Genomic DNA, 72,089 nt, shown 5'->3' with positions numbered 1-72,089 from the left:
TAAGGTTAAACCTCTTTTCTTCTAATTTTAATGAGTGGCCACGAGTCTTGGTAAACTCTCTTCTGCGAAAAAGTTTTATTCCTATTGTGGGGTCACCAGTCCGGTATTTGTAAATTGAAATCATATCCCCTCTCAAGCGTCTCTTCTCCAGAGAGAATAAGTTCAGTGCTCGCAACCTTTCCTCATAACTAAGATCCTCCAGACCCTTTATTAGCTTTGTTGCCCTTCTTTGTACTCGGTCCATTTCCAGTACATCCTTCCTTTGGACTGGTGCCCAGAACTGGAACGCATACTCTAGGTCCGGCCGGACCAGAGTCTTGTAGAACGGGAGAATTATCGTTTTATCTCTGGAGTTGATCCCCCTTTTAATGCATGCCAATATTCTGTTTGCTTTGTTAGCAGCAGCTTGGCATTGCCTGCCATTGCTGAGCCTATCATCTACTAGGACCCCCAGGTCCTTTTCCATCCTAGATTCCCCCAGAGGTTCTCCCCCCAGTGTATAGATTGCATTCATATTTTTGCCACCCAAATGCATTATTTTACATTTTTCTACACTGAACCTCATTTGCCATGTAGTCGCCCACCCCATTAATTTGTTCAGGTCTTTTTGCAAGGTTTCCACATCCTGCGGAGAAGTTATTGCCCTGCTTAGCTTAGTATCGTCTGCAAATACAGAGATTGAACTGTTTATCCCATCCTCCAGATCGTTTATGAACAAATTAAATAGGATTGGTCCCAGCACAGAACCCTGGGGAACCCCACTACCCACCCCTGACCATTCTGAGTACTCCCCATTTATCACCACCCTCTGAACTCGCCCTTGTAGCCAGTTTTCAATCCATGTACTCACCCTATGGTCCATGCCAACGGACCCTATTTTGTACAGTAAACGTTTATGGGGAACTGTGTCAAATGCTTTTGCAAAATCCAGATACACCACGTCTACAGGCCTTCCTTTATCTAGATGGCAACTCACCTCCTCATAGAAGGTTAATAGATTGGTTTGGCAAGAACGATTCTTCATGAATCCATGCTGATTACTGCTAATGATATCGTTTGTATTACTAAAATCCTGTATATAGTCCCTTATCATCCCCTCCAAGAGTTTACATACTATCGATGTTAGGCTAACTGGTCTGTAATTCCCAGGGATGTATTTTGGGCCCTTTTTAAATATAGGTGCTACATTGGCTTTTCTCCAATCAGCTGGTACCATTCCAGTCAGTAGACTATCTGTAAAAATTAGGAACAACAGTCTGGCAATCACTTGACTGAGTTCCCTAAGTACCCTCAGATGCAAGCCATCTGGTCCCGGTGATTTATTATTGTTAAGTTTCTCAAGTCTAATTTTAATTCCGTCCTCTGTTAACCATGGAGGTGCTTCCTGTGTTGTGTCATGAGGATAAACACTGCAGTTTTGGTTACTGAAGCCCCCCGATTCACTCGTGAAGACTGAGGAGAAAAATAAATTCAATAACTTCGCCATCTCCCCATCCTTTGTAACCAGATGTCCTTCCTCATTCTTTATGGGGCCAGTATGGTCTGTCCTCCCTTTTTTACTGTTTACATATTTAAAGAATTTCTTGGGATTTTTTTTTGCTCTCCTCCGCTATGTGTCTTTCATGTTCTATCTTAGCTGTCCTAATTGCACCTTTACATTTCCTGTTGCATTCTTTATAAAGTCTGAATGCTGAGGATGATCCCTCAACCTTGTATTTTTTGAAGGCCTTCTCCTTTGCTTTTATATGCATTTTTACATTGGAGTTAAGCCATCCAGGACTTTTGTTCGCTCTTTTAAATTTATTACCCAATGGGATACATTGGCTAATGCCCTTATTTAATATGCTCTTAAAGCAAACCCATCTCTCCTCCGTATTCTTTGTTCCTAATATTTTATCCCAGTTTATGCCTTTAAGCAAGGTTTGTAGTTTAAGGAAGTTGTTTTTTTTTTAAATTCAGTGTCTTTGTATTCCCTTTATGTTTCCTATTTGTGTGATTTATACTGAAACTAATTGACCTGTGATTGCTGTTACCTAAATTGCCCCGCATTTCCACATCCGTGATCAGGTCTGTATTGTTGGTAATCAGTAGATCCAGTAATGTTTTATTTCTAGTTGGTGCGTCTACCATCTGACCCATAAAATTGTCCTGCAAGACATTAAGGAACTGGCGAGCCTTAAATGAATGCGCGCTTCCCTTCCGCCCAGTCTATGTCTGGATAATTAAAATCCCCCATTATGATAACACTTCCCATCCTTGTGGCTACTCCAATTTGTGATAAGAGATCCGTCTCCACTTCCTCCCTCAGGTTAGGGGGCCTATAGCATACTCCCAGTATTATTTTCCCCTTAGCTTTATCCCTTTGGAGCTCTACCCATAAGGATTCCACCTCCTCTCTAGCTCCCTCAGTGATGTCATCTCTCACATTCACTTGTACATTATTCTTGATATATAGGCATACCCCTCCCCCTTTTTTACCCTCTCTATCCTTGCGGTATAGGGTATACCCTTGAATGTTTGCCAGCCAATCATGAGAGCTGTTGAACCAGGTCTCTGAAATTCCCACAAAATCCAAATCCTCCTCGTACAACAGTATCTCTAGTTCACCCATCTTGTCCGCCATGCTCCTGGCATTGGTGAACATGCCACATAGTTTAGACCGGTCGCATATTGTCTTTGTATTGGGTGTTTCGAGATTGCAACTAGGACTTGCTACTATACTCACCTTCTGTTTTTGTGCTTTGGTTAACCTACCACTAATGCCCCCAATACTACCCTCTGGAATATCTTCCGCGCTGGCTATCTCTGCCTCTGGACCCTCCCCCCCATCGCCTAGTTTAAAAACCCCTCTAACTTTTTGGCCATCTTCCTTCCTAGCAGATCTGCACCCTCCTCATTTAGGTGCAGTCCGTCCCTTCTATAGTACCGGTTACCGACTGAGAAGTCGGCCCAGTCCTCCAGGAACCCAAACCCCTCCTTACTACACCAGCTCTTCAGCCACTTGTTTACTTCCCTAATCTCCCTCTTCCTTTCTGGTGTGGCTCGATGTACCGGTAGTATTCCTGAGAATACTACCTTGGAGGTCCTTTTCCTCAATTTAGCTCCTAAGTTAAGTCCCTAAAATCATTCAAGGTGCGGTTGGATAAATAAGATGAGAACCAGCGAAGAGTACAGTCACGGAGACCAGAGGTGTGGAGTTTTTTGAGGAGGAGGGCATGATTCACTGTGTCAAAGGCAGCAGAGAGGTCTAATGCCCCATACACACGATCGGACATTGATCGGACATTCCGACAACAAAATCCATGGATTTTTTCCGACGGATGTTGGCTCAAACTTGTCTTGCATACGCACGGTCACACAAAGTTATCGTTCTGAATGCAGTGACGTAAAACACATACGTTGGGACTATAAATAAGGCAGTAGCTTTTGTCTCTTAATTTATTCTGAGCATGCGTGGCACTTTGTGCGTCTGATTTGTGTACACACGATCGGAATTTCCGACAACGGATTTTGTTGTCGGAAAATTTTATAGCAAGCTCTCAAACTTTGTGTGTCGGAAATTCCTATGGAAAATGTGTGATGGAGCCTACACAAGGTCGGAATTTCTGACAACAAGGTCCTATCACACATTTTCCATCGGAAAATCCTATCGTGTGTACAGGGCATAAGGGTAGGAGTACAGAATAGTGTCTATTGAATTTAGCTGTTAGTAGATCGTTTGTGAGTTTTAGGAGAGCAGTTTCCGTGGAGTGCTGAGGGTGGAATCCAGACTGAAGGGGATCAAGAAGGTTATTCTTGGCGAGGTGGTCACTTAGTCTGTTGTAGACCAGATGTTCAATGAGTTTGGATAAAAAGGGGAGCAAGGAGATGGGGCATAGGTTGTTAAGATTAGTGGGGTCTAGCGAGGGCTCTTTAAGAATGGGGGTGACTAATGCATGTTTTAGAGAGTTTGGAAAGAGGCCTGAAGAGAGGGAGAGATTGAAGATGTGCGTTAAGGAGTGTAGAATAGAGCCAGAGGGTGAACATAGTGTTTGTGAGGGAACAGGCTCCAGGGGGCAGGTGGTAAGGCAGACGTTAGAGAAAAGTTTAGCAACCTCGTCTATAGTGGTTTGAATGAAGGAAGTAATGATTGTACCTGTGGACATGGGGTGTTAGGTGGAGAAGGCATCTGTACAGTGGAGATCGCCTCACGAATTGTATCAATCTTATGTTTGAAGGGATTGGCGATCTTCTGGGCAGTGAGTGAGTTACTGGATGGAGGCAGTGGAGGACGAAGCAGAGAGTTGAAGGTAGAGAAGAGTTGATGGGGACGGGATGATAAGTTGTTAATAAAAGTGATAAAGTAGGTCTGCTTGGCAGTGAGGAGGCAGGAACTGTGTTTTTGGAGGGCAGCTTTATATTGGTTAAAATCTTTCTGAGACTTAGCCTTTTGCCACAGGTACTCAAGAGCATGGCTATGTTTTTTCAGACTTCTAGTTTGCCAAGGCAGTAGGGGTCGTGGCTTGATTTTATGTGTAGTGAGGGGGGTGAGCTTGTCTAGGGAGGATGACAGTAAAGTGTTGTAGACAGAAGTGGCTAAGTTGAGGCAGGACAGGGATGGGATTTTGTCAGTAGCAGAGTAGAGAAGAGAAGGGTTGAGGTGACCAAGGTTTTTACGGGTAACTATTAGGTGGTTGGAGGGAGAGGAGGTGGAAGAGAGGGAGCAAGTGAAACTAATAAGGTGGTGGGCAGAGAGAGGGAAAGGATAGTTGGAGAGGTTGCATGAAGTACATAGGTGGGAGAAAACAAGGTCAAGGGTGTTTCCGTCAGAGTAGAAGCATGTATCCATTGCTTTAGGTCAAAGGAGGAGGTCAAACTGAGAAGTTTGGAAGTAGTGGGAGTGTTAGCATGAACAGACCTTCTTCCCCTGCTAGCTGTCACAATTTGAAAAAAACGCAGCTGAGCAAGGGTCCTGTGTGAATGGAAAACTACAAGTCCCAACAGCCTTTGCGGCTGTCAGCTTGTAGTTTTCAATGAAATACCATTATTGAGTCTTCCTGTCATATTGTATCTGCTTGCCTGTACGATGTACGGGAACACCGATACACTGACAGGTCTGCAGAAGACCTGCATGGCACCAGCGATCTGCTGATCGCTGGTGCAATGCTTTAGAGGCTCCAGGAAACAAAAAATAATAAATGCACATTTTTTTACTTGCAAAAAAATGTGCATTTATTATTTTTTGTTAAAAGGTGAAATTATCCTTTAAGCTATTTTTTTTTATAGAAATAACCTGATCTAAAGCTACCCTAAAGAGTTAAAATGGGGAAATGGGGAAAAGAAACCGAACAGTCATAACCATAATTTCATAAGTATGTCAACAAATGTGTCATAATTGCTTAAAAACGAAATATTAATAAATTAAAATATAATAATAAACAGTGAAATTTAGATAAACGACATGATATTCAGAAAGAATTTTTGCATAGAATGTATAATCTCAGTGTTAACTAATGAACATTGCAACGTGACAACCAGATTTGAGATTAGATTGAAGCTTGTTTATCTTACTTGGAATAATGGCAACAATTAGTGCAAAGTAGTAAATGTCTTGTGTGCCAGTGTCAACTTCTAACCCTGTATATACAGTATCTCACAAAAGTGAGTGCACACCTCACATTTTTCTAAATATTTTATTATATCTTTTCATGTGACAACACTGAAGAAATTACATTTTGCTACAATGTAAAGTAGTGAGTGTACAGCTTGTATAACAGTGTAAATTTGCTGTCCCCTCAAAATAACTCAACACAGCCATTAATGTCTAAACCACTGGCAACAAAAGTGAGTACACCCCTAAGAGAAAATTGGGCCCAAAGTGTCAATTGGGCCCAAAGTGTCAATATTTTGTGTGGCCACCATTATTTTCCAGCACTGCCTTAACCCTCTTGGGCATGGAGTTCACCAGAGCTTCACAGGTTGCCACTGGAGTCCTCTTCCACTCCTCCATGACAACATCACGGAGCTGGTGGATGTTAGAGACCTTGCACTCCTCCTTCCATTTGAGGATGCCCCACAGATGCTCAATAGGATTTAGGTCTGGAGACATGGTTGGCCAGTCCATCACCTTTACCCTCGGCAGCACTTATGCAGCCCCAGACCATGATACTCCCATCACCTTACTTGACTGTAGGCAAGACACACGTGTCTTTGTACTCCTCACCTGGTTGCCGCCACACATGCTTGACACCACTTGAACCAAATAAGTTTATCTTGGTCTCATTAGACCACAGGACATGGTTCCAGTAATCCATGTCCTTAGTCTGCTTATCTTCAGCAAACTGTTTGCGGGCTTTCTTGTGCATCATCTTTAGAAGAGGCTTCTTTCTGGGAGGACAGCCATGCAGACCAATTTGATGCAGTGTGCAGCGGATGGTCTGAGCACTGACAGGCTGACCCCCCCACCCTTTCAACCTCTGCAGCAATGCTGGCAGCACTCAAAACGTCTATTTCCCAAAGACAACCTCTGGATATGACGCTGAAACACGTGCACTCAACTTCTTTGGTCGACCATGGTGAAGCCTGTTCTGAGTGGATAAGTTTGAAAAACCCGCGCTATAGAGACAATTGTAAATAAAATAGAATAACAATGCAAATACAGTGGGGCAAAAAAGTATTTAGTCAGCCACCAATTGTGCAAGTTCTCCCACTTAAAAAGATGAGAGAGGCCTGTAATTGTCATCATAGGTATACCTCAACTATGAGAGACAAAATGTGGAAACAAATCTAGACAATCACATTGTCTGATTTTTGAAAGAATTTATTTGCAAATTATGGTGGAAAATAAGTATTTGGTCAATATCAAAAGTTCATCTCAATACTTTGTTATATATCCTTTGTTGGCAATGACAGAGGTCAAACGTTTTCTGTAAGTCTTCACAAGGTTGTCACACACTGTTCCTTTTATGTTGGCCCATTCCTCCATGCAGATCTCCTCTAGAGCAGTGATGTTTTGGGGCTGTCGCTGGGCAACACGGACTTTCAAGTCCCTCCAAAGGTTTTCTATGGGGTTGAGACCTGAAGACTGGCTAGGCCACTCCAGGACGTTGAAATACTTCTTACGAAGCCACTCCTTAGTTGCCCAGGCAGTGTGGGATCATTGTCATGCTGAAAGACCCAGCAACGTTTCATCTTCAATGCCCTTGCTGATGGGAGGAGGTTTGCACTCAAAATCTCACAATATAAGGCCCCATTCATTCTTTCATGTACACAGATCAGTCATCCTGTTCCCTTTGCAGAGAAACAGCCCCAAAGCATGATGTTGCCACCCCCATGCTTCACAGTAGGTATGGTGTTCTTTGGTTGCAACTCAGCATTCTCTCTCCTCCAAACACGACGAGTTGTGTTTCTACCAAACAGTTCTACTTTGCTTTCATTTGACCATATGACTTTCTCCCAATCCCCTTCTGGATCATCCAAATGCTCTCTAGCAAACCTCAGACAGGCCCGGACATGTACTGGCTTAAGCAGGGGGACACATCTGGCACTGCAGGATCTGAGTTCCTGGCGGCGTAGTGTGTTACTGATGGTAGCCTTTGTTACGTTGGTCCCAGCTCTCTGCAGGTCATTCACTAAGTCCCCTTTATGGTTCTGGGATTTTTGCTCACCGTTCTTTTGATCATTTTGACCCCACGAGGTGAGATCTTGCGTGGAGCCCCAGATCGAGGGAGATTATCAGTGGTCTTGTATGTCTTCCATTTTCTAATTATTGCTTCCACAGTTGATTTCTTCACACCAAGCTGCTTCCCTATTGCAGATTCAGTCTTCCCAGCCTGGTGTAGGTCTACAATTTTGTTTCTGGTGTCCTTCAACAGCTCTTTGGTCTTCACCATAGTGAAGTTTGGAGTGTGACTGTTTGAGGTTGTGGACAGGTGTGTTTTATACTGATAACAAGTTCAAACAGGTGCCATTAATACAAGTAATGAGTGGAGGACAGAGGAGCCTCTTAAAGAAGAAGATACAGGTCGGTGACAGCCAGAAATCTTGCTTGTTTGTAGGTGACCAAATACTTATTTTCCACCATAATTTGCAAATAAATTCTTTCAAAAATCAGACAATGTGATTGTCTGGATTTGTTTCCACATTTTGTCTCTCATAGTTGAGGTATACCTATGATGACAATTACAGACCTCTCTCATCTTTTTAAGTGGGAGAACTTGCACAATTGGTGGCTGACTAAATACTTTTTTGCCCCACTGTATGTGCTTTGAGCTGCTGCTGTAGTGTAAGGTAAACGACCCCAAGTGATGAAAATATAAATGTTAAACTCAGCGCTGCTCCAATAAACAATAAACCAATATATAATAAAGTGCCTACATCAGTATAATCAATGACATAGTATTAATTAACAATGTAAAGTGCTCAGTGCAATTATAGTGCAAAACAAATAAAATGCAATCATATAAAGTCCATCCATATAATCGTATGGTGTGTTGAACTTGTGCAAATTATGCAGTTGGTGTAGATCTTGGTGACATTCCGCATCAAACTTTTAAAACTGTGCAAAAAAACGCCGCCTTGGTGTGCAAACAACCGTCACTAGGAGGAGACCTAGAGATGGCTGTTTGCATGCCAAGGCAGCGTGTTTTTGCACAATTTTAGAAGTTTGATGTAAGTGTAATGATTTTGGATCTTTATGAATAAATCTAGCAGTATTACACTATATACCTGTATCCTTTTCTCTTTATTGCCATACGTCTGATATGGATATCCGATCACCGGATTATATCTGGATATAGGATATACCTGACGACTTTAATATATTGATGGAAGGAAGGTGATATTTTCACCCACACACTGATTACATCCAGCAGCCCGAGCCATTGACGGGAGATTCCATTCCAAACTTAATACCAGGCGTATTTAAAGAATTGCTGGTTAGTGGGGACCCAGGAGGGGAGCACGGAGTGTCACCAAGATCTACACCAACTGCATAATTTGCACAAGTTCAACACACCATATGGTTATATGGATGGACTTTATATGATTGCACTTTATTTGTTTTGCACTATAATTGCACTGAGCACTTTACATTGTTAATTAATAATGCCATTGATTATACTGATGTAGGCACTTTATTATATATTGGTTTATTGTTTATTGGAGCAGCACTGAGTTTTCTGTTCTGAGAGGAACCTGTCCTGTTAAAACGCTGTATGGTCTTGGCCACCGTGGTGCAGCTCAGTTTTAGGATCTTGGCAATCTTCTTATAGCCTAGGCCATCTTTATGTAGAGCAACAATTCTTTTTTTCAGATCCTCAGAGAGTAGTTCTTTGCTATAACGTGCCATGTTGAACTTCCAGTGACCAGTATGAGAGACTGAGAGCGGTAACACCAAATTTAACACACCTGCTCCCATTCACACCTGAGATCTTATAACACTAAGGAGTCACATGACACCGGGGAGGGAAAATGGCTAATTGGGCCCAATTTGGACATTTTCACTTAGGGGTGTACTCACTTTTGTTGCCAGCGGTTTAGACATTAATGGCTGTGTGTTGAGTTATTTTGAGGCGACAACAAATTTACACTGTTATACAAGCTGTACACTCACTACTTTACATTGTAGCAAAGTGTCATTTCTTCAGTGTTGTCACATGAAAAGATATAGTAAAATATTTACAAAAATGTGAGGGGTGCACTCACTTTTGTGAGATACTGTAGGTAATTCCTATTGTTTACTGACATTGTTTCCCAACAAATGCAAAGCTTGTTGCATCTTTTTTCCAAAGTAATTTAATAGGCAAACAATCAGAGGCCAGTTCTGTGTTCACTTTTTGGGATTTTTGGTTTAGGTAAAAAGGTGAAAGGAATTTTGTATTTGTAAAAATTCTTATGACACTAAATTATTATACACTGCATAATACATGCTGATTGTTACACAATGATATCAGAGGACGGTGATAAAAACACCCCTGTCACTTACTGTCTGTGTCTAGTTTCTATGAATTGTATTGGTGATAAATTAATATTAATCAGTAACTTACTGAGAATAGGTAGATTTAATTGAAAAAAAATATATATTCAAAAAAATTAAAAATGGGGGAAGTATTGTACTAAATGTTTAAGATAGGGGCATTCAAGGAAAGGGCAAGCAAAGTATTTTCTAATTTTGAGTGGGGAAGGTATTATGTTGTCTGTGTCCCTGTTATAAACATTACTGCTCATTTCCTCTCTCAGAAACAAACAACCCAAAGATGGGGCCACTTTTGACAGCTGACACTGGAAAGTGTTATCATTGGGAGATTTTCTTCTATGTGTCGCTCCAGTGACAGCTATCTAATTTTGAATTAATTTTCTGTGTTAGTACAAGTTATGCAAGGTTAAAACTCTGCAATAAAACTAAAAAAAAAATGATTCTAAAAACTGTAGTTAGAAACTGATTGGTTAATAAAAAAAAAGGTTTTGGCTGGAGTTTTTACCAAGTCTTTGTATAATTTATGTGGCTCATAATTCCGTGACTTATCAACAGTTCTGAGGTTCTCTATTTAGTTTCCTTTAGAGTATATCTAACTTGGCTAGTCATCAGCCTATTAAAACTAACTCTAATCAAGAAGATTAAATGACAAGAAAAGGTCAATGCTACCAGACTGTCCTGTGGTCTTTGGAGGCTGGTTGTTTAATATTTGTTATTCTGAATATAGAATACGACAGTAAAGCCCTCATTGGTTGAGTCCACATACACTATACTTAGGAATGTGTTCCAATGACCTCACTATCTGATTTCTGTTGTATGAAAGCCTATGAAGCTTTCCAAAAACAACACATTAAAACAAAAGATATTTTAATGCTTGCTTTTCTAATCAACATACTCTAAAGAATGATAAAAATCTAGCAATTTAAACATAATTCCATAGCAATATTATATTTTAAAATGTCTAAATGTCACATGATAAAAAAAGGGACCAGAGAAAAGAGTATAAATAGGTAAAGTTGTCTAGCAGCAGTCAGTACAGAGGCAAAGATGGCAAAGCTTATCCTCTTCACCGGTAAGTTAATGCTCACCATGCTATAATAGGCTTTTGTATTGTGGTTTTTCATCACCAACCACTGTATTATGTAAAGCATTTATGTTATCATATTCAGGGTGGCTGACAAATCTGCCTGTTAGATTAACACTGATCATTCATTCACTTTTTATATTTTCTTAAAGGGTTAGTCCACTTAAAAAGGATAATTTAGTAATAATTTACTGTTGCCTCAGTGGCCCCGTTCACCGATGGCTTTGGCTTTCCTTGGACTTTGCCAGAGAGATTACGTCCTGCACTATACTGCCTGTTACCCAAGACTACAATATGAGTGTATTTTTTTTTGCAAATTTGTGTTTTAACAATAAACCGTGCTACACCAGCGTTGGCATGGCATCTCTCTTTCCCTCCCCTCTTCTATTTCCTTTATGGTGTACTTAGCAAAGATATGTCATATCTTTGGTCCTAGTGGCAATCACTACAACAACACTTACCTGGAAAAAGCGAGCAGTCAGTAGGGGAGATTTACTAAAACTGGTGCACACAAAATCTGGTGCAGCTGTGCCTAGTAACCGATCAGCTTCTAGGTTTTATTGTCAAAGCTTAATTGAACAAACTGAAGTTAGAAACTGATTGGTTACTATGCACAGCTGCACCAAATTCTGTGTGCTCCAGTTTTAATAAATCTCCCACAATGAAGTTTAAAAAGTCTGAAGTCCTGCAGGGTCAATGATGGCTGAAGAGTGAAATGAAGATGCACTGAAGCCAGGATAGAGATGACAGTCTAGAGCAGGGGTCTCCAAACTTTTCAAACAAAGGGCCACTTTACTGTCCTTCAGACTTTAGGAGGGCCAGGTTGTGGCCTGCAGGGGCAGAACATGTCACAGGCCCAGCATCAGTGAGAATAAATATGGCCTCAGGGTTGGTGGTCAATAGGATGAGGAGTATTCCCCCTATTAGTAGGAGGAATAGTATCCCATCATTGGTATTGATGGAAGATATAGTGCCCCATTGTTGGTGTCAGTGGAATAATAGTGCCTCATATCAGTGGGAGGAATTGTGCCCCAAGGGCCCAGATAAAGGACACTCAGACATGAATGCACATTACAGCTGCCCTCAAGAACATGAATTATCTGGAAGTTCTATGTTTTGCTTGGCAGAACATTTCTTTTCATATCAATGGAGAGGTATGGAATAATATAGAGTTAATATTGACAGATGCTGCCACTAACACTAACATAGCAATCAAGGGTAAGTTTTATAATCTGCCAGACACAGCGAGGCCATCGGGATTGGGGGGGGGATTGTCACCAAATTTTGCAGCAAAAGGACCAGATTACTGTGATCTCATATCCATGAGTACCTAGTCAGCTTAGTAATAGCTGATATGCTAATGACAGCCTTAGGCACGCATTGCACAAACTGAAAAAACATTTCTCAGCAGCTGCTTCCTGGCACAATGTTAATTTCTCTGTAGCTGACCTAGAAATTGGGACCTGTGAAATGTAAAATAAAGGGCACCCAAGACACAAGGCTATATTATGTAAAAAAAAAAAAAAAAGTGTGGCAACATTTTTCAGCCTATACTCTATGTACTTTGCTTCATCTTCTGCCTGCTCTCTGAAATTCTAGTGGACACTGGTGGCATCCACCCTTAGTTCTCTTTCTTCTGTAAGCCCACCTAGGTATCTTCCCTTCCTGCCAATCAGTTCATCACTACAAGCCTAATTTTGGCTTTTACTTGGAACCTAAAGATTCCATTAAAATAAGGTTTCTGGTTAATTAAAATGTATTATATAATACCTCTTTCAGTGAGAGATTTTAAGTACAGTATACAGTATACCATGCAATATTCACCAAACTTTAATGTATGTCTTCTAGGGCTGGCTCTCCTGCTGAATGCTCAGTTAGGTAAGGTATTAAATATATTTTAAGATGAATTGCTATTAAATGATATACAGTAACACACTTTTACATAAATTACCGTATATTAATATTAAAGATATTGATATTAAAACAATGAATAAGGCAATCTGACACATTAGGTATGTGTATTCTTTCTCCACCCAGGCTCTGCCTTCGAGCTGTCATGCTACTTTACCAACTGGGCCCAATACAGGCCTGGACTGGGGAAATTCAAGCCTGACAACATTGATCCATGCCTGTGTACTCACCTGATCTATGCTTTTGCTGGAATGTCCAACAACCAGATCACCACCATTGAATGGAATGATGTCACCCTGTACAGCTCTTTCCAAAACCTGAAGAACCAGTAAGTAATTCCTGATGTTAAAAGCATAGAATAGTATAGATGGCAAGTTCATATTAGTATGCAAACACATACTGTAGGTGCTTAATTGCAGTATTATAATGCTATTACTCTAAAAAAAAAGTGTGTTTACGTAACTGTAAAGCCACCTTGAAGGTTGCATTTGCTATGGGAGTGTAGTAAAGAGGTAAAACCAGACTACACCAAAAAAAGTGATACATTAATATGCTAATTCAGTTTAAGCCTCCTGACATGCTGCTAGAAATTGCGTACAAATACATAAAGGATTATTACATTTTAATAATCTTATGGTAATTGGCTACAATAGAAAATAATAGTTTTCAAGTACAAGTATTAAGAAGCATTAACCATATACAGTAATAATCATGTAAAAATACAATTTTATTTCACTATAGTTGTCATATAAACAAGGGGGTACAAATCGGTCAGCATAAAGTAATTATAATTAATTGCAGCAACAATATTTTCCACCTAATATGAACTAATGTAGGTGATTTAACACAGCTTATACATGAGACTATTACCATGTCTAGAAACAGAGCATCATTCTGTTGCTGAATGAATTAGTTAATGTATCCACCTCAGTCAGTCAGTCAGATTGCTACAAAATCAGTGAACTCTTAATATTTTAACTACTAGGTAGAAAAGTTTACCCTTGCAACTTTTACACTACAGGAACACTACATATTTGAATGGATTATTTTATATTACTTTTTTTTAAACACAGCACTTTTGCTAAAAGTCAAATCCTTTACAAAGTACTTTTCGATTTCTGTTTTCAGGAATGGAAACTTGAAAACTCTGTTAGCCATTGGAGGTTGGAACTTTGGAACCGCACCGTAAGTATAATTAATATAATTCTATTGTGAGAATGCAGAACTATCCATAGCAAGTTTTATCTTCTTTCTCTGTCCTTAGTTTCACTCAGATGGTCTCTACAGCTCAAAACCGTCAAACATTTATCACATCTGTGATCAAATTTCTGCGTCAGTATGGGTTTGATGGGCTGGACTTTGACTGGGAATATCCTGGTTCAAGAGGAAGCACACCTCAAGACAAAGCCCTCTTCACTACTCTGGTTCAGGTACAATTATACATATAAGCTTCTGGGAGGAAGTAAACGACATTGGGATCATCATACTGTATTTACTTAATTCTGAATAGACAAGAAATAAGATCAATTTTGTTCTAACAGGAAATGAGAGCAGCCTTTGAAACCGAAGCTTCACAAACCAACAGACCAAGACTCATGGTGACAGCTGCTGTAGCTGGTGGTATCTCCAACATTCAAGCTGGTTACCAGATCCCACAACTTGCTCAGTAAGCATTGCAAAATATAATCTCATATATATAGTAACAGAGCTTTACAAGTTCTCTGAATCTAAACTTACAGGCTAGCATATAATTCTACATGGAAAAAAAAAAATCAATTTTAAGAAACAAGAAAAAGTAAGTAAAAAAGTAAGTCAATTTTATATTTAAAGGGGAGTTACACTCAAAAGTGGAACTTCCACTCGTTGTACTCCTCCCCCCTCCGGGAACCACATTTGGCACCTTTCGGGGAGGAGGGGGGACAGGATATCTGTCTTTCACAGGTATGCTGTCCCCACTTCCAGAAGTCTCAGCCGCAGGTATTGACGTCACCGCCCGGGCTCCCTCCTCCTCCCTCCACCTTTCCCAGCCGCCGGGCCCATAGCAGAGAGGAGCCGAGCCTCATGGGTTCCCTTACTCGCAATGGAGGCGGCATGCACCCGACAGCTGTTGGAAACATCAGCTGCGGTGCCGACATCGCTGGACTCCAGAACAGGTAAGTGTCCGATTAATAAAAGTCAGCAGCTTCCGTATGTGTAGCTGCTGGCTTTTAATTTTTGCAGCGGTGGGCGGACCTCCACTTTAAATCAAACCAGTCTGGCAATAAATAAGTGAACCTCTTTCGCTGACAAATTCTTTGTTTATCTGAAAGTTGCTGGACTGTCAATGGCCTTGCCTTAGCTATTTCTATTTTCTATGTATTGTGTGAGGTTAGGAAGCTGGAAGGCAGCAACTCCCCCTAATACTTCCCACCTAAAATGTCAGCCTTAGGCAAAATAACTAAAGTTAAAAAAGGGGAAATGATTAATCTTCCATAAGTAAGTCTGCAAAGCAAAGTTACAATAATTAAAAGCTGACTTTTCTGATTATTGCATAAACACAATACTGACAGGTTAACTGAAATTAAAAATACAGAATGCACTTAAACTAAAATAAATGATCAAAACGAATGAACTATAGGAGAAAGTTCACTTTCAAAACAGATTTGCATAGCAGCTGGGACCTCATTATCAATGTCTTTGCAATTGTTTTAATTGGTTGGGTACTGCATACTCTCCTTTCACCCCCTCTGGGTGCAAACTCCTAGATCCTAAATGCTAAAAAGAGTAAAGAAAGATTTGCCCTACCCTTTCAGAGTCCTAGATGTACTGACAACAATGAGTAAATTGCCTCTTTTAGTATCTCTACCTCTAGCAGTGTGCCTTGTATGGCTAAGATGCCTAATCCTTTTCTAGTGATGCTAAGGCTAACCAGGTGAATGAGACTGGAAGCAGTTCCCTGTGTATATATATAAATATATAATATCTTTCCAATAATATTTTTTTCAATATTTAGGGCTTTGGACTACTTCCATGTCATGACCTATGATCTGCATGGCTCATGGGAAGGTTACACTGGAGAAAACAGCCCCTTGTATTCTAACCCCTCTGCCACCGGTGCAAACGCTTACCTGAATGTGGTAAGTATTCATCAGACAATAATGCTAATATACTAAAACAGTTGAGAATATAAACCTTAAAATTTGTGAATGTTCAATTCAATTATCCAATCATTGGAAAAGCATCTGTGGTAAACTGAGTATTTAAAATGACCAGGAATTTGCTTTTCACATGATTGGATAATTGAAGTGAATAATCAAACTTATATTTATGAGTGAAGATTTTCTACTTTTCTGGTAAATCACCCTTTATGTCAATAATGATGCTGAGGTTATAAATGCAAGTGCATATCATCTGACCAATTTTAATATGTATCTGTAAAGAACATATCACAAAATAATAGCTATCTATAGTAACTAAAGTTACAACTGTATTTACGTGCATAAGCACATATACACAGTCTATTATTTCTTCTGCTTGCAGGATTATGTTATGAACTACTGGTTGAACAATGGTGCACCAGCTTCAAAACTCATTGTTGGCTTCCCAACCTATGGACACACCTTCATTCTGAGCAATCCATCAAACACTGCCATTGGTGCCCCTACTTCTGGAGCTGGCCCTGCTGGACCTTACACCAGACAATCTGGATTCTGGGCCTATTATGAAGTAAGATTCCAAGGTTATTTTGCAGGAAACTACATTTTAGAGATATTTACCTATTGCAGGGCATTACTAAAAGTATCCTTTAATGCCTGATTTAATACGTAATATTTACAGTAAATTATGCATTACACTGGTAGTACCACATCAGTGTTCCTACTAATTAGGTAATATTATGTATTATGTAGAACATTTTGTAGTGTTAATTTATATTCTCCATTCAATAAATTCCATAGACTGAATATAGCCACTTTGAATGGAAATGAATGGATCACTGAGCCTTTTGTTGTGATCTAAATAATAGATATGAATATTTGACATTTTTCTTTGAATTCCCTTAGATCTGTACTTTCCTGAAGAATGGAGCTACCAGTCAGTGGTCTTCTGCTGAAGATGTTCCTTTTGCCTACCAAGGAAATGAGTGGTTGGGATACGATAACCAGAAGAGCTTCCAGATAAAGGTACTTTTGTTATACAATTAAATAGAAAAAGCCAAAACACAGAAACAGAGCCTTACACAACTTTTCATTCTTTTACCTACAGGCTGAATGGCTGGTGAAGAACAACTTTGCTGGTGCAATGGTTTGGGCAATTGATCTGGATGATTTTACTGGTACTTTCTGTAACCAGGGCAAATATCCTCTGATCAGCACCTTGAACCAAGCTCTTGGAATACAAGCTTCTGGTGAGTCATATGTTTAGTTCATACAGTATCTACAGTATATAATTTTAACTGCTGGAGTGTTTTTAAAAGTGTTTCTGTGTACAGTAATTACATAGCCTCTTACTTCAATAAGTATAAAAAATTGAGCTAAAGCACATTCTGATATTCTTCTATCTTCATTTACAGGTTGCACACCTCCATCTGTTCCCATTGCCCCAATCACAGCTGCCCCAGCAACCCAGCAACCCAGTGGAGGAAGCTCTGGAGGGAGCTCTGGCAGCAGCTCTGGTAGTAGCTCAGGAGGCAGTGGGTTCTGTGCTGGGAAAGCAAGCGGCCTCTACCCAGTGGCTGGCAATAAAAATGCTTTCTGGCATTGCTTAAATGGCGTCACCTACCAACAAAATTGCCAGGCTGGCCTTGTTTTTGACCCAAGCTGTGAGTGCTGCAATTGGGCATAATCAGATTCTTCTACAGTACAAAATGCTAGTGTATTTACTACTCAAGTTACATGGAGACCACAAAACTTCAGTGCTACAATAAATAAAGTATTTAGCATATTCAAACTTGTCAGTGTGTTATTGTCAACTGTATAACATAATGTAGCTTATACTATAATCACTGCTTAATAGGTTTCTACCTACCTATAGGAATCTACATACAGTGTTGAGAGTCAGTTTTAAAATAAGGTGATAAGACATGCTACAAAAAGTACCATTGTTCAAATACCTAAACAGAGAATTTTTAAGCAAACTTGCTTGGGCTACACATGCTTGGACTACACCGCTGCTATCCTAATAGAATGTGGTCTATCAGTCCAGAACATGGCGTTATTCACTCATTGCTTCTGCAGGAGCTGTATTCCCAAATGCCAGCCTGGGCAGTGCAGACAGGCACACAAATCGCTAGTGTATGAGCACAATGAGCACAATGGTAAAAATCAAAGGGCATACAGTACAGAAAGACACAGGTAGAAAGAGAAGAAAAGAAAAGAGAAAATAATAAAGAGCAACCACCCACACCAGGACCCCCCCAAAGACCAGAGTCACCGTCCACACAGGGCGTCACCAAATTAGTAAGACTTCAGGCTGAAGGGGATTCTAACAGATCCCACAATTCCCAAACCCAGTTATGGGCATCGAGAGTGTGTTTATTGAAGCGGTCAAGCTTTCCATCCATTTCACTGAAAAAGCAGTTTTACTTACCTGATTCTTGTTTCGCTTTGGTGCTTTCCTCTTCTCCACTGTGATCTGGCAGTGGACTGTTCTTTTTTATCCTCATGTCCAATGCAGGGCTATTGTCCCTGCATTGTACATGATGATGTCAGAGGACCTGCAACTGCTGGAGTGTAGGGGAGAAGAGGCTGCTGGCAAACGATCTATCAGAATGAATAGAACCTATAGGAGCTGAGGATCAGTTAAATATGGCTGCTTTTCCTGGTCCCCTAGACCTAAAGGAGCATTTAACCCTTGCAGTGAGGCTGGGATGAATTTTTACTTTCCTTGAAATTCAGCTTTAAAAATATTAAACTAGTCAATTATCTTCCGTGCATTTAGAAACATATCTAGATCTTCTGAGTTGACTAGAACTAGCTCCTGAGGGAGTTTATTCCACATTTTCACAGCTCATATTGTAAAGAAGCCTTTGCCTGTGAAGGTTAAACCTCTTTTCCTCCAGACAAAAAGAGTACCCCCTTGTCCATTGTATTGACCTCAAAGTAAATAACTCCACACCAAGTTCACTATATGGATGTCTCTTCTCATTTCAGCTAATCTTTCCTCATAGCTGAACTCCTCCATGCCTCTTACCAGTTTGGTTGTCCTTCTCTGCACTTTCTCCAGTTCACCATCATTCTTGCCAGACCAATCTATTAACCTTCTTTGAGGAGGTGAGCTGCCATCTAGATAAAGGAAGGCCTGTAGACATGGTGTATCTGGATTTTGCAAAGGCATTTGATACAGTTCCCCATAAACGTTTACTGCACAAATTAAGGTCTGTCGGCATAGAACAAAGGGTGAGTACATGGATTGAAAACTGGCTACAGGGGTGAGTTCAGAGGGTAGTGATAAATGGGGAGTACTCGGAATGGTGTGGTGTGGAATGTGGGGTCCCCCAGGGTTTTGTCCTGGGACCAATCCATTTTAATATATTTGTAAATGATCCGGAGGATGGGATAAACAGCTCAATCTTAATATTTGTGGACGATACTAAGCTAAGCAGGGCAATAACTTCTACGCAGTATGTAGAAACCTTGTAAGAAGATCTAAACAAATTAATGGGGTGGGCAGCCACATGGCAAATGAGGTTTAATGTTGAAAAATGTAAAATAATGCATTTGGGTGCCAAAAATATGATGCAATTTACTCGCTAGGGGGAGAACCTCTGGGAAAATCTAGGATGGAAAAGGACCTGGGGGTCCTAGTAGATGATAGGCTCAGCAATGGCATGCAATGCCAGGCTGCCGCGAGCAAGGCCAACAGAATATTGGTATGCATTGAAAAATGGGAAATGGGGAAAAGAAACCAAACAGTCATAACTATAATTTCATAAGGATGACAACAAATGTGTCATAATTGCTTAAAAACTAAATATTAATAAATTAAAATATAATAATAAACATAGTGAAAATTAGATAAATGACATGATATTCAGAAAGCATTTTTGCATAGAATGAATAAGCCCCTAGCGCTTATGCGGGGCTCCATGGGACAGTACAGAGGGTGGTAGTATGTTCCGCTGTTTCTTCCCCTCCGTTTTTGCTGTTTGGATTGCCCCAGGTGATGGCAGATTGCAGAGCGGCATGGCAACGGTTTCCGATTGGCTGAATCGGGCGGGTTTGAGCCGGGCTGTGGTTATAAATGCCGGCAGCTTTCCCGCTCCGTTCCATGCCTGAGGAGACCCACTGACAACCCCCTGCGCTGCTCCAGACAGCGTTATCTGAAGGATGGAAGAGCTGCTGCGCCGTCTTGTCCACAAAGCCGAGAGGGGCGGAGTGGTTAAGGCGGTGCTTGGAGGAGGAAGCAGTCCCGTTGGCGTCAGCTTCGGCTGATTTAGAGCAAGCTCAGTCTGTGCCCACTGAAGTAATTTAAATGACAGTCAACCAGCTCCCCTGCTGGCCAGAAGAGAGGTCGCAAAGGTAACAAGGGAAAGATGTTGAGAAGGGAAGATTCTCCCTCTTCCCCTGTGAAAGAAAATATGAAACAGGTAAGGTCATGCTCCTTAAACAGAGCCAGAATGGAATCCCCTCAGATAGCTTCTGCAGGCATATCCTTGTGAGGTGCAAACATCTAGGCAGCTTGTTAGCGTGGACCATAATTCTGGTGAGAGAAACGATTTACATTTAATAGAATGAGGTAAAGTAGTTGGTTCTTTAGCCCATGTACTTGCTAAAATGGGTGAACCTATTAATATTGGTATTATTGGTAATGTATGGAGTGGCGGTGGCTCAAGTGGTTTAACTGTATCAGATAATGCTGTTTTTCATAGGGTAACCCCACCACGTCGGGGGTTACCTGTTAATAATACCAATATTGTTCCCTCTTTGCCTCTTTCTGTTTATAATCCTACATTTTCCTTACCTGTTAAAACTCTGGTTTCTGAATCCTGTTTTAAAGAGGCTCTACCCTGCGAATTATCTCCTCTGGGATATCATTTATCCACTGCTGTTAAAGAAAAATATGGCGTGGAGAATTCATAGATATTTTATCATTGCTCCCGTCATCTAAGGAATTTCTGTTGAAATCTGATAAAAGAATGGATGACAGGTCTGAGGAGGATAGGAGGAGGGTAATTCCCCGGATTTTCGGAACTGGCTTCAGGCCTTTTGTATTTTTGCTTCTGTTATGGGCGAACGTTTTCCTGATGAATGCTCAGGATTGTTTCAGAACTGGGATATAGTGACGGAGGCATACCGCCACTTTGGTGCCATTTCATGGTTCAATTATGTTGAGAGCTTTAGGCAAAAACTCTCGGTTCATCCATCCCTCCGCTGGGGGTAAAAGTTGTAAGGCTGTGGCTGAACTTGATGCTGCCACAAAGACCTCTGTGAAGGAATGTGATGTAGATAATAATGATAATATTCTGAAAATGTCTATTTTCTTATATGTATACATATTTTTCTCCTTACTCATTATATAAGTATACAGATTAGCTCTGTTCCTATATCTTCTCAAAATGGCGGGTACCCCCTACATCCCACACATCAGAAGAACGCGCAACTGAAGATAAAACCAAGGACAGCCATCTTCTTTTCTATCTTAACCAATGAGATGTACCTATTAGACTAACATAGCAATGATGTATTTTTGTGTATAAAACATTAGCACCGCCTTGAATAAATCAGAAGTGTAACAAGTAATGCTGCTGTGAGCGTGTCTCAGAGAGTCTTACTTTAATATGCATGCATATCCACACTTTCCAATTAGAGACAGCAGCAGATAACCTTTGAGCTCGATTGAAGCTCTTAATCATATCCTTAACAGCTGGTGCCGAAACCCGGGAGCTTCAGGCCACAGTCGAAGCCATACCACGATAACGTTTCGAGCATTAACTGATAAGATAACAGAGGGGGTCTTTGCGCAGCCCTAACAGTACGGTAAGGTTATTTATATTCTTACCACTGTACGACTTTCTTATCTTTCGGTTGAACGCTGGATTCTGTCGGTATACTGAGACTGTCTTAGAGGCAGGAATCATTACTCCGCCTGAGGCTGTTTTAACGAACCTGCCGATGGGTTTCTGCTGACTGTATTTTTTGTTCACTGTCTGCCATTCTTTGGGCTACAAAACTCAGCAGTCTAAAAGTGCTACATGTGTGTATGTGTGTTCTCATCCCCAGACGTGCTGTCGGCCTCTGGGATGAGGTGTTTTCTTGTAGCAGACGGTTATAGACTAGCTTGAGGTTTGCAGGACCTCCGAGGGTACTCAGCTGCTGGCTTTGCAGTCTGAAAGTGTTACAGAAGTCTCACCCCCAGACGGGCTGTCGGCCTCTGGGGGTAGGTGTAACAATGTCTATAAACTGGGTTAAAGGGGAGTTGTCTGCTCCTGTGGTTTACCTTAGCCTGCTGAAACTTTGCGGTTCAGAGAGTGGCAGGTGTAATGTCCTGTCGTGAGTGTATTTGTCTTTTACTGTTTGCTATACATGATAGGGGTTGGGGACTGGTGAAGGTCGGAGGGGGGGCTGCCCGGGGGATCTGTTGGGTCGCGGGCCGTTGCTCCCCATTACCCCTGATGTGTTTGTTCTTGTTCTGAGATTAACGGTACATTACAGCATTATAGCAGACAGTAGCAGCTAGGAGCGCAGCCTTATGTGCCCCCACCCAAGGAATTTGTTGATAAGGAGCAGTGAGAAGAATATTAACCCATTCATTGTACGTATTCTCCTCTCAAGCCATTAGCCGAGAAACAGAGAGATAAAGGAATGTGATATTGTGAAGAATGTGATATTGTGAAGAGGAGAGAAGATGTTGAAATAGTTAACAAAGTTGAACGAAGTGGCAAAAGTTATGTTGCTAAAGAAACAGGGAGAAAAATCCTGTGTGATAAAGAAAATTGGATAAAGGAAGTTAAGAAAGATGGCGATTGTACTATATTATGTATTACAGAGTTGATGATATGTGAACCACCACGCTATGTTGGAACTTGAAACAAAAGAAGGGGAAGGACAGCACTGCCCTCCGCCTAACAACCACTCTCTTCTCACCACCCAAGCCCAAGCACAACCCACTGTGACAACTCAGCCCGGCGGCCCTCCTTAGTGCACCCATGCCTTCACTTTCTACCCAGCCCAGTGCACTTCCTGCCGGCGGCCATCTTGGTACACCCAGTAGGCTCAAACACAGCCGATACCCAGTCCTTCCTGTTTTAAACCAGGATGGTTCATACCACACACCTGTCTTCCCCAATATGGAAGCATCACATTCACAGGCCGGATATGTTAATGATGAAGAAGCATCTGAGTGGGAAGACCAACAACAGGCAGCAAGGCCACCCGCTGATTTAACCCCCAATCCGGCTCCGGACTCACAGTTCCGAGAGGATCTCAAACACATGCTGGCAACCGTAAAGAACAGTGCCCCTTGCCAGCCCCCGCCCCAACAACAGTCTCGGTTACCAGAAGGGGCACCAGTGATGTATGTCGCTTTTACCCCATCACAAGCAGCGGCCTTAGTGACAAGTCTGCCTGACCCAGAGAAGCAGCCAATTCCCTTCTACCACAGGATAGTGCAGATACAAGAAACTTACTCAGCTGCCTCAGATGCCAAATCAAAGCAGGACATGTCTTTTGGCCAGTCATGCAGACGGCCTTCAATGATGCCTGCCTGACAAGTGCCACTTCCTACATCTCAGGCGTGGAGTTCTGTGCACAACTCCACGACTGGGCAAAGGAGAAGTTGACGGATCAGACCACCACAACCCAAGATATTACCCAAGATAAAGGGGAGTCTGTGAAGAAGTATCATGCTAGACTCATAAAGGCACACACACATGTTATCAACTGCTTTTGTTTCAGGGCTCAGAGAGGATATCAGAAAAGGCCTGATGGTGGCCCGCCCTGAATACCATTCAATGAAAATGTCTGATTTATTGTTGGTGACCAGAGGTATAGAAAATCAAAAAGGTAAAAAACCAACGCCCCTCATGGTAACCCATGACGAAGATCCCGCCTACACTAGTCCACCACCACTGCCCAATACCAGGGAAAGGATCACCTGTTACAACTGTGGGAAACGGAGTCACTTTGGAAAAGAATGCAGAGCCCCAAGATGTCCCAGACGAAAAACCTACCACTTTCCTCATTGACAGGGGTGCAGCCAAAAGTGTGTTGAGGGCGGTGAACCTGCCTGATAATTCTTTCCTTTCCACTATTGATGTTTCCTGCGTGGGAATGGATGGGGTGCCCCGCTCCAGTCCACTTACTGAGCCACTCCAAGTGGGGACATTTCCTGATTTGCTTGCCAGATTTGTGGTGTCCTCTACATGTCCCTAGAATCTACTAGGAGCTGATGTGTTGTCCAGACTACAGGCCTCAATCATGTACACGCCTGAAGGAGGAATGAAGTTACATACTCCCCTATTTTTAGAAGACTTATCTGCTTTGTGTTCTCTGCCTCTCCTGATGACACTTCATGAAGCAAAAACTTAAAGTTCAATACTGCAGGAAGTACTTCAGAATTCCTGCGTGCCTATGGTCCACAGGACCGGAAGACAACGGTCCCTTAAAGGTGCCACCAGTGTCAGTCAAGCTAAAAGAGGGCACATCATTGCCCCGGAAACCAGAAGAACCCCTAAAAGAGAACCAGGTACCTGCTGTGGATGCCTTTGACTGCAAAGTACCTCACAGAGGTGGACCTTACAAACGCTTTCTTCAGTGTCCACCCACACCCCTCCTGATGGCACCTTTTTGCATTCATCCACGGAAAGAAACGGCAACATACCTAAACAGTTGTGCCACAAGGGGCACAGAACTTTCCAAGCCAGTTTGCAAAAGCTATGGCTATCATCCTTGACACATGACAAGAGGAACACGCGCAAGTGATTCTCTTCCAACATGTTGATGACCTTCTCCTTTGTGCAGCTGACTTACCCCGTGTTGAAGTTACCTCAGAAAGCCTGTTGTGCTATCTTGCCAACCAGGGGTGCAGAGCCTCAAAGCCCAAATTGCAGTGGTGCTCAACACCTGTCATTTTCCTTGGACACTGTCTGTCCCATGGTAAAAGACACCCCACTGAAGACAGGGTGCAAGTAATCTCTGACATCCCACTGCCACAAGGCCAGAAATCCCTTTATGCCCTCCTTGGACTAATTTCCTAGTGCGGAGCATGGATTCCAGAAGCCTTACTACTGATGCTCTGCAATCAGACCCCTTCCAGATGTCTCCCAAAGAAATATCTAACTTTGAGGCCCTCATCAAGTGCGCCATCCCCGGCGCTAGGGCTCCCAGACTACGACAAAATGCTCAAGCTCTTTGTATCCAAACGTCTGGGACATGCTGCAGGTGTACTCACCCAATCACACAGCATCAGCCTACGCCCCATAGGATATTATTCCTGTCAGACGGATGCGGTAGCAAGAGGAGGCCTATTGTGTCTGCAAGCTGGCTTTGTTGCACAAGCCTTGCTTGACAAAACTTTGAACTTGGTCCTCGGACACTGCCTCGTTCTGCTTGCTCCCCATGACGTTGTTGCCATATTCAACCAAGATCCAGCCGAAACACTTGTTCACTAACAGACACTTGAGACTCCTGTGTTCCCTCCTACTGGACAGCATTACTCTATTAAGTTGTCAAACACTGAACCCTACCACCCTTCTTCCACTTCTCGAGGGGGGGAAAGGAGAAGGAGGAGTAGAGTCTTGACTTGTCACCCCATGACTGCATCGAACTAATACGGTTGGAAACCACGCATCTTCCCCCTGTGAGTGAAATACCCCTGCAGCATTCAGACCTAACAATTTTTGTTTGCTGATGAACATGGCAAATACCACACAGGACACGCGGTCACCACTGAAAACACTAAAATAATAGAGAACTAATTGCCCCAACCACACTCTCAAAGGATCATGGGCAATGGGACCAAAATTAGAGAAGCTGCCAACATAAGAGGTGGCCTCACCCACCCTAATAGATAACGTGATAACAGTAAAAAGTATGTGGCGCTAGTCTAAGTGTACCACTCATAATAATAGATCGAAATCTCAAAATAACATAAATCTCAATACTTCCTTAATAGACAATACTATCTTCTCCCATTGGGGAGCAGCCAAACCAATTAAAGTATTAAATGCTGGTTGTCATTCCTAATAAAATTATATAAAATAAATCATCCAATGAACATGATGTTCCTCAACCAAATTGTGTAGAAACTATGACCAAAGGTGATTTTAAACTCAGTGATGATGAAAAAAAATAAAATATTTTAAAATAAATAGCAATTCCTCAAAATGTGTCATACAATGTGTATAATTTTCCTCAACATAATAAGTGAGAAAGAAAAAAAAAAAAAAAATTTAAATAATACACGGAATAAATATTGTTGGTGAATGGATGATCCCAAAACAACTGCAATGCAATATTAAATATATAAGTGCGACTCTATACCACATATATAAGCAAAAGTGATCAAGTGCAAAACAAAGTGGCAATTGTGCAGAACCATACATATAAAAATGCGACTCTGAGATAAGCTCCCAAAATTCAACACCTCTCCCACCTGAAAATAATTCTTATAAAATAAAAAAGCTGTGACATAAAATGTGATCAAGTCCAAGAAAATATTGCTTCATGCAGTGTGATTCGTAATGTCCATACAGATAGTCAATAATAACGTGCCAGTAAGGTGACTTTGTGCTGGATTCATTCACTTAAAAACTGGTGCGGCACACAGGTGTTTCTCTGTAAGGGATGATGATCCAACAGCTGTCCCCCTCCTCCAGAGGGTGTGCCTGGGTCAGGCTTTCTCTACTAATCACCAGCGCTCACACAGACCCCAGAATGATATTAAGGAAGTAGGAGATGCTCCCATAGTGAAGTACTTTCAATTCAAGTTTAATGTAAAAAATAGTAACTTACATTTAAAAACGACAATGTCAGCAGAAAATAGCAGCAGAGACGATAAAAGCTTCCGGGTACGGCCGTCCCCGGGAAGCGTCGGCACCTGGCTCCTCCTACCCTGACGCGTTGCGTCACACCACGTGACTTTATCAAAGGGATGAGGAGTCCGGTGCCTGCTAGCCAGTTTATATCAGCGCCGCCGTCATGGCAACGATGTAAACATTGTTTAAGTCCGATTCTGTGTGTGTATTTAAAACTCGCTCCATAAATACTGTTGGCAATGCATTATAAGTGCTGCTTCATACATAATTGATAAAAGTAAGAAATTCATTTAACCATATTAGAACATAAATAATGTACGAAAATCGTGTATTAACAAAAAAAATAGCAATGTTAACTGTGGCATTACTTTCACTCGTGCCATCTAGTGGTGACTCAAGAAATGGCATCTAATAAATAATTACCACACCTAGCAGGAAACAATGAGCATATCAAGCTAATGAATGGGGAAAAGATCACTATCTTGGAGGTGTCTTTCACTTTTGCCATCTAGTGGTGACTCAAGAAATGGCATCTAATAGATAATTAACACACCTAGCAGGAAAACACAATAAGCATATCAAGCTAATAAATGGGGAAAAAAAACACTAGCTCGGAAGTGTCTTGCTCTACAACTAAAGATATTAATATATAAATATGAATGATGGACACATTTAAAACAATAAAACAAAAGTTTTGCCAGATATTTACACACGGCAATATCTATCAAAATTATTCTAAGCCATAGTTTAATCTACATCTCAATAAAAATCAAGGAATTTTCTGATTGGACCAAAACATCCCCAACATATGATCTAAAATAGAGGGACACAATGTGTCAAGCATCTATTAAAACCATTAACTGTTAATAAAAATGCTCCTTCAAATTAATGAAATTAAAAGCAGGAATAAAAATTATAAAAATGTTTGTAAACTACAATTTAAAAGTTGGAGATAAAGCAGTTTAGATAGAATTCTACGTTATGTCCAGACGGCGTTAAAGTACGTAATTCATGAATCCATTTTGACTCAGCCTGACTGATCTTGATAATTTTATTGTCGCCTCTCCAATGGGCTTTATATTTCTCTATTCCGCACACTCTCAATGATGAAGGGTCACTATTATGATACTGTGCATAGTGCTTAGATAGACTATGTTTATCAAAACTTTTTTTGATGTTACGTACATGCTCTTTTAATCTTATCCACAGTGCTCTTTTGGTTCTGCCGACATATTGGATCCGGCAGGGGCATTCCAAGAGATAAACGACTCCTTCACTCCTACACGAGATGAAATCTTCTATCTCATAGTTCTGTAACGTGACAGTAGATGTAAAGCTCAATTTCTTCTTTTTATCTTCTCTCGTGTGTCTGCAAGTATAACAATTTTTGCATGGATAAAATCCCTTACCTTCAAAGAAGGAAAACTTTTTCTTTTTTGGGGGGTCTAAAACATTTTTTGCCAGGCGGTCCCTTAAAGTTGGAGCTCTCCTATATACAAATTTCGGTTGGTTAGATAGAATAGTCCCTAAGTGTCGATCCATTTTAATAATATCCCAATGTTTTTTGACTATTTTTTCGATTTGCTTATGTTGGATATTGTAATCCATAATGATGGGTACATTCTCTTGTTGGTTATGAGTTTTTTCTCCATCCTGTATCAGTTTTTCTCTATTCATTGCAATAACATCGTTAATTTTTTCTTCTATGAATTTGATCTCATAACCCTTCTGGACAAACCTTTCTCCAATCATCTTGGCCTGTTCTAAGAATGTTTCTTTACTGGTACAGTTTCTTCTCAATCTAACCAGCTGGCCTTTTGGTATGTTCTCCAACCATATTGGATGATGGCAGCTATCCAAAGGTAGATAGCTGTTCCTATCAACTGCTTTGAAGTACGTTTGGGTACATAACTTGGTTCCTTCTTTCTTTATTTGAAGATCAAGGAAATGAATTTGCTCATCACTGATTTCCCAAGTTAATTTTATACCTTTACTATTGGTGTTAAGATTAAAACAAAAGTCACTAAGGCTTTCTCTATTGCCGCTCCATATTATAAAAATATCATCAATAAAACGTTTGTAAAATATCAGCTGTTGCGGTCGATTGTTGTAAAGTGCTTCTTCTTCCCACTCTGACATATAAAGCAACACTGGGTGCATATTTTGCACCCATTGCAATTCCACGTATCTGTTTGTAATATTTATTATTATACCAAAGGATCATGGGCAATGGGACCAAAATTAGAGAAGCTGCCAACATAAGAGGTGGCCTCACCCACCCTAATAGATAACGTGATAACAGTAAAAAGTATGTAGCGCTAGTCTAAGTGTACCACTCATAATAATAGATCGAATTGAGGTGATTGAGGTGAGAGGCTGGGGGAAACACCTGTGTGCCGCACCAGTTTTTAATTGAATGAATCCAGCAACAAAAACAAAGCTGGAAGGGTAATAATTGGAAAAAAACCCTTCTGGAAGAGCAATGGATATTCCAACAATTACCAAGGGAGGCCATACCATCAGTCCCCATGGGATAGAAGATCTCCATATCCCAGGTGGAGAAATTATGAGAACAATGGAGAAAGGAATAATCCATATTATGACAGAACAAGAAGAGATGAAAGACTTGAAAGAGATAATGGATATTACCGATATGACAACAGAAGAGGAGGTTCTCCCCCACGTATGGATCATTATACCATTCCGATACAAAACAGATATGAACAGTTACAAAGGCAGGATGATGGAGGGAGATCCCCATGATATTCGAAACAATATCTTGATAGATATGAACGAGAGAGAACACCATACCGTTTTTTAGAACAACGTCATCGAGAGACTCCAAGACGCCAGTATCGAGAGGGTCCTCCACGGAGACACGACAGACGTACCCCAAATCCCAGTCCGGACAGAAGAACGAGAAGAAGGGAAGACAGGAAACAAGAAGGACAGAGAGATCAAGACAGGGGGGAGCAACAAAGGAATACCCCGAGAAGATCTCTAGAGAAGAGAAAAGGAAAAAACAAAAAACGAGAAGAGGATGTCGAGCAGGAATCAAGAAACAAAAGGAAAAGAGAATATTAGGGGAAGGCATCATTAATATCAGTGGGGTGGAATTAACACAGGAAGAAATTAGAGTCCTGGATAAAGGACTTAAATTTGCCCCAAAAAAGAACCTCAATAAATTTAATGCATATGTGGATATTAATAAATTCATCAGGAGTCTGAATATAAAAAAATACATGCTCAGTAATCCACTAGAAAAAAGAGGTGCGAAGATACCGGATAGTAGCGGGATTATATTTAGTAATCTGAGGAATAAATCTCTTTTTAATCCACCTACTGGGAATGATGGACACATAGAAGTTTTTAAAAAAATGATTTTAAGTGATTTACAGGAATTGAAAATAAGAAATGTGCGGGAGTCGAGAAGTATTAAAAATGGAATAAAAAAACTAGAAGCAAGAAATGACATCGTAATAAGGCAAGCTGACAAGGGAGGAGCCATAGTTGTCCAATCCAAAGTCGACTACAATGAGGAACTCAACCGTCAGGTCAATGATAAAGACACCTACCAGTTACTACTAAACAATCCAACGATAAGATATAAAAAAGAACTTGCCAAGGTCATACAGAAAGGTGTGGATAAAGGTCTCCTAAATAAAAAAGAAGCCACGTATCTACAACCAAAAACTTGTAAGGTACCCGTAATTTATACGCTACCGAAAATACACAAGGACAAATTTAAACCTCCAGGAAGGCCTATAGTGAATGGGATTAATTCGGTGGGAGCATGAATTGGTGAATACATCGACTGGTTTTTACAACCAGTGGTTAAGATCACGAGATCCTATTTAAGAGACACCAAACACCTTATCCAACTCCTTAATGAAGTCAACTTGAGTGACGGCCCCCATGTATTTGGCAACGGCAGATGTCTCATCCTTATATACGGTCATCAACCATGATGAAGCTATACAGGCAACAAAGTGGGCTTTGAGAAAGCTGAGTAACCTAAAATGCAAGCAAAGGAGATTTATATTAGATTGCTTGAAATATAGTTTAGATTCCAATTATTTTTGGTATAATAATAAATATTACAAACAGATACGTGGAATTGCAATGGGTGCAAAATATGCAGTCAGTGTTGCTAACCTTTATATGTCAGAGTGGGAAGAAGAAGCACTTTACAACAATCGACCGCAACAGCTGATATTTTACAAACGTTTTATTGATGATATTTTTATAATATGGAGCGGCAATAGAGAAAGCCTTAGTGACTTTTGTTTTAATCTTAACACCAATAGTAAAGGTATAAAATTAACTTGGGAAATCAGTGATGAGCAAATTCATTTCCTTGATCTTCAAATAAAGAAAGAAGGAACCAAGTTATGTACCCAAACGTACTTCAAAGCAGTTGATAGGAACAGCTATCTACCTTTGGATAGCTGCCATCATCCAATATGGTTGGAGAACATACCAAAAGGCCAGCTGGTTAGATTGAGAAGAAACTGTACCAGTAAAGAAACATTCTTAGAACAGGCCAAGATGATTGGAGAAAGGTTTGTCCAGAAGGGTTATGAGATCAAATTCATAGAAGAAAAAATTAACGATGTTATTGCAATGAATAGAGAAAAACTGATACAGGATGGAGAAAAAACTCATAACCAACAAGAGGATGTACCCATCATTATGGATTACAATATCCAACATAAGCAAATCGAAAAAATAGTCAAAAAACATTGGGATATTATTAAAATGGACCGACACTTAGGGACTATTCTATCTAACCAACCGAAATTTGTATATAGGAGAGCTCCAACTTTAAGGGACCGCCTGGCAAAAAATGTTTTAGACCCCCCAAAAAAGAAAAAGTTTTCCTTCTTTGAAGGTAAGGGATTTTATCCATGCAAAAATTGTTATACTTGCAGACACACGAGAGAAGATAAAAAGAAGAAATTGAGCTTTACATCTACTGTCACGTTACAGAACTATGAGATAGAAGATTTCATCTCGTGTAGGAGTGAAGGAGTCGTTTATCTCTTGGAATGCCCCTGCCGGATCCAATATGTCGGCAGAACCAAAAGAGCACTGTGGATAAGATTAAAAGAGCATGTACGTAACATCAAAAAAAGTTTTGATAAACATAGTCTATCTAAGCACTATGCACAGTATCATAATAGTGACCCTTCATCATTGAGAGTGTGCGGAATAGAGAAATATAAAGCCCATTGGAGAGGCGACAATAAAATGATCAAGATCAGTCAGGCTGAGCCAAAATGGATTCATGAATTACGTACTTTAACGCCGTCTGGACATAACGTAGAATTCGATCTAAACTGCTTTATCTCCAACTTTTAAATTGTAGTTTATAAACATTTTTATAATTTTTATTCCTGCTTTTAATTTCATTAATTTGAAGGAGCATTTTTATTAACAGTTAATGGTTTTAATAGATGCTTGACACATTGTGTCCCTCAATTTTAGATCATATGTTGGGGATGTTTTGGTCCAATCAGAAAATTCCTTGATTTTTATTGAGATGTAGATTAAACTATGGCTTAGAATAATTTTGATAGATATTGCCGTGTGTAAATATCTGGCAAAACTTTTGTTTTATTGTTTTAAATGTGTCCATCATTCATATTTATATATTAATATCTTTAGTTGTAGAGCAAGACACTTCCAAGCTAGTGGTTTTTTTCCCCATTTATTAGCTTAATATGCTTATTGTGTTTTCATACTAGGTGTGTTAATTATCTATTAGATGCCATTTCTTGAGTCACCACTAGATGGCACAAGTGAAAGACACCTCCAAGATAGTGATCTTTTCCCCATTCATTAGCTTGATATGCTCATTGTTTCCTGCTAGGTGTGGTAATTATTTATTAGATGCCATTTCTTGAGTCACCACTAGATGGCACGAGTGAAAGTAATGCCACAGTTAACATTGCTATTTTTTTTGTTAATACACGATTTTCGTACATTATTTATGTTCTAATATGGTTAAATGAATTTCTTACTTTTATCAATTATGTATGAAGCAGCACTTATAATGCATTGCCAACAGTATTTATGGAGCGAGTTTTAAATACACACACAGGATCGGACTTAAACAATGTTTACATCGTTGCCATGACGGCAGCGCTGATATAAACTGACTAGCAGGCACCGGACTCCTCATCCCTTTGATAAAGTCACGTGGTGTGACGCAACGCGTCAGGGTAGGAGGATCCAGGTGCCGACGCTTCCCGGGGACGGCCGTACCCGGAAGCTTTTATCGTCTCTGCTGCTATTTTCTGCTGACATTGTCGTTTTTAAATGTAAGTTACTATTTTTTACATTAAACTTGAATTGAAAGTACTTCACTATGGGAGCATCTCCTTCTTCCTTAATATCATTCTGGGGTCTGTGTAAGCGCTGGTGATTAGTAGAGAAAGCCTGACCCACGCACACCCTCTGGAGGAGGGGGACAGCTGTTGGATCATCATCCCTTACAGAGAAACATTAACCATCTGCTTGACTTGGCCCATTGGGGGCCGCTGATTGAGGTGAGAGGCTGGGGGAAACACCTGTGTGCCGCACCAGTTTTTAAGTGAATGAATCCAACACAAAGTCACCTTACTGGCACGTTATTATTGACTATCTGTATGGACATTACGAATCACACTGCATGAAGCAATATTTTCTTGGACTTGATCACATTTTATGTCACAGCTTTTTTATTTTATAAGAATTATTTTCAGGTGGGAGAGGTGTTGAATTTTGGGAGCTTATCTCAGAGTCGCATTTTTATATGTATGGTTCTGCACAATTGCCACTTTGTTTTGCACTTGATCACTTTTGCTTATATATGTGGTATAGAGTCGCACTTATATATTTAATATTGCATTGCAGTTGTTTTGGGATCATCCATTCACCAACAATATTTATTCCGTGTATTATTTAAATTTTTTTTTTTTTTTTCTCACTTATTATGTTGAGGAAAATTATACACATTGTATGACACATTTTGAGGAATTGCTATTTATTTTTAAATATTTTTTTTTTTTTCATCATCACTGAGTTTAAAATCACCTTTGGTCATAGTTTCTACACAGTTTGGTTGAGGAACATCATGTTCATTGGATGATTTATTTTATATAATTTTATTAGGAATGACAACCAGCATTTAATACTTTAATTGGTTTGGCTGCTCCCCAATGGGAGAAGATAGTATTGTCTATTAAGGAAGTATTGAGATTTATGTTATTTTGAGATTTCGATCTATTATTATGAGTGGTACACTTAGACTAGCGCCACATACTTTTTACTGTTACCACTGAAAACACTGTTCTACAAGCTGAAGCCTTACCACCAGTGATGTCTGCACAGGAGGCAGAGCTGCAAGCACTTACTACAGCATGTAAATGGGCAGAGGGAAAAAGAGCCAACATTCATATGGACTTAAGATATGCATTCAGCATTGCCCATGATAATGGTGTTATCTAGGACAGAGGATTCCTGACGGCTGCAGGAACACCTGTGAAAACTTGATGGATGCCTTGCTTCTCCCAACCCAAGTGACTATTAAGTATAAAAGCACATGACAAACTGAACTCAAAGGAAGCTTGAGGCAATCATCTAGCCAATTCAGCTGCCAAACAGACAGCTGGTGGTCCACGGGAAGTGGACAGCAGGGTGGTAGAAGAAGACCACCCTGTGCTTACCTTACAGACTCTCCCAGTGGACAGAGTTTATCTAAAAGAACTACAGGAAACAGCAAGTCTGGATAAGAAGGAAAGCTGGAAACGGAGAGGAGCAACTCTCAGAAATGGACTATTCGAATGCAACAAGAAGCCTTGTCTACCCAGGAGTATGTACCCAGCCGTGGTGCAATGGGCACATGGAGCTGCCCACTTGACAAAGACTTTTATGAACTCTCTTATCAACAAGTGCTGCACCAAGAGTTACTCCACTGACGGACAACTTCTGCAGATCATGCATTATCTGCACCAAATGTAACCCAGGACGCACAGAAAAAACACAGAAGAGGCACCTGGCAAAAGCCCTATACCCCATTCCAGACAATGCAAATTGATCATTCTCAAGTGCCAAGAAGTGGCAGATTTGAAAACTCCCTAGTGGAAGTGGTCATGACTGCCAGGACCACAGCTAAGAAACTATTGAGTGAGATAGTATGTAGATTTGGGATCCCAGAGGTGATATTGAGAGATCAGGGCCCAGCCTTAACAGCAACCCTTACAAAAGAGATTTGGGCAGCACTGGGGGTTCAGTTGGCACTACAGACCCCATACCACCCTCAAAGTAGTGGGAAGGTAGAAATGATGAATGGGACACTAAAAAAAACAGGATGTTAAAGATGGCCCAAGAGACTAACATGAGTTGGCCAGACAGTTTGCCCATTGCCCTGTTCAGTGTCGGACATATCCCAGGGGCGAAACATGCCCTATCCCCTTATGAAATTTTGTTTGGTTCAGCTCCCAGACTTGGTTGTTACTTTCCACAACAGTTACAGTTGCAGTCTGATGTGTTGACTAATTATGTAACCACATTATCACGAGAATTAACCTGAATACATGTCCAGGTGTTTTCTTCCATTCCAGATCCTGAATTAGATACAGGAACACACCAACTACTGTCTGGAGATCCTTGAGCCAAGATATGATGGTCCATTCCAAGTTTTGCTGACCACAGCCACCTCAGTCAAGTTGGCCAGGAAGAACACCTGAATGCACGCTTATCACTGCAGGGAGAGCGTGTTTTCAGGTGCTGCATATCCTTTTTCTGTTTGATCTGGGGGGGGAGGGGCCCAGGAGGAGGCCATTACAAAAATGATAACATAATTACATTTTGGTATAACTTTTCAGGTACACATGTGACCACCTTTACTTTAGATTACTGTGACATAGTACCTTGTCCGTTTGACCCTTCATGGCAATGTCATCGGTACAGTGACATCCTTGACGGTAAGGACATATGTATGCCGCACAGACAGTTACTGGGGACAGAGTTGTGGTTCCAGGGGGGGCCAGTGGGTTGGAACACAGGGCCAGACTGGGCGACCACAGAGTGTATTAGACAAGAAAGATAAAAATAGAAAGCCCCTGATAAGCAGAATGACTTTGCAGAAGACAGGTATTAAACCGGGTCCAGTCCCTTGGTGATGTGTATTGGATCTGTGGGAATTTGAAAATCAGGACCAGATTAGAGGGAATCTGGACCAGTGAATGTGCCCTTGCAAAAGTCATTATGCCCCCCCATATCCTAACCGAAGATACCCCTGATACATACACTGACCCAGCACACAGTCAGAGGAGGAAGCGAGCAGCTCTCTCCGGAAGCTTTGACCCTCATGTATACATAGATGTCATAGGGGTTACAAGGGGGGTCCCTGATGAGTTTAAAGCCAGGGACCAGGTAAAAGCTGGTTTTGAGTCTTTGATCCCCATAACAACTGTTAACAAGAATGTAGATTGGATTAACTACATATACTATAGCCAACAGAGATTAGTAAATTACACTAAAGTTGCCCTCCAGGGAATTGCTGACCAGTTAGCACCCACTTCCTATATGACATTCCAGGACCGGATGGCCTTAGACATGGTGTTAGCTGAGGAGGTGTTTTATAAAATCATAGGAAAAAACGGGAACCTGCTGCACCTACATTCCTGATAATACTGGCCCAAATGATGAGTGGGTGACAGAAGGTGTTCGCCCAGATAGGGGTAACAGTATTAATAATCCTGGTTCTTTTAGCCCTGATTGTATGCTGTATTCTACCTTTTGTAAAAAAAGTTAATGAGCAAGGCTGTAGACAATAGCACACCTACATTTCTCCACCAAGAAGAAGAGGACCCCCTTATGATGGAAGATGACAAACCCTTCACTCCTCTACAGTCACTCCCTGTCCATAACCTCACAATCCTATAGGGTTTTAGGGATAGATAGCGTCTGACTGCACCTCTCCAGCTGTATCGAGGAGGGTAGTAAACAAGTTGCTGCCCAATTCTATATACAGCCTAAAAGAGTTGCTGAGGAGAATGGGCCAGGCGAAAGTAGGACCTTTAGTATTAAGGACATAAAAGAGAAAATAGGCATTTTAGGGGGGACTGTGAAGGAATGTGATGTAGATAATAATAATAATATTCTGAAAATGTCTATTTTCTTATATGTATACATATTTTTCTCCTTACTCATTATATAAGTATACAGATTAGCTCTGTTCCTATATCTTCTCAAAATGGCGAGTACCCCCTACATCCCACACATCAGAAGAACGCGGAACTGAAGATAAAACTAAGGACAGCCAAACCTCGTTATGCAGATTCTCCATCTTCTTTTCTATCTTAACCAATGAGATGTACCTATTAGACTAACATAGCAATGACGTATTTTTGTGTAAAAAACATTAGCACCGCTTTGAATAAATCAGAAGTGTAACAAGTAATGCTGCTGTGAGGGTGTCTCAGAGAGTCTTACTTTAATATGCATGCATATCCACACTTTCCAATTAGAGACAGCAGCAGATAACCTTTGAGCTCGATTAAGGCTCTTAATCATATCCTTAACACCTCAATATACACAGAGACCGCAAATGACGAATGTTCAGTCGACTTTTCGTAAAGGAGTATGCTTTGCATATAATGATTCCCAATGCAAATTTTTATCGAACTGCAGATATAATGCTCATCCGGCATCCCCCTGTTTTAGAAAATCAGCTAACACATCTCAGTCAAGAGACAATAATTCAAAGGGCATTGACGCCAGTGAGATTGGCAAAAATGCTGTTCTGGTTAGATCAGTATCCAGACCGCAAGATGGCGGACCTTCTTTATGAAGGATTTAAGTTTGGTTTTAGTCCCTGCCTTTGTAGGGCAAGGTTGTCTTCTGGTAAAATTTACTTTCCATTCTTGCACACCCTTGATATAGTCAGAGTAAAAATTTCTAAGGAGTTAAGGAAGGCAGAATTGCTGGATTTTTCCAACAGTGCAAGACTCATGGTGACAGCTGCTGTAGCTGGTGGTATCTCCAACAATTAATCTGGTTACCAGATCCCACAACTTGCTCAGTAAGCATTGCAAAATATAATCTCATATATATATAGTAACAGAGCTTTACAAGTTCTCTGAATCTAAACTTACAGGCTAGCATATAATTCTACATGAAAAAAAAAAATCAGTTTTAAGAAACAAGAAAAAGCAAGTAAAAAAGTAAGTCAATTTTATATTTAAAGGGGAGTTACACTCAAAAGTGGAACTTCCACTAGTTGTACTCCTCCATCCTCCGGTACCACATTTGGCACCTTTCGGGGAGGAGGGGGGACAGGATATCTGTCTTTCACAGGTATGCTGTCCCCACTTCCGGGAGCCTCAGCCGCAGGTATTGACGTCACCGCCCAGGCTCCCTCCTCCTCCCTCCACCTTTCCCGGCCGCCGGGCCCGTAGCAGAGAGGAGCCGAGCCTCACGGGTTCCCTTACTCGCAATGGAGGCGGCATGCACCCGACAGCTTTAAGAGTATATTAAATAAGGGCATTAGCCAATGTATCCCATTGGGTAATAAATTTAAAAGAGCGAACACAAATCCTGGATGGCTTAACTCCAATGTAAAAATGCATATAAAAGCAAAGGAGAAGGCCTTCAAAAAATACAAGGTTGAGGGATCATCCTCAGCATTCAGACTTTATAAAGAATGCAATAAGAAATGTAAGGGTGCAATTAGGACGGCTAAGATAGAACATGAAAGACACATAGCGGAGGAGAGCAAAAAAAATCCCAAGAAATTCTTTAAGTATGTAAACAGTAAAAAAGGGAGGACAGACCATATTGGCCCCATAAAGAACGAGGAAGGACATCTGGTTACAAAGGATGGGGAGATGGCAAAGGCATTGAATTTATTCTTCTCAGTCTTCACGAGTGAATCGGGGGGCTTCAATAACCAAAACTGCAGTGTTTATCCTCATGACACAACACAGGAAGCACCTCCATGGTTAACAGAGGACGGAATTAAAATTAGACTTGAGAAACTTAACATTAATAAATCACCGGGACCAGATGGCTTGCATCCGAGGGTACTTAGGGAACTCAGTCAGGTGATTGCCAGACCGTTGTTCCTAATTTTTACAGACAGTCTATTGACTGGAATGGTACCAGCTGATTGGAGAAAAGCCAATGTAGCACCAATATTTAAAAAGGGCCCAAAAAACATCCCTGGGAATTACAGACCAGTTAGCCTAACATCAATAGTATGTAAAATCTTGGAGGGGATGATAAGGGACTATATACAAGATTTTAGTAATAAGAACGATATCATTAGCAGTAATCAGCATGGATTCATGAAGAATCGTTCTTGCCAAACCAATCTTTTAACCTTCTATGAGGAGGTGAGTTGCCATCTAGATAAAGGACGGCCCGTAGACGTGGTGTATCTGGATTTTGCAAAAGCATTTGACACAGTTCCCCATAAACGTTTACTGTACAAAATAGGGTCCGTTGGCATGGACCATAGGGTGAGTACCTGGATTGAAAACTGGCTACAAGGGCGTGTTCAGAGGGTGGTGATAAATGGGGAGTACTCAGAATGGTCAGGGGTGGGTAGTGGGGTTCCCCAGGGTTCTGTGCTGGGACCAATCCTATTTAATTTGTTTATAAACGATCTGGAGGATGGGATAAACAGTTCAATCTCTGTATTTGCAGACGATACTAAGCTAAGTAGGGCAATAACTTCTCCGCAGGATGTGGAAATCTTGCAAAAAGACCTGAACAAATTAATGGGGTGGGCGACTACATGGCAAATGAGGTTCAATGTAGAAAAATGTAAAATAATGCAATTGGGTGGCAAAAATATGAATGCAATCTATACACTGGGGGGAGAACCTCTGGGGGAATCTAGGATGGAAAAGGACCTGGGGGTCCTAGTAGATGATAGGCTCAGCAATGGCATGCAATGCCAAGCTGCTGCTAATAAGGCAAACAGAATATTGGCATGTATTAAAAGGGGGATCAACTCCAGAGATAAAACGATAATTCTCCCGCTCTACAAGACTTTGGTCCGGCCGCACCTGGAGTATGCTGTCCAGTTCTGGGCACCAGTCCTCAGGAAGGATGTACTGGAAATGGAGCGAGTACAAAGAAGGGCAACAAAGCTAATAAAGGGTCTGGAGGATCTTAGTTATGAGGAAAGGTTGCGAGCGTTGAACTTATTCTCTCTGGAGAAGAGACGCTTGAGAGGGGATATGATTTCAATTTACAAATACTGTACTGGTGACCCCACAATAGGGATAAAACTTTTTCGCAGAAGAGAGTTTAATAAGACTCGGGGCCACTCATTACAATTAGAAGAAAAGAGGTTTAACCTTAAACTACGTAGAGGGTTCTTTACTGTAAGAGCGATAAGGATGTGGAATTCCCTTCTACAGGCGGTGGTCTCAGCGGGGAGCATTGATAGCTTCAAGAAACTATTAGATAATCACCTGAATGACCGCAACATACAGGGATATGTAAGGTAATACTGACACATAATCACACACATAGGTTGGACTTGATGGACGTGTGTCTTTTTTCAACCTCACCTACTATGTAACTATGTACCTACTATGTAACTATGTAGCTGATGGAAACATCAGCTGCGGTGCCGACATCGCTGGACTCCAGAACAGGTAAGTGTCCGATTATTAAAAGTCAGCAGCTTCAGTATGTGTAGCTGCTGGCTTTTAATTTTTACAGCGGTGGGCGGACCTCCACATTAAATCAAACCAGTCTGGCAATAAATAAGTGAACCTCTTTCGCTGATAAATTCTTTGTTTATCTGAAAGTTGCTGGACTGTCAATGGCCTTGCCTTAACTATTTCTATTTTCTATGTATTGTGTGAGGTTAGGAAGCTGGAAGGCGGCAACTCCCCCTAATACTTCCCACCTAAAATGTCAGCCTTAGGCAAAATAACTAAAGTTAAAAAAGGGGAAATGATTAATATTTCATAAGTAAGTCTGCAAAGCAAAGTTACAATAATTAAAGGCTGACTTTTCTGATTATTGCATAAACACAATACTGACAGGTTAACTGAAATTTAAAATACAGAATGCACTTAAACTAAAATAAATGATCAAAACGAATGAACTATAGGAGAAAGTTCACTTTCAAAACCGATTTGCATAGCAGCTGGGACCTCATTATCAATGTCTTTGCAATTGTTTTAATTGGTTGGGTACTGCATACTCTCCTTTCACCCCCTCTGGGTCCAAACTCCTAGATCCTAAATGCTAAAAAGAGTAAAGAAAGATTTGCCCTACCCTTTCAGAGTCCTAGATGTACTGAAAACAATGAGTAAATTGCCTCTTTTAGTATCTCTACCTCTAGCAGTGTGCCTTGTATGGCTAAGATGCCTAATCCCTTTCTAGTGATGCTAAGGCTAACCAGGTGAATGAGACTGGAAGCAGTTCCCTGTGTATATATATATATATAAATATATAATATCTTTCCAATAATATTTTTTTCAATATTTAGGGCTTTGGACTACTTCCATGTCATGACCTATGATCTGCATGGCTCATGGGAAGGTTACACTGGAGAAAACAGCCCCTTTTATTCTAACCCCTCTGCCACTGGTGCAAACTCTTACCTGAATGTGGTAAGTATTCATCAGACAATAATGCTAATATACTAAAACAGTTGAGAATATAAACCTTACAATTTGTGAATGTTCAATTCAATTATCCAATCATTGGAAAAGCATCTGTGGTAAACTGAGTATTTAAAATGACCAGGAATTTGCTTTTCATATGATTGGATAATTGAAGTAAATAATCAAACTTATATTTATGAGTGAAGATTTTCTACTTTTTTGGTAAATCACCCTTTATGTCAATAATGATGCTGAGGTTATAAATGCAAGTGCATATCATCTGACCAAATTTAATATGTATCTGTAAAGAACATATCACAAAATAATAGCTATCTATAGTAACTAAAGTTACAACTGTATTTACGTGCATAAGCACATATACACAGTCTATTATTTCTTCTGCTTGCAGGATTATGTTATGAACTACTGATTGAACAATGGTGCACCAGCTTCAAAACTCATTGTTGGCTTCCCAACCTATGGACACACCTTCATTCTGAGCAATCCATCAAACACTGCTATTGGTGCCCCTACTTCTGGAGCTGGCCCTGCTGGGACCTTACACCAGACAATCTGGATTCTGGGAATATGTGGTTTTTCCTAGGTGAAAAAAATCCCTCCTATACTAGGTCAACCCCCACTGCGCCTTGGATAATTAGCTCTAATGGTCTTACTCACCTGGTTAAGAATTCCTACCTAAAGCTGCCACTTATTGTAAAACAAACAGTGTATAAGAGATTTAAATCCGTGCTGTGTGATCAGTGCAAAAACCACACGTGACAAATTAGATTGTGGCGCTATTACTAATGAATCTGTTCCACCTCCTGTGGTGAAAAAATTAAAATCTAACGAACACCTCTAAGCCGGTGCTTATCTACATATAGTGCAAAAATTGAATAGATGTGTACAATAGTACTATAATGAAAATATACTATTGATGAATCCGCATCAAAAAAAATATTATATATATAAACAATATATATGAACACCACAAAAATAAATACAAAACGTGACTTGGTGTCAATATTACTCAGATGCTGTTATAATAAAATCCTCATGCAATGATTGCCCAAAGATAATAGCCCATAAGATGGCGATCCGTGAGCATCACCACACACTTCTACATAAAAGTGAATATATAAATAATAAAGTCTCTTAAATAACACACAAATGTGCCAACAAGTGTCCAAAATAGTGCTCGAAAAGCAATATAAACTAGTGCATCAGTAAGTTCCTCTATTTTAGGAGTGTAGATTCTTCTAGTGCAATCTTCCACCACACCTCTGTGTTCACTGACTACTCTCCCTATGGACAGCCACTCACCAGCTCCTCATGCCTCTACTTTCGTATGAGGCTAAAAGGCATAGATGACTGCTGCTGACGGCAAGGGTTAAACTCTTATCCATCCGGAAGATCGTTCCATATAGAAACAAAAAAACTCCCAATAGTGTAATACTGTAAAACACTTTAATAATTCACACTGCAAATACCACTTCAACAGTTTCACTCACATTGTGTAAAAAATAAAAAAACACAGCAAACTCCACAGCAATCTGTCCAGTGTAGTATTAACCAGCTGCTAAGATCAATCTCCTAGGGGGTATGCGGTCACGGCAGACCCTCTAAAAGCCAGCGTACAAGAAATATCTCTCACCCTCTCCCCGCCTGCTTCTTGGATGAGTATAGCCGTCTCCCCCACTCAGTAAACCGTGCAGCTAACTTTCTCCTGTCACTTGTACGTGGTGTTATCCTTCATACGGCCACGCCCCCGACATGTTTCGATACGCCTGTACCTTAATCATGGGATAGGCCGCTCTAGACACCCATCATTCCCTATATTCCCTCCTCTCGCCAACCGAATGAGGAGTCCCAGTGCGCATGCGCACCTATTTACTCAGCGTCTGCGCCTTACGAGTGTCCCCGTGAGCGCAAACCCCCGCCAATCGTGACAACAGAACATGACTTGCTGCTGTCTCTCCTAAAGCTGTCAAAACAATCTCCCCCCCTCATTTTACCACTACTTGTATAGCGATATCCCGGGGTGGTGGTGCATACAACAGCGCTCTTTAACCCTGACATGTCATTTGTGAAACCGACACTGTGCTTTACACCTGTTAGAGCGGTTTGTACATATAAAATCATACATTAACCTTGACACCTCAATGCTTATCAGTGTAAATGATATAAATATCCACACAATAAAATATGTTAAAACAACCTCCTAAGCATGGTTACAATCAGGGACTCTATCTAATTTCGAACTCACTATATTCTGTATAATTAAAAAAATTTAAATTAAAAATGCGGAAGTGGCTAAATAATATCATTTAAATCACCAGACCTCAACTTTCAATAGAGAATGGTCATTATTTAATTTTAAAAAAATATTATAAAATGTTTATAAAAAAATCTGTCAATAATTCTGTTACTAAATGAAACAGTAGATCATTTTGTTATCATCCCTTATTGTTTAAACTTCACAGGCATAATAACCTATATGAAATCCATAAAAATAGCCCTCCATTCATAGCAACGTAAGGGCATATGTGGAATAGGGAACTATGTATTCTACCTATCAATAGAATCTGTCTAAAAATCATTTTAAATGTTTTTTAAATGATTTTTAGACAGATTCTATTGATAGGTAGAATATATAGTTCCCTATTCCACATATGCCCTTACGTTGCTATGAATGGAGGGCTATTTTTATGGATTTCATATAGGTTATTATGCCTTTGAAGTTTAAACAATAAGGGATGATAACAAAATGATCTACTGTTTCATTATAGTAACAGAATTATTGTTAGATTTTTTTATAAACGTTTTATAATATTTTTTTAAAATTAAATAATGACCATTCTCTATTGAAAGTTGAGGTCTGGTGATTTAAATGATATTATTTAGCCACTTCCGCATTTTTAATTTTAATTTTTTTAATTATACAGAATATAGTGAGTTCGAAATTAGATAGAGTCCCTGATTGTAACCATGCTTAGGAAGTTGTTTCAACATATTTTATTGTGTGGATATTTATATCATTTACACTGATAAGCATTGAAGTGTCAAGGTTAATGTATGATTTTATATGTACAAAACGCTCTAACAGGTGTAAAGCACAGTGTCGGTTTCACAAATGACATGTCAGGGTTAAAGAGCGCTGTTGTATGCACCACCACCCCGGGATATCGCTATACAAGTAGTGGTAAAATGAGGGGGGGAGATTGTTTTGACAGCTTTAGGAGAGACAACAGCAAGTCATGTTCTGTTGTCACGATTGGCGGGGGTTTGCGCTCACGGGGACACTCGTAAGGCGCAGACGCCGAGTAAATAGGTGCGCATGCGCACTGGGACTCCTCATTCGATTGGCGAGAGGAGGGTATATAAGGAATGATGGGTGTCTAGAGCGGCCTATCCCATGATTAAGGTACAGGCGTATCGAAACATGTCGGGGGCGTGGCCGTATGAAGGATAACACCACGTACAAGTGACAGGAGAAAGTTAGCTGCACGGTTTACCGAGTGGGGGAGACGGCTATACTCATCCAAGAAGCAGGCGGGGAGAGGGTGAGAGATACTTCTTGTACGCTGGCTTTTAGAGGGTCTGCCGTGACCGCATACCCCCTAGGAGATTGATCTTAGCAGCTGGTTAATACTACACTGGACAGATTGCTGTGGAGTTTGCTGTGTTTTTTTATTTTTTACACAATGTGAGTGAAACTGTTGAAGTGGTATTTGCAGTGTGAATTATTAAAGTGTTTTACAGTATTACACTATTGGGAGTTTTTTTGTTTCTATATGGAACGATCTTCCGGATGGATAAGAGTTTAACCCTTGCCGTCAGCAGCAGTCATCTATGCCTTTTAGCCTCATACGAAAGTAGAGGCATGAGGAGCTGGTGAGTGGCTGTCCATAGGGAGAGTGGTCACTGAACACAGAGGTGTGGTGGAAGATTGCACTAGAAGAATCTACACTCCTAAAATAGAGGAACTTACTGATGCACTAGTTTATATTGCTTTTCGAGCACTATTTTGGACACTTGTTGGCACATTTGTGTGTTATTTAAGAGACTTTATTATTTATATATTCACTTTTATGTAGAAGTGTGTGGTGATGCTCACGGATCGCCATCTTATGGGTTATTATCTTTGGGCAATCATTGCATGAGGATTTTATTATAACAGCATCTGAGTAATATTGACACCAAGTCACGTTTTGTATTTATTTTTGTGGTGTTCATATATATTGTTTATATATATAATATTTTTTTTGATGCGGATTCATCAATAGTATATTTTCATTATAGTACTATTGTACACATCTATTCAATTTTTGCACTATATGTAGATAAGCACCGGCTTAGAGGTGTTCGTTAGATTTGAATTTTTTCACCACAGGAGGTGGAACAGATTCATTAGTAATAGCGCCACGATCTAATTTGTCACGTGTGGTTTTTGCACTGATCACACAGCACGGATTTAAATCTCATATACACAATCTGGATTCTGGGCCTATTATGAAGTAAGATTACAAGGTTATTTTGCAGGAGACTACATTTTAGAGATATTTACCTATGGCAGGGCATTACTAAAAGTATCCTTTAATGCCTGATTTAATACATAATATTTACAGTAAATTATGCATTACACTGGTAGTACCACATCAGTGTTCCTACTAATTAAGTAATATTATGTATTATGTAGAACATTATGTAGTGATAATTTATATTCTCCATTCAATAAATTCCATAGACTGAATATAGCCACTTTGAATGGAAATGAATGGATCACTGAGCCTTTTGTTGTGATCTAAAGAATAGATATGAATATTTGACATTTTTCTTTGAATTCCCTTAGATCTGTACTTTCCTGAAGAATGGAGCTACCAGTCAGTGGTCTTCTGCTGAAGATGTTCCTTTTGCCTACCAAGGAAATGAGTGGTTGGGATACGATAACCAGAAGAGCTTCCAGATAAAGGTACTTTTGTTATACAATTAAATAGAAAAAGCCAAAACACAGAAACAGAGCCTTACACAACTTTTCATTCTTTTACCTACAGGCTGAATGGCTGGTGAAGAACAACTTTGCTGGTGCAATGGTTTGGGCAATTGATCTGGATGATTTTACTGGTACTTTCTGTAACCAGGGCAAATATCCTCTGATCAGCACCTTGAACCAAGCTCTTGGAATACAAGCTTCTGGTGAGTCATACGTTTAGTTCATACAGTATCTGCAGTATATCATTTTAACTGCTGGAGTGTTTTTAAAAGTGTTTCTGTGTACAGTAATTGCATAGCCTCTTACTTCAATAATTGTAAAAAATTGAGCTAAAGCACATTCTGATATTCTTCTATCTTCATTTACAGGTGGCACACCTCCCTCTTCTCCCATTGCCCCAATCACAGCTGCCCCAGCAACCCAGCAACCCAGTGGAGGAAGCTCTGGAGGGAGCTCTGGCAGCAGCTCTGGTAGTAGCTCAGGAGGCAGTGGGTTCTGTGCTGGGAAAGCAAGCGGCCTCTACCCAGTGGCTGGCAATAAAAATGCTTTCTGGCATTGCTTAAATGGTGTCACCTACCAACAAAATTGCCAGGCTGGCCTCATTTTTGACCCAAGCTGTGAGTGCTGCAACTGGGCATAATCAGATTCTTCTACAGTACAAAATGCTAGTGTATTTACTACTCAAGTTACATGGAGACCACAAAACTTCAGTGCTACAATAAATAAAGTATTTAGCATATTCAAACTTGTCAGTGTGTTATTGTCAACTGTATAACATAATGTAGCTTATACTGTAATCACTGCTTAATAGGTTTCTACCTACCTATAGGAATCTTCATACAGTGTTGAGAGTCAGTTTTAAAATAAGGTGATAAGACATGCTACAAAAAGTACCATTGTTCAAATACCTAAACAGAGAATTTTTAGGCAAACTTGCTTGGGCTACACATGCTTGGACTACACAGCTGCTATCCTAATAGAATGTGGTCTATCAGTCTAGAACATGACGTTATTCACTCATTGCTTCTGCAGGAGCTGTATTCCCAAACACCAGCCTGGGCAGTGCAGACAGGCACACAAATCGCTAGTGTATGAGCACAATGAGCACAATGGTAAAAATCAAAGCTCATACAGTACAGCAAGACACAGGTAGAAAGAGAAGAAAAGAAAAGAGAAAATAATAAAGAGCAAACACCCACACCAGGACCCCCCCAAAGACCAGAGTCACCGTCCACACAGGGCGTCACCAAATTAGTAAGACTTCAGGCTGAAGGGGATTCTAACAGATCCCACAATTCCCAAACCCGGTTATGGGCATCGAGAGTGTGTTTATTGAAGCGGTCAAGCTTTCCATCCATTTCACTGAAAAAGCAGTTTTACTTACCTGATTCATGTTTCGCTTTGGTGCTTTCCTCTTCTTCACTGTGATCTGGCAGTGGACTGTTCTTTTTTATCCTCATGTCCAAAGCAGGGCTATCGTCCCTGCATTGTACATGATGATGTCAGAGGACCTGCAACTGCTGGTGTGTAGGGGAGAAGAGGCTGCTGACAACGATCTATCAGAATTAATAGAACCTATAGGAGCTGAAGATCAGTTAAATATAGCTGCTTTTCCTGGTCCCCTAGACCTAAAGGAGCATTTAACCCTTGCAGTGAGGCTGGGATGAACTTTTACTTTCCTCGGAATTCAGCTTTAAAAATATTAAACTAGTCAATTATATTCCGTGCATTTAGAAACATATCTAGATCTTCTGAGTTGACTAGAACTAGCTCCTGAGTTTATTCCACATTTTCACAGCTCATATTGTAAAGAAGCCTTTGCTTATGAAGGTTAAACCTCTTTTCCTCCAGACAAAAAGAGTACCCCCTTGTCCATTGTATTGACCTGAAAGTGAATAACTCCACACCAAGTTCACCATATGGATGTCTCTTCTCATTTCAGCTAATCTTTCCTCATAGCTGAACTCCTCCATGCCTCTTACCAGTTTGGTTGTCCTTCTCTGCACTTTCTCCAGTTCACCATCATTCTTGCCAGACCAATCTATTAACCTTCTTTGAGGAGGTGAGCTGCCATCTAGATAAAGGAAGGCCTGTAGACATGGTGTATCTGGATTTTGCAAAGGCATTTGATACAGTTCCCCATAAACGTTTACTGCACAAATTAAGGTCTGTCGGCATAGACCAAAGGAAGAGTACATGGATTGAAAACTGGCTACAGGGGCGAGTTCAGAGGGTAGTGATAAATGGGGAGTACTCGGAATGGCGTGGTGTGGAATGTGGGGTCCCCCAGGGTTTTGTCCTGGGACCAATCCATTTTAATTTACTTGTAAATGATCTGGAGGATGGGATAAACAGCTCAATCTTAATATTTGTGGACGATACTAAGCTAAGCAGGGCAATAACTTCTACGCAGTATGTAGAAACCTTGTAAGAAGATCTAAACAAATTAATGGGGTGGGCAGCCACATGGCAAATGAGGTTTAATGTTGAAAAATGTAAAATACAGGCATACCCCACTTTGAAGTATGCAATGGGGTTTATTTACTAAAGCTGAAAATTGCAAAATCAGGCTTCCTTCTGCATGGAAACCAATGAGTTTTTAACCACAGATTGTTCAATTAAGCTTTGGTAATAAAACCTGGAAGCTCACTGGTTTCTATGCAGAAGTGAGCCTGATTTTGCACTTTCCAGCAGTAAATAAACCTCATTGTGTACTTAAAAGTGGGGTATGCCTGTAATGCATTTGGGTGCCAAAAATATGATGCAATTTACTCGCTAGGGGGAGAACCTCTGGGGAAATCTAGGATGGAAAAGGACCTGGGGGTCCTAGTAGATGACAGGCTCAGCAATGGCATGCAATGCCAGGCTGCTGCGAGCAAGGCCAACAGAATATTGGCATGCATTGAAAAAAAATGGGGAAAAGAAACCGAACAGTCATAAATATAATTTCATAAGTATGACAACAAATGTGTCATAATTGCTTAAAAACAAAATATTAATAAATTAAAATATAATAATAAACATAGTGAAAATTAGATAAATGACATGATATTCAGAAAGCATTTTTGCATAGAATGAATGAGCCCCTAGCGCTGATGCGGGGCTCCATGGGACAGTACAGAGGGTGGTAGTATGTTCCACTGTTTCTCCCCCTCCGTTTTTGCTGTTTGGATTGCCCCAGGTGATGGCAGATTGCAGAGTGGCATGGCAACGGTTTCCGATTGGCTGAATCAGGCGGGTTTGAGCCGGGCTGTGGTTATAAAAGCTGGCAGCTTTCCCGCTCTGTTCCCCGCCTGAGGAGACCCGCTGAAGACGGACCCCCTGCGCTCCAGACAGCGTTATCTGAAGGATGGAAGAGCTGCTGCGCCGTCTTGTCCACAAAGCTGAGAGGGGCGGAGTGGTTAAGGCGGTGCTTGGAGGAGGAAGCAGTCCCGTTGGCGTCAGCTTCGGCTGATTTAGGGCAAGCTCAGTCTGTGCCCACTGAAGTAATTTAAATGACAGTCAACCAGCTCCCCTGCTGGCCAGAAGAGAGGTCGCAAAGGTAACAAGGGAAAGATGTTGAGAAGGGAAGATTCTCCCTCTTCCCCTGTGAAAGAAAATATGAAACAGGTAAGGTCACGCTCCTTAAACAGAGCCAGAATGGAATCACCTCAGATAGCTTCTGAGGGCATATCCTTGTGAGGTGCAAACATCTGGGCAGCCTGTTAGCGTGGACCATAATTCTGGTGAGAGAAATGATTTACATTTAATAGAATGAGGTAAAGTAGTTGGTTCTTTAGCCCATGTACTTGCTAAAATGGGTGAACCTATTAATATTGGTATTGTTGGTAATGTATGGAGTGACGGTGGCTCAAGTAGTTTAACTGTATCAGATAATGCTGTTTTTCACAGGGTAACCCCACCACGTCGGGGGTTACCTGTTAATAATACCAATATTGTTCCCTCTATGCCTCTTTCTGTTTATAATCCTACATTTTCCTTACCTGTTAAAACTCTGGTTTCTGAATCCTGTTTTAAAGAGGCTCTCCCCTGCGAATTATCTCCTCTGGGATATCATTTATCCACTGCTGTTAAAGAAAAATATGGCATGGAGAATTCATAGATATTTTATCATTGCTCCCGTCATCTAAGGAATTTCTGTTGAAATCTGATAAAAGAATGGATGACAGGTCTGAGGAGGATAGGGGGAGGGTAATTCTCCGATTTTCGGAACTGGCTTCAGGCCTTTTGTATTTTTGCTTCTGTTATGGACGAACGTTTTCCTGATGAATGCTCAGGATTGTTTCAGCACTGGGATATAGTGGCGGAGGCATACCGCCACTTTGGTGCCATTTCATGGTTCAATTATGTTGAGAGTAGGGATGAGCTTCGTGTTCGAGTCGAACCCATGTTCGACTCGAACATCGGCTGTTCGATCGTTTGTCGAATTGCGAACGTTATGGGCCGTTCGCGCCAAATTCGTGTGGCGCGTCACGGCCCATAATTCACTGCGGCATCGCAGTGCATTGCTGGCTGATGATTGGCCAAGCATGCACTATGACCCGCATGCTTGGCCAATCACAGCGCCGTCAGTAGAGAGAGCCGTAACTGGCCAAAGCCAAGGAGGCTTTTTTTTTGTATGTACATATGACCTCGGTGGTGTGGATGTGTCATTGCCATCATCCCATATAATAATTTATAAATTTTTGGGACCTCTAAAGGGATTTTTAAGGCAATGAATTGTAGATTGAAAATTAGATTGTAAAAAATCAATTTATTAATATAAGTCAAAATTAAAAAGATACAAAATCATACTAAATCGAAATTAAAGAAATACACAATAATCACAGTATAAACATATAAATGAATAATGACAATTCAAATTTGGATCAGATTGTAATTTGAACTGAGTAACAATGATTCCATAAAAGAGAAGTGTGGGAGAAAAAGTGATGTGTCTCACTACCCCTTGAGGTCACCAGAGGTGACAACCGTGGTGTGGAGTAGTGGAATTCCAACGCGTTTCAACATACATATTTCATAAGTCTTCTTCAGGGAAATACATCACAGTCTAGAAAACCAAAAATCATATTGTTACAATCAAAAAGTGTATGTAGATGTGTATATCCTCCATCAAAGTGAGAATATCACAAACACTCACGTCCTCCCAAGGCATCTCAAAATTTAGTGCGATCACTCAAGTTAAGACAAGGGGTCCCACGCCTCAGGTTGTTGGTACTGTCCCATAACTCTACAAGACGACTGGATACTGAAAAGATCCCAGTGTTAGGCGTTTTGCAGCATAGAATGGCTGTCTGGAAAAATAGGGCAAATTAATATCGGATGGCGAGAGGAGCAGAGAGGGAGGGAGAAAGAAAAAGAAAAAAGGAAAAGAAAAAGAAGGGGAAGAAAGAGAAAAGAAAAGGAGAAAAACAGGGAAGAAGACAGAGAAAGAGAGAGAGAGAGTAAAAAGAGAGGGAGAGAAAGAGAGAGAGAAAAAAAAAAGGGAGAGAGAGAGAGAGAGAGAGAGAAGGAGAGAGAGAGAGAAAGAAAGAGAGAAGCAAAGAAAGAGAAAAAGAAAGAGCCAAGGAGGCTTTGGCCAATTATGGCTCAGGGGATTTAGTACACGCCCCACACTATATAAGGCCGCCTGCACGGCGGCCCTGTGTAGTGTGTGTTCCGGCGTTCATTGAGAGAGAGAGAGACAGACAGTGACATTTGATTTGAGTTAGATAGATTAGGCAGAACAGTCAGTCAGTTAGCTGCACTTACAGTGTATTGTGTATATATATGCATCCCAGGTGTTGCATATATATATATATATATACACTGTATTCAGTTTAGCTAGATCCGTTCTTGTTATCTTCCTACTGACAGGCAGGCTTGTCTTTTTACAGTATTTACAGCTACCTGAAGAAAATTACTGGTGTTCCTTTGATCCTATTAGTACCACAGTCAGGCAGCTAGACTATTTACAGTTAGTGCAGTGCATCCTGCTCACAGTGTTCAGCTAGATCCGTTCCTGTTATCTTCTTACTGACAGGCAGGCTTGTCTTGTTACAGTATATACAGCTACCTGAAGAAAATTACTGGTGTTCTTTTGATCCTATTAGTACCACAGTCAGGCAGCTAGACTATTTACAGTTAGTGCAGTGCGTCCTGCTCACAGTGTTCAGCTAAACCTACAAGTTAGTGCGGTGCGTCCTGCTCACAGTGTTCAGCTAAACCTACAAGTTAGTGTGGTGCGTCCTGCTCACAGTGTTCAGCTAAACCTACAAGTTAGTGTGGTGCGTCCACCTCACAGTGTTCAGCTAAACCTACAAGATAGTGCAGTGCGTTCTGCTCACAGTGTTCAGCTAGATCCGTTCCTGTTATCTTCTTACTGACAAGCAGGCTTGTCTTGTTACAGTATATACAGCTACCTGAAGAAAATTACTGGTGTTCTTTTGATCCTATTAGTACCACAGTCAGGCAGCTAGACTATTTACAGTTAGTGCAGTGTGTCCTGCTCACAGTGTTCAGCTAAACCTACAAGTTAGTGTGGTGCGTCCACCTCACAGTGTTCAGCTAAACTTACAAGTTAGTGCAGTGCGTCCTGCTCACAGTGTTCAGCTAGATCCGTTCCTGTTATCTTCTTACTGACAGGCAGGCTTGTCTTGTTACAGTACATACAGCTAACTGAAGAAAATTACTGGTGTTCTTTTGATCCTATTAGTACCACAGTCAGGCAGCTAGACTATTTACAGTTAGTGCAGTGCGTCCTGCTCACAGTGTTCAGCTAAACCTACAAGTTAGTAGGGTGCGTCCTGCTCACAGTGTTCAGCTAAACCTACAAGTTAATGTGGTGCGTCCACCTCACAGTGTTCAGCTAAACCTACAAGTTAGTGCAGTGCGTCCTGCTCACAGTGTTCAGCTAGATCCGTTCCTGTTATCTTCTTACTGACAGGCAGCCTTGTCTTGTTACAGTATATACAGCTACCTGAAGAAAATTGCTGGTGTTCTTTTGATCCTATTAGTACCACAGTCAGGCAGCTAGACTATTTACAGTTAGTGCAGTGCGTCCTGCTCACAGTGTTCAGCTAAACCTACAAGTTAGTGGGGTGCGTCCTGCTCACAGTGTTCAGCTAAACCTACAAGTTAGTGGGGTGCGTCCTGCTCACAGTGTTCAGCTAAACCTACAAGTTAGTGGGGTGCGTCCTGCTCACAGTGTTCAGCTAAACCTACAAGTTAGTGTGGTGCGTCCACCTCACAGTGTTCAGCTAAACCTACAAGTTAGTGCAGTGCGTTCTGCTCACAGTGTTCAGCTAGATCCGTTCCTGTTATCTTCTTACTGACAAGCAGGCTTGTCTTGTTACAGTATATACAGCTACCTGAAGAAAATTACTGGTGTTCTTTTTATCCTATTAGTACCACAGTCAGGCAGCTAGACTATTTACAGTTAGTGCAGTGTGTCCTGCTCACAGTGTTCAGCTAAACCTACAAGTTAGTGTGGTGCGTCCACCTCACAGTGTTCAGCTAAACTTACAAGTTAGTGCAGTGCGTCCTGCTCACAGTGTTCAGCTAGATCCGTTCCTGTTATCTTCTTACTGACAGGCAGGCTTGTCTTGTTACAGTACATACAGCTACCTGAAGAAAATTACTGGTGTTCTTTTGATCCTATTAGTACCACAGTCAGGCAGCTAGACTATTTACAGTTAGTGCAGTGCGTCCTGCTCACAGTGTTCAGCTAAACCTACAAGTTAGTAGGGTGCGTCCTGCTCACAGTGTTCAGCTAAACCTACAAGTTAGTGTGGTGCGTCCACCTCACAGTGTTCAGCTAAACCTACAAGTTAGTGCAGTGCGTCCTGCTCACAGTGTTCAGCTAGATCCGTTCCTGTTATCTTCTTACTGACAGGAAGCCTTGTCTTGTTACAGTATATACAGCTACCTGAAGAAAATTGCTGGTGTTCTTTTGATCCTATTAGTACCACAGTCAGGCAGCTAGACTATTTACAGTTAGTGCAGTGCGTCCTGCTCACAGTGTTCAGCTAAACCTACAAGTTAGTGGGGTGCGTCCTGCTCACAGTGTTCAGCTAAACCTACAAGTTAGTGTGGTGCGTCCACCTCACAGTGTTCAGCTAAACCTACAAGTTAGTGTGGTGCGTCCACCTCACAGTGTTCAGCTAAACCTACAAGTTAGTGGGGTGCATCCTGCTCACAGTGTTCAGCTAAACCTACAAGTTAGTGGGGTGCGTCCACCTCACAGTGTTCAGCTAAAGCTACCTGTAGAAGGTTGGTGGTGTTCTCATACTACAGGCAGGCAGTTGATTTTGCTAGCTGCAGTATCAGTACATATATATATATATATATATATACATATCCCAGCTTAGTGCAGCTACAGGCCATTAGTATGTCTGGAAGGCCAAGAAGGAGGAGAGGCAGACAGTCACAAGCCAATAAGAGAGGGCAAGCAGGCTCTGTGTCTAGTGCTGGTCGTGGAGACGGTGCATCCTCATCAGCACGTGGCCGTGGGACACGCTTGGGGCTTTTTTTCGGCAGCTGGCCGTGTTGAGCCGCAACATGCAGAAGACTTAGTCGAGTGGATGACCAAGCCGTCCTCATCCTCCTCATCCTCTCTCACCCATGCCCAGGGTACTTTGTCTGGCAAAGCAGCGGTCTCTTCCCTCGGCTCAATGTCATCAGTGACTCCTTCCCTAGCCCCACCATGTCCTCCTGAGGAGTCCCTCGAACTGTTTGACCACAGTGTTGGGTACATACTCCAGGAGGATGCCCAGCGTTTGGAAGGCTCTGATGATGATACTGAGCTCGATGAAGGCAGTAACATGAGCACGGACAGAGGGGGTGCCCAAGAAGGACAGCAATCTGGCAGTCATGCTCCCCCTGCTGCAGCATACTGCCAGGTTTGCTCCAGTGATGAGGAGGGAGGGGATGATGAGGTCACTGACTCAACGTGGGTGCCTGATAGGAGAGAGGAGGAGGAGGAGGAGGCGGCACATCACCAACGAGGCAGGATGCCCTCCAGGGGCCAGCCTAAGGGCAGCACATTGACTGCATCACACCCCAAAGCTCCACATGTGCAGGGCACCGCAGTCTCTGCGCGTTATTCAAAAAGTTCTTTGGTGTGGGCCTTTTTTGAGACGAGTGCATCAGATCGCACTGCTGCTATTTGCAACATATGTCTCAAGCGTATCTCGCGTGGCAAAAACATCTCCCGCTTGGGTACCACATGCTTGACCAGACATATGTTGACCTGCCATGCAGTTCGTTGGCAAGCGTATCTAAAAGACCCACACCAAAGAACAAAGAGGACCTCTCCTTGCTTCTCATCAGCTGAGATTTCCAAACCCACTATACCTTCAGTCCTCTCTGAGACCTGCACTGAGAGGAATGAAGGTGTAGAATTAGGTGTGTCACAGCCAAGTACTTGTGGGCAATCTGCTTTTGGTACACCAACGTCAGATTTTACCAGGCAAATTTCCCTGCCCCAGCTGCTGCACCGCCGAAAGAAGTTTGCTCCCAGCCATCCACATGCCCAGCGGTTGAATGCTAGCTTGGCAAAATTGCTAGCACTTCAACTGCTGCCTTTTCAGTTGGTAGACTCTGCCCCCTTCCGTGAGTTTGTGGAATGTGCGGTGCCTCAGTGGCAGGTACCTAAACGCCACTTTTTCTCACAGAAGGCGATTCCGGCTCTCTACCGGCATGTGGAAGGCAATGTCCATGCCTCGCTGGACAGGGCGGTCAGCGGTAAGGTGCATATTACCACTGACTCATGGTCCAGCAGGCATGGACAGGGACGTTACTTAAGTTTCACGGCGCATTGGGTGACTCTGCTGGCAGCTGGGAAGGATGCAGCACAAGGTGCAGTAGTGTTGGAGGTTGTTCCGCCACCACGCCTCCAAAATGCTAATGATTGTGACACACCTCTCTCCTCTACCCCCTCCTCTTCTTCTTCCTCCATGGCCTCTTCCTGTGCTTTGTCCTCGGAACCAGCGGTGCTCCGTAGCCATTCAAGGGGCTACGCAAGTACGCAGGCCAAAAGATGCCATGCGGTGCTTGAGCTGGTGTGCTTGGGGGACAGGAGCCACACTGGGGCAGAGGTTCTGTCAGCTCTGCAGGGGCAGGTTCAGAGGTGGTTGACGCCACGCCAACTTAAGGCAGGAATGGTGGTTTGCGACAATGGCACCAACCTCCTCTCTGCCCTCCGACAGGGACAAATGACCCATGTGCCCTGTTTGGCTCACGTCCTTAACTTGGTGGTGCAGCGGTTCTTGGGCAGGTACCCGGGCTTACAGGATGTCCTGAGGCAGGCCAGGAAAGTCTGTGTGCATTTCCGCCGGTCATATAATGCCAGTGCTCGGCTGGCGGACCTCCAAAAGGAGTTTAACCAGCCCAAGAACCGCCTGATCTGTGACATGCCCACCAGGTGGAACTCAACGTTGGCCATGCTGCAGCGGCTGCACATGCAGCAGAGGGCCATCAATGAGTACCTGTGCGACTATGGCACCAGGACAGGGTCAGGGGAGCTTGTTTTTTTTTCCCCACGCCAGTGGGCCATGATCAGGGATGCATGCACTGTCCTGTCACCATTTGAGGAGGCCACGAGGATGGTGAGCAGTGACAGTGCATGCATCAGTGACACTGTCCCCCTTGTCCACCTGTAGGAGCACACGCTGCGTGGAATAATGGACAGGACACTTGAGGCAGAACAGAGGCAGGAAGAGGAGGACTTCCTTAGCTCTCAAGGCCCCCTTTATCCAGACAGTGTTCCTGCATGCCGCCGATCACACAGGAAGAGGACGAGGAGGATGAGGAGGAGGAGGAGGAGGAAGATTGTGTCAGTATGGAGGTGGAGCCTGGCACTCAGCATCAGCAGCAGTCTTTAAGGGATCAGTCCCAAGAAACACATGGACTTGTACATGGCTGGGAGGAGGTGGCTGCGGACCATGTCGTCCTTAGTGACCCAGAGGACTCCGGACCGAATGCCTCAGCAAACCTACGCTGCATGGCCTCCCTGATCCTGCAAAGCCTGCGGAAGGATCCTCGTATTCGTGGTATCAAGGAGAAGGACCAATACTGGCTGGCAACCCTCCTTGATCCACGTTACAAGGGTAAGGTTGCGGACCTTATCTTGCCATCGCAGAGGGAGCAGAGGATGAAACATCTTCGGGAGGCCTTGCAGAAAGGTCTGTGCAACGCGTTCCCAGAGACTGGGAGGTTACAAACTCCTGTTTCTGGACAACGTGTTGCTGAGGCTTCGGTCAGTCAAAGAAGGAGTGGTGGAGAAGGTGGCCGTCTGACCGATGTGTTCAGACAATTTTTTGGTCCGCAGCCCCAAGGTATGATCGGTTCCAGCAACCATCGCCAGCGTCTGTTTTACATGGTGCAGGAATACCTAGGGGCAAGATCAGACTTGGACACCTTTCCCACCGAAAATCCTCTGGGTTACTGGGTCTTGAGGATGGATCACTTGCCAGAGCTTGCACAGTATGCAATTGAGCTACTGGCCTGTCCTGCATCCAGCGTTCTTTCGGAACGCACATTCAGTGCTGCTGGAGGCTTTGTAACCGATCACAGGGTGCGTCTGTCCACCGACTCGGTCGATCGACTGACCTTCATAAAAATGAATCAGTCTTGGATCACCACCATCTACCAAGCACCTGATGCTGATGTAACCGAATAATTTTTTTTGAAATCTCAGATCCCTTCAAAGACTGCCTATGCTGATGCTGAGTGACTATCCCTGAGTAATTATCCTCTTCCTCCTCAATCATCACGCTGATAGCTTGAAAGAACATTTTTGGTTCTGGGCGCCACCACCAATGCCTAAGGCACAATTTTTCAGCCCCTGTTTAACAGGGGCGTGTAATTACAATTTTTGATGCAATACTTTGCAGCAGGGCTCGTTCCTGCGTTCCAACTAGAGTGTCTGTGAGGGGTTGCAGTATTGTAGCACCAGCACCAGTGCCTAAGGCCCAATTTTTCTGCCCCTGTTTAACAGGGGCGTGTAATTACAATTTTTGATGCAATACTTTGCAGCAGGGCTCGTTCCTGCGTTCCAACTAGAGTGTCTGTGAGGGGTTGCAGTGTTGTGGCACCAGCACCAGTGCCTAAGGCCCAATTTTTCTGCCCCTGTTTAACAGGGGCGTGTAATTACAATTTTTGATGCAATACTTTGCAGCAGGGCTCGTTCCTGCGTTCCAACTAGAGTGTCTGTGAGGAGTTGCAGTGTTGTAGCACCAGCACCAGTGCCTAAGGCCCAATTTTTCTGCCCCTGTTTAACAGGGGCGTGTAATTATAATTTTTGATGCAATACTTTGCAGCAGGGCTCGTTCCTGCGTTCCAACTAGAGTGTCTGTGAGGGGTTGCAGTGTTGTGGCACCAGCACCACCACCACCACCACCACCAAAGGCCCAATTTTTCTGCCCCTGTTCAACAGGGGCATGTAATTACAATTCTTGATCTAATATTTCACAGCAGGGCCCATTTCTGCACTCACCAAGAGCGAGTGAGGACTTACAGTGTTGTGGCACCAGCACCACCACCACCACCAAAGGCCCAGTTTTTCTGCCCCTGTTCAACAGGGGCATGTAATTACAATTCTTGATCTAATATTTCACAGCAGGGCCCTGTGAGGGCTTACGTTGTTGTGGCCACAACAACACCTAAGGGCCAAATTTCTGCTGAGTATATAGGGCAGGCCCCTACTTTCAAACATCTAACTTACAAACGACTCCTACTTGCAAACGGAAGGAGACAACAGGAAGTGAGATGAAATCTACCCCTAGGAAGGGAAATTCTCTCCTGTAAGAGTTAATATGGGAAAAACATTTCTCCTTTCCACTGATGCTTTCCAATCCTTGTTCCAAAAAAAATTTTCAAAAAACATTTGTCATTGGGACAAAAAGTGAGGTGAAATCTTCTAAAGAGGAGGAAAGACAGCAAAACAAATGTCACAGGGGTGATAACCCTTCCCTATGTTTTCCAAAAAGCTTAAAAAGATTTTTTGGCTGGAGCTAAACACGTTAAAAATGTACCAGTTCAAAATGACAAACAGATTCTACTTAACAACAAACCTAAAGTCCCTGTCTTGTTTGCACCGCCTGTATACTGCTGTTCAGAGTATATAGGGCCTGGTGGCCCCACACCTTTCCTTATTTTAATTTGGGTGCGGGGTTCCCCTTAATATCCATACAAGACCCAAAGGGCCTGGTAATGGACTGGGGGGTACCCATGCCGTTTGTCTCACTGATTTTCATCCATATTGCCAGGACCCGACATTACATTAAACCCGCAAGCAGTTTTAAATGAGATTTTTTCCTTTAAAAATTACATTTGGTGCAGGGACTGTTCTAAACACGGGAAACACACGCCACTTTACAGGCATACTATAGACACCCCCCAGGTACGATATTTAAAGGAATATTTCACTTTTTTTTTTTTTTTTTACTTTAACCATCATTAAAGTCACTGCTCCCGAAAAAACGGCCGTTTTTAAAAGTTTTTTATGCATTGATACATGTCCCCTGGGGTAGGACCCGGGTCCCCAAACCCTTTTTAGGACAATACCTTGCAAATTAGCCTTTAAAATGAGCACTTTTGATTTCAAATGTTCGAGTCCCATAGACGTCAATGGGGTTCTAACGTTCGTGCAAATTTTCGGTCCGTTCGCAGGTTCTGGTGCAAACCGAACCGGGGGGTGTTCGGCTCATCCCTAGTTGACAGCTTTAGGCAAAAGCTCTCGATTCATCCACCCCTCCGCTGGGGGTAAAAGTTGTAAGGCTGTGGCTGAACTTGATGCTGCCACAAAGACCTCAATATACACAGAGACCGCAAATGGCGAATGTTCAGTCGACTTTTCGTAAAGGAGTATGCTTTGCATATAATGATTCCCAATGCAAATTTTTATCGAACTGCAGATATAAGCACAAATGCTCATCCGGCATCCCGCTGTTTTAGAAAATCAGCTAACACATCTCAGTCAAGAGACAATAATTCAAAGGGCATGGACGCCAGTGAGATTGGCAAAAATGCTGTTCTGGTTAGATCAGTATCCAGACCGCAAGATGGCGGACCTTCTTTATGAAGGATTTAAGTTTGGTTTTAGTCCCTGCCTTGTAGAGCAAGGTTGTCTTCTGGTAAAATTTACTTTCCATTCTTGCACACCCTTGATATAGTCAGAGTAAAAATTTCTAAGGAGTTAAGGAAGGCAGAATTGCTGGATTTTTCCAACAGAGCAAGACTCATGGTGACAGCTGCTGTAGCTGGTGGTATCTCCAACAATTAATCTGGTTACCAGATCCCACAACTTGCTCAGTAAGCATTGCAAAATATAATCTCATATATATAGTAACAGAGCTTTACAAGTTCTCTGAATCTAAACTTACAGGCTAGCATATAATTCTACATGAAAAAAAAAATCAGTTTTAAGAAACAAGAAAAAGCAAGTAAAAAAGTAAGTCAATTTTATATTTAAAGGGGAGTTACACTCAAAAGTGGAACTTCCACTCGTTGTACTCCTCCACCCTCCGGTACCACATTTGGCACCTTTCGGGGAGGAGGGGGGACAGGATATCTGTCTTTCACAGGTATGCTGTCCCCACTTCCGGGAGCCTCAGCCGCAGGTATTGACGTCACCGCCCAGGCTCCCTCCTCCTCCCTCCACCTTTCCCGGCCGCCGGGCCCGTAGCAGAGAGGAGCCGAGCCTCACGGGTTCCCTTACTCGCAATGGAGGCGGCATGCACCCGACAGCTGATGGAAACATCAGCTGCGGTGCCGACATCGCTGGACTCCAGAACAGGTAAGTGTCCGATTATTAAAAGTCAGCAGCTTCAGTATGTGTAGCTGCTAGCTTTTAATTTTTGCAGCGGTGGGCGGAACTCCACTTTAAATCAAACCAGTCTGGCAATAAATAAGTGAACCTCTTTCGCTGACAAATTCTTTGTTTATCTGAAAGTTGCTGGACTGTCAATGGCCTTGCCTTAACTATTTCTATTTTCTATGTATTGTGTGAGGTTAGGAAGCTGGAATGCGGCAACTCCCCCTAATATTTCCCACCTAAAATGTCAGCCTTAGGCAAAATAACTAAAGTTAAAAAAGGGGAAATGATTAATATTTCATAAGTAAGTCTGCAAAGCAAAGTTACAATAATTAAAGGCTGACTTTTCTGATTATTGCATAAACACAATACTGACAGGTTAACTGAAATTTAAAATACAGAATGCACTTAAACTAAAACAAATGATCAAAACGAATGAACTATAGGAGAAAGTTCACTTTCAAAACAGATTTGCATAGCAGCTGGGACCTCATTATCAATGTCTTGGCAATTGTTTTAATTGGTTGGGTACTGCATACTCTCCTTTTACCCCCTCTGGGTCCAAACTCCTAGATCCTAAATGCTAAAAAGAGTAAAGAAAGATTTGCCCTACCCTTTCAGAGTCCTAGATGTACTGACAACAATGAGTAAATTGCCTCTTTTAGTATCTCTACCTCTAGCAGTGTGCCTTGTATGGCTAAGATGCCTAATCCTTTTCTAGTGATGCTAAGGCTAACCAGGTGAATGAGACTGGAAGCAGTTCCCTGTGTATATATATAAATATATAATATCTTTCCAATAATATTTTTTCAATATTTAGGGCTTTGGACTACTTCCATGTCATGACCTATGATCTGCATGGCTCATGGGAAGGTTACACTGGAGAAAACAGCCCCTTTTATTCTAACCCCTCTGCCACTGGTGCAAACTCTTACCTAAATGTGGTAAGTATTCATCAGACAATAATGCTAATATACTAAAACAGTTGAGAATGTAAACCTTACAATTTGTGAATGTTCAATTCAATTATCCAATCATTGGAAAAGCATCTGTGGTAAACTGAGTATTTAAAATGACCAAGAATTTGCTTTTCACATGATTGGATAATTGAAGTGAATAATCATACTTATATTTATGAGTGAAGATTTTCTACTTTTTTGGTAAATCACCCTTTATGTCAATAATGATGCTGAGGTTATAAATGCAAGTACATATCATCTGACCAAATTTAATATGTATCTGTAAAGAACATATCACAAAATAATAGCTATCTATAGTAACTAAAGTTACAACTGTATTTACGTGCATAAGCACATATACACAGTCTATTATTTCTTCTGCTTGCAGGATTATGTTATGAACTACTGGTTGAACAATGGTGCACCAGCTTCAAAACTCATTGTTGGCTTCCCAACCTATGGACACACCTTCATTCTGAGCAATCCATCAAACACTGCCATTGGTGCCCCTACCTCTGGAGCTGGCCCTGCTGGACCTTACACCAGACAATCTGGATTCTGGGCCTATTATGAAGTAAGATTACAAGGTTATTTTGCAGGAGACTACATTTTAGAGATATTTACCTATTGCAGGGCATTACTAAAAGTATCCTTTAATGCCTGATTTAATACGTAATATTTACAGTAAATTATGCATTACACTGGTAGTACCACATCAGTGTTCCTACTAATTAAGTAATATTATGTATTATGTAGAACATTATGTAGTGTTAATTTATATTCTCCATTCAATAAATTCCATAGACTGAATATAGCCACTTTGAATGGGAATGAATGGATCACTGAGCCTTTTGTTGTGATCTAAAGAATAGATATGAATATTTGACATTTTTCTTTGAGTTCCCTTAGATCTGTACTTTCCTGAAGAATGGAGCTACCAGTCAGTGGTCTTCTGCTGAAGATGTTCCTTTTGCCTACCAAAGAAATGAGTGGTTGGGATACGATAACCAGAAGAGCTTCCAGATAAAGGTACTTTTGTTATACAATTAAATAGAAAAAGCCAAAACACAGAAACAGAGCCTTACACAACTTTTCATTCTTTTACCTACAGGCTGAATGGCTGGTGAAGAACAACTTTGCTGGTGCAATGGTTTGGGCAATTGATCTGGATGATTTTACTGGTACTTTCTGTAACCAGGGCAAATATCCTCTGATCAGCACCTTGAACCAAGCTCTTGGAATACAAGCTTCTGGTGAGTCATATGTTTAGTTCATACAGTATCTACAGTAAATAATTTTAACTGCTGGAGTGTTTTTAAAAGTGTTTCTGTGTACACTAATTGCATAGCCTCTTACTTCAATAATTGTAAAAAATTGAGCTAAAGCACATTCTGATATTCTTCTATCTTCATTTACAGCTTGCACACCTCCCTCTTCTCCCATTGCCCCAATCACAGCTGCCCCAGCAACCCAGCAACCCAGTGGAGGAAGCTCTGGAGGGAGCTCTAGCAGCAGCTCTGGTAGTAGCTCAGGAGGCAGTGGGTTCTGTGCTGGGAAAGCAAGCGGCCTCTACCCAGTGGCTGGCAATAAAAATGCTTTCTGGCATTGCTTAAATGGTGTCACCTACCAACAAAATTGCCAGGCTGCCCTCGTTTTTGACCCAAGCTGTGAGTGCTGCAACTGGGCATAATCAGATTCTTCTACAGTACAAAATGCTAGTGTATTTACTACTCAAGTTACATGGAGACCACAAAACTTCAGTGCTACAATAAATAAAGTATTTAGCATATTCAAACTTGTCAGTGTGTTATTGTCAACTGTATAACATAATGTAGCTTATACTGTAATCACTGCTTAATAGGTTTCTACCTACCTATAGGAATCTTCATACAGTGTTGAGAGTCAGTTTTAAAATAAGGTGATAAGACATGCTACAAAAAGTACCATTGTTCAAATACCTAAACAGAGAATTTTTAGGCAAACTTGCTTGGGCTACACATGCTTGGACTACACAGCTGCTATCCTAATAGAATGTGGTCTATCAGTCTAGAACATGACGTTATTCACTCATTGCTTCTGCAGGAGCTGTATTCCCAAATGCCAGCCTGGGCAGTGCAGACAGGCACACAAATCGCTAGTGTATGAGCACAATGAGCACAATGGTAAAAATCAAAGGGCATACAGTACAGCAAGACACAGGTAGAAAGAGAAGAAAAGAAAAGAGAAAATAATAAAGAGCAACCACCCACACCAGGACCCCCCAAAGACCAGAGTCACCGTCCACACAGGGCGTCACCAAATTAGTAAGACTTCAGGCTGAAGGGGATTCTAACAGATCCCACAATTCCCAAACCCGGTTATGGGCATCGAGAGTGTGTTTATTGAAGCGGTCAAGCTTTCCATCCATTTCACTGAAAAAGCAGTTTTACTTACCTGATTCATGTTTCGCTTTGGTGCTTTCCTCTTCTTCACTGTGATCTGGCAGTGGACTGTTCTTTTTTATCCTCATGTCCAATACAGGGCTATCGTCCCTGCATTGTACATGATGATGTCAGAGGACCTGCAACTGCTGGAGTGTAGGGGAGAAGAGGCTGCTGACAACGATCTATCAGACTTTATAGAACCTATAGGAGCTGAGGATCAGTTAAATATAGCTGCTTTTCCTGGTCCCCTAGACCTAAAGGAGAATTTAACCCTTGCAGTGAGGCTGGGATGAATTTTTACTTTCCTCAGAATTCAGCTTTAAAAATATTAAACTAGTCAATTATATTCCGTGCATTTAGAAACATATCTAGATCTGAGTTGACTAGAACTAGCTCCTGAGGGAGTTTATTCCACATTTTCACAGCTCATATTGTAAAGAAGCCTTTGCTTATGAAGGTTAAACCTCTTTTCCTCCAGACAAAAAGAGTACCCCCTTGTCCATTGTATTGACCTGAAAGTGAATAACTCCACACCAAGTTCACTATATGGATGTCTCTTCTCATTTCAGCTAATCTTTCCTCATAGCTGAACTCCTCCATGCCTCTTACCAGTTTGGTTGTCCTTCTCTGCACTTTCTCCAGTTCACCATCATTCTTGCCAGACCAATCTATTAACCTTCTTTGAGGAGGTGAGCTGCCATCTAGATAAAGGAAGGCCTGTAGACATGGAGTATCTGGATTTTGCAAAGGCATTTGATACAGTTCCCCATTAGGGATGAGCTTCGTGTTCGAGTCGAACCCATGTTCGACTCGAACATCGGCTGTTCGATCGTTCGCCGAATTGCGAACGTTATGGGCCGTTCGCGCTAAATTCGTGTGGCGCGTCACGGCCCATAATTCACTGCGGCATCGCAGTGCATTGCTGGCTGATGATTGGCCAAGCATGCACTATGACCCGCATGCTTGGCCAATCACAGCGCCGTCAGTAGAGAGAGCTGTAATTGGCCAAAGCCAGGGTGGCTTTGGCCAATTATGGCTCAGAGGATTTAGTACACACCCCACACTATATAAGGCCGCCTGCACGGCGGCCCTGTGTAGTGTGTGTTCTGGTGTGCTGAGAGATAGAGAGAGAGAGAGACAGTGTCATTTGATTTGAGTTAGATAGATTAGGCAGAACAGTCAGTCAGTTAGCTGCACTTACAGTGTATTGTGTATATATATGCATCCCAGGTGTTGCATATATATATATACACTGTATTCAGTTTAGCTAGATCCGTTCCTGTTATCTTCTATCTAGACTATTTACATTTAATGCAGTGCGTCCTGCTCACAGTGTTCAGCTAGATCCGTTCCTGCTATTTACATTTAGTGCAGTGCGTCCTGCTCACAGTGTTCAGCTAGATCCGTTCCTGTTATCTTCTAGACTATTTACATTTAGTGCAGTGCGTCCTGCTCACAGTGTTCAGCTAGATCCGTTCCTGCAATTTACATTTAGTGCAGTGCGTCCTGCTCACAGTGTTCAGCTAGATCCGTTCCTGCTATTTACATTTAGTGCAGTGCGTCCTGCTCACAGTGTTCAGCTAGATCCGTTCCTGCTATTTACATTTAGTGCAGTGCGTCCTGCTCACAGTGTTCAGCTAGATCCGTTCCTGTTATTTACATTTAGTGCAGTGCGTCCTGCTCACAGTGTTCAGCTAGATCCGTTCCTGCTATTTACATTTAGTGCAGTGCGTCCTGCTCACAGTGTTCAGCTAGATCCGTTCCTGCTATTTACATTTAGTGCAGTGCGTCCTGCTCACAGTGTTCAGCTAGATCCGTTCCTGCTATTTACATTTAGTGCAGTGCGTCCTGCTCACAGTGTTCAGCTAGATCCGTTCCTGTTATCTTCTAGACTATTTACATTTAGTGCAGTGCGTCCTGCTCACAGTGTTCAGCTAGATCCGTTCCTGCAATTTACATTTAGTGCAGTGCGTCCTGCTCACAGTGTTCAGCTAGATCCGTTCCTGCTATTTACATTTAGTGCAGTGCGTCCTGCTCACAGTGTTCAGCTAGATCCGTTCCTGCTATTTACATTTAGTGCAGTGCGTCCTGCTCACAGTGTTCAGCTAGATCCGTTCCTGCTATTTACATTTAGTGCAGTGCGTCCTGCTCACAGTGTTCAGCTAGATCCGTTCCTGTTATCTTCTAGACTATTTACATTTAGTGCAGTGCGTCCTGCTCACAGTGTTCAGCTAGATCCGTTCCTGCAATTTACATTTAGTGCAGTGCGTCCTGCTCACAGTGTTCAGCTAGATCCGTTCCTGCTATTTACATTTAGTGCAGTGCGTCCTGCTCACAGTGTTCAGCTAGATCCGTTCCTGCTATTTACATTTAGTGCAGTGCGTCCTGCTCACAGTGTTCAGCTAGATCCGTTCCTGTTATTTACATTTAGTGCAGTGCGTCCTGCTCACAGTGTTCAGCTAGATCCGTTCCTGCTATTTACATTTAGTGCAGTGCGTCCTGCTCACAGTGTTCAGCTAGATCCGTTCCTGCTATTTACATTTAGTGCAGTGCGTCCTGCTCACAGTGTTCAGCTAGATCCGTTCCTGTTATCTTCCTACTGACAGGCAGGCTTGTCTGGTTACAGTATATAAAGCTACCTGAAGAAAATTACAGGTGTTCTATTTGATCCTATTAGTACCACGGTCAGGCAGCTAGACTATTTACATTTAGTACAGTGCGTCCTGCTCACAGTGTTCAGCTAGGTCCGTTCCTGTTATCTTCCTACTGACAGGCAGGCTTGTCTGGTTACAGTATATAAAGCTACCTGAAGAAAATTACAGGTGTTCTATTTGATCCTATTAGTACCACGGTCAGGCAGCTAGACTATTTACATTTAGTACAGTGCGTCCTGCTCACAGTGTACAGCTAGATCCGTTCCTGTTATCTTCCTACTGACAGGCAGGCTTGTCTGGTTACAGTATATAAAGCTACCTGAAGAAAATTACAGGTGTTCTATTTGATCCTATTAGTACCACGGTCAGGCAGCTAGACTATTTACATTTAGTACAGTGCGTCCTGCTCACAGTGTTCAGCTAGATCCGTTCCTGTTATCTTCCTACTGACAGGCAGGCTTGTCTGGTTACAGTATATAAAGCTACTTGAAGAAAATTACAGGTGTTCTATCCCAGCTTAGTGCAGCTACAGGCCATTAGTATGTCTGGAAGGCCAAGAAGGAGAGGCAGACAGTCACAAGCCAATAAGAGAGGGCAAGCAGGCTCTGTGTCTAGTGCTGGTCGTGGAGACGGTGCATCTTCATCAGCACGTGGCCATGGGACACGCTTGGCCTTTTTTTCGGCAGCTGGCCGTGTTGAGCCGCAACATGCGGAAGACTTGGTCGAGTGGATGACCAAGCCGTCCTCATCCTCCTCATCCTCTCTCACCCATGCCCAGGGTGCTTTGTCTGGCAAAGCAGCGGCCTCTTCCCTCAGCTCAATGTCATCAGTGACTCCTTCCCTAGCTCCACCATGTCCTCATGAGGATTCCCTCGAACTGTTTGACCACAGTGTTGGGTACATGCTCCAGGAGGATGCCCAGCGTTTGGAAGGCTCTGATGACGATACTGAGCTCGATGAAGGCAGTAACATGAGCACGGACAGAGGGGGTGCCCAAGAAGGACAGCAATCTGGCAGTCATGCTCCCCCTGCTGCAGCATACTGCCAGGTTTGCTCCAGTGATGAGGAGGGAGGGGATGATGAGGTCACTGACTCAACGTGGGTGCCTGATAGGAGAGAGGAGGAGGAGGAGGAGGAGGAGGAGGAGGAGGAGGCGGCGGCACATCACCAACGAGGCAGGATGCCCTCCAGGGGCCAGCCTAAGGGCAGCACATTGACTGCATCACACCCCAAAGCTCCACATGTGCAGGGCGCTGCAGTCTCTGCGCGTTATTCAAAAAGTTCTTTGGTGTGGGCCTTTTTTGAGACGAGTGCATCAGATCGCACCGCTGCTATTTGCAACATATGTCTCAAGCGTATCTCGCGTGGCCAAAACATCTCCCGCTTGGGTACCACATGCTTGACCAGACATATGTTGACATGCCATGCAGTTCGTTGGCAAGCGTATCTAAAAGACCCACACCAAAGAACAAAGAGGATCTCTCCTTGCTCCTCATCAGCTGAGATTTCCAACCCCACTAGACCTTCAGTCCTCTCTGAGACCTGCAGTGAGAGGAATGAAGGTGTAGAATTAGGTGTGTCACAGCCAAGTACTTGTGGGCAATCTGCTTTTGGTACACCGACGTCAGATTGTACCAGGCAAATTTCCCTGCCCCAGCTGCTGCACCGCCGAAAGAAGTTTGCTCCCAGCCATCCACATGCCCAGCGGTTGAATGCTAGCTTGGCAAAATTGCTAGCACTTCAACTGCTGCCTTTTCAGTTGGTAGACTCTGCCCCCTTCCGTGAGTTTGTGGAATGTGCGGTTCCTCAGTGGCAGGTACCCAAACGCCACTTTTTCTCACGGAAGGCGATTCCGGCTCTCTACCGGCATGTGGAAGGCAATGTCCATGCCTCGCTGGACAGGGCGGTCAGCGGTAAGGTGCATATTACCGCTGACTCATGGTCCAGCAGGCATGGACAGGGACGTTACCTAAGTTTCACGGCGCATTGGGTGACTCTGCTGGCAGCTGGGAAGGATGCAGGACAAGGTGCAGTAGTGTTGGAGGTTGTTCCGCCACCACGCCTCCAAAATGCTGATTGTGACACACCTCTCTCCTCCACCCCCTCCTCTTCTTCTTCCTCTATGGCCTCTTCCTCGGAACCAGCGGTGCTCCGTAGGCGTTCAAGGGGCTACGCAAGTACGCAGGCCAAAAGATGCCATGCGGTGCTTGAGCTGGTGTGCTTGGGGGACAGGAGCCACACTGGGGCAGAGGTTTTGTCAGCTCTGCAGGGGCAGGTTCAGAGGTGGTTGACGCCACGCCAACTTAAGGCAGGAATGGTGGTTTGCGACAATGGCACCAACCTCCTCTCTGCCCTCCGACAGGGACAAATGACCCATGTGCCCTGTTTGGCTCACGTCCTTAACTTGGTGGTGCAGCGGTTCTTGGGCAGGTACCCGGGCTTACAGGATGTCCTGAGGCAGGCCAGGAAAGTCTGTGTGCATTTCCGCCGGTCATATAATGCCAGTGCTCGGCTGACGGACCTCCAAAAGGAGTTTAACCTGCCCAAGAACCGCCTAATCTGTGACATGCCCACCAGGTGGAACTCAACGTTGGCCATGCTGCAGCGGCTGCACACGCAGCAGAGGGCCATCAATGAGTACCTGTGCGACTATGGCACCAGGACAGGGTCAGGGGAGCTTGGTTTTTTTTCCCCACGCCAGTGGGCCATGATCAGGGATGCATGCACTGTCCTGTCACCATTCGAGGAGGCCACGAGGATGGTGAGCAGTGACAGTGCATGCATCAGTGACACTGTCCCCCTTGTCCACCTGTTGGAGCACACGCTGCGTGGAATAATGGACAGGGCACTTGAGGCAGAACAGAGGCAGGAAGAGGAGGACTTCCTTAGCTCTCAAGACCCCCTTTATCCAGACAGTGTTCCTGCGTGCCCGCCGATCACACAGGAAGAGGACGAGGAGGAAGAGGAGGAGGAGGAAGATTGTGTCAGTATGGAGGTGGAGCCTGGCACTCAGCATCAGCAGCAGTCTTTAAGGGATCAGTCCCAAGAAACACATGGACTTGTACGTGGCTGGGAGGAGGTGGCTGCGGACCATGTCGTTCTTAGTGACCCAGAGGACTCCGGACCGAATGCCTCAGCAAACCTACGCTGCATGGCCTCCCTGATCCTGCAAAGCCTGCGTAAGGATCCTCGTATTCGTGGTATCAAGGAGAAGGACCAATACTGGCTGGCAACCCTCCTTGATCCACGTTACAAGGGTAAGGTTGCGGACCTTATCTTGCCATCGCAGAGGGAGCAGAGGATGAAACATCTTCGGGAGGCCTTGCAGAAAGGTCTGTGCAACGCGTTCCCAGAGACTGGGAGGTTACAAACTCCTGTTTCTGGACAACGTGTTGCTGAGGCTTCGGTCAGTCAAAGAAGGAGTGGTGGAGAAGGTGGCCGTCTGACCGATGCGTTCAGACAATTTTTTGGTCCGCAGCCCCAAGGTATGATCGGTTCCAGCAACCATCGCCAGCGTCTGTTTTATATGGTGCAGGAATACCTAGGGGCAAGATCAGACTTGGACACCTTTCCCACCGAAAATCCTCTGGGTTACTGGGTCTTGAGGATGGATCACTGGCCAGAGCTTGCACAGTATGCAATTGAGCTACTGGCCTGTCCTGCATCCAGTGTTCTTTCGGAACGCACATTCAGTGCTGCTGGAGGCGTGGTAACCGATCACAGGGTGCGTCTGTCCACCGACTCGGTCGATCGGCTGACCTTCATAAAAATGAATGAGTCTTGGATCACCACCAGCTACCAAGCACCTGATGCTGATGTAACCGAATAATTTTTTTTGAAATCTCAGATCCCTTCAAAGACTGCCTATGCTGATGCTGAGTGACTATCCCTGAGTAATTATCCTCTTCCTCCTCAATCATCACGCTGATAGCTTGTAAGAACATTTTTGGTTCTGGGCGCCACCACCAGTGCCTAAGGCCCAATTTTTCAGCCCCTGTTTAACAGGGGCGTGTAATTACAATTTTTGATGTAATACTTTGCAGCAGGGCTCGTTCCTGCATTCCAACTAGAGTGTCTGTGAGGGGTTGCAGTGTTGTGGCACCAGCACCAGTGCCTAAGGCCCAATTTTTCTGCCCCTGTCTAACAGGGGCGTGTAATTACAATTTTTGATGCAATACTTTGCAGCAGGGCTCGTTCCTGCGTTCCAACTAGAGTGTCTGTGAGGGGTTGCAGTGTTGTGGCACCAGCACCAGTGCCTAAGGCCCAATTTTTCTGCCCCTGTCTAACAGGGGCGTGTAATTACAATTTTTGAAGCAATACTTTGCAGCAGGGCTCGTTCCTGCGTTCCAACTAGAGTGTCTGTGAGGGGTTGCAGTGTTGTGGCACCAGCACCAGTGCCTAAGGCCCAATTTTTCTGCCCCTGTCTAACAGGGGCGTGTAATTACAATTTTTGAAGCAATACTTTGCAGCAGGGCTCATTCCTGCGTTCCAACTAGAGTGTCTGTGAGGGGTTGCAGTGTTGTGGCACCAGCACCAGTGCCTAAGGCCTAATTTTTCAGCTCCTGTTCAACAGGGGCATGTAATTACAATTCTTGATCTAATATTTCACAGCAGGGCCCTGTGAGGGCTTACAGTGTTGTGGCCACAGCAATACCTAAGGCCCAAATTTCTGCTGAGTATATAGGGCAGGACCCTACTTTCAAACATCTAACTTACAAATGACTCCTACTTGCAAACGGAAGGA

General features: G+C 42.5%; 3 protein-coding genes across 3 annotated transcripts; all 3 read left to right on the top strand.

Annotated features, from left to right (window-relative positions):
* Positions 1-10,901: 10,901 nt before the first annotated feature.
* LOC141128582 (acidic mammalian chitinase-like) lies at positions 10,902-17,876 on the top strand. Its single transcript, XM_073615948.1, has 11 exons — positions 10,902-11,027; positions 12,888-12,917; positions 13,077-13,278; positions 14,079-14,135; positions 14,215-14,380; positions 14,492-14,616; positions 15,943-16,066; positions 16,470-16,655; positions 16,991-17,110; positions 17,193-17,334; positions 17,500-17,876. The coding sequence occupies exons 1-11, from the start codon at positions 11,003-11,005 to the stop codon at positions 17,769-17,771; spliced, it is 1,449 nt and encodes a 482-aa protein (XP_073472049.1). The 5' UTR covers positions 10,902-11,002; the 3' UTR covers positions 17,772-17,876.
* A 20,007-nt stretch (positions 17,877-37,883) lies between these two features.
* LOC141128580 (acidic mammalian chitinase-like) lies at positions 37,884-64,063 on the top strand. Its single transcript, XM_073615946.1, has 6 exons — positions 37,884-37,972; positions 41,405-41,528; positions 62,657-62,842; positions 63,178-63,297; positions 63,380-63,521; positions 63,687-64,063. Exons 2-6 carry the CDS (start codon positions 41,427-41,429, stop codon positions 63,956-63,958), a joined length of 822 nt encoding a protein of 273 aa, XP_073472047.1. The 5' UTR covers positions 37,884-37,972; positions 41,405-41,426; the 3' UTR covers positions 63,959-64,063.
* On the top strand, positions 46,001-47,260 carry LOC141129855 (acidic mammalian chitinase-like; the record flags this gene model as incomplete). The annotated part of the gene is made up of 4 exons (XM_073617908.1): positions 46,001-46,039; positions 46,375-46,494; positions 46,577-46,718; positions 46,884-47,260. Coding segments are annotated over 4 exons (573 nt in total), but the record flags the coding sequence as incomplete, so codon positions are not given.
* Positions 64,064-72,089: the final 8,026 nt, after the last annotated feature.

Source organism: Aquarana catesbeiana, linkage group LG02, assembly GCF_042186555.1.
Source record: "Aquarana catesbeiana isolate 2022-GZ linkage group LG02, ASM4218655v1, whole genome shotgun sequence".
Lineage (NCBI taxonomy): Eukaryota > Metazoa > Chordata > Amphibia > Anura > Ranidae > Aquarana > Aquarana catesbeiana.
The sequence above is the reverse complement of the archived record's forward strand: the minus strand, read 5'-3'. Positions and strand labels throughout refer to the sequence as shown.

What these genes read in the sequence shown, in the direction of transcription:
- LOC141128582 (XM_073615948.1), top strand. Translation starts at nt 11,003, where the DNA reads ATGGCAAAGCTTATCCTCTTCACCG. An exon ending in CAAACGCTTACCTGAATGTG is followed by an intron (nt 16,067 to 16,469) that starts GTAAGTATTCAT and finishes TTCTGCTTGCAG; the next exon opens with GATTATGTTATGAACTACTG. An exon ending in TCTTGGAATACAAGCTTCTG is followed by an intron (nt 17,335 to 17,499) that starts GTGAGTCATATG and finishes CTTCATTTACAG; the next exon opens with GTTGCACACCTCCATCTGTT.
- LOC141128580 (XM_073615946.1), top strand. Translation starts at nt 41,427, where the DNA reads ATGACCTATGATCTGCATGGCTCATGGGAAGGTTACACTGGAGAAAAC. An exon ending in GATTCTGGGCCTATTATGAA is followed by an intron (nt 62,843 to 63,177) that starts GTAAGATTACAA and finishes GAGTTCCCTTAG; the next exon opens with ATCTGTACTTTCCTGAAGAA. An exon ending in AGAAGAGCTTCCAGATAAAG is followed by an intron (nt 63,298 to 63,379) that starts GTACTTTTGTTA and finishes TTTTACCTACAG; the next exon opens with GCTGAATGGCTGGTGAAGAA.